At 40.7% G+C, this 72089-nt stretch overlaps 2 protein-coding genes across 4 annotated transcripts; one reads left to right on the forward strand and one right to left on the reverse strand.

The window, feature by feature from the left end:
* Positions 1 to 25068: 25068 nt before the first annotated feature.
* On the reverse strand, positions 25069 to 31116 carry rnf114 (ring finger protein 114). The gene is made up of 6 exons (XM_069141068.1): positions 30868 to 31116; positions 30135 to 30285; positions 29779 to 29885; positions 27854 to 27968; positions 27117 to 27224; positions 25069 to 27017 (listed from the first exon to the last, which is right to left on the reverse strand). The coding sequence occupies exons 1-6, from the start codon at positions 31002 to 31004 to the stop codon at positions 26952 to 26954; spliced, it is 684 nt and encodes a 227-aa protein (XP_068997169.1). The 5' UTR covers positions 31005 to 31116; the 3' UTR covers positions 25069 to 26951.
* Positions 31117 to 31608: 492 nt separating this feature from the next.
* On the forward strand, positions 31609 to 40222 carry spata2 (spermatogenesis associated 2). 3 transcript variants are annotated; one of them, XM_069140736.1, is made up of 3 exons: positions 31609 to 31685; positions 33210 to 34049; positions 34471 to 40222. In XM_069140736.1, exons 2-3 carry the CDS (start codon positions 33699 to 33701, stop codon positions 35824 to 35826), a joined length of 1707 nt encoding a protein of 568 aa, XP_068996837.1. In that variant the 5' UTR covers positions 31609 to 31685; positions 33210 to 33698; the 3' UTR covers positions 35827 to 40222. The 3 variants fall into 3 exon arrangements, with proteins under 3 accessions (XP_068996837.1, XP_068996836.1, XP_068996838.1); XM_069140735.1 differs by lacking the exon at positions 31609 to 31685 and adding an exon at positions 31692 to 32227; XM_069140737.1 differs by lacking the exon at positions 31609 to 31685 and adding an exon at positions 32243 to 32328.
* Positions 40223 to 72089: the final 31867 nt, after the last annotated feature.

Consider the following 72089-nt stretch of genomic DNA (forward strand, 5'->3'; position numbering starts at 1 on the left):
TCTGTGCAGTGTGTGTGTGTGTGTGTGTGTGTGTGTGTGTGTGTGTGTCACAGGTGCACTTTCGTACTGAAACAAATAACTATGCGCTGCTGATTGCGACATTTTGCTTTCTATGGGCGGGGTCCTGCACATTGTGTGACTTCCTGTTTCCAAAGCAGTGTGCGGTGCTACTGTTCATGGATTTAGAAGCTAATTTGCAGGTTTTTTTTGTGTTTTTTTTTTTTCAAGTCTGCCTTTACACACAATCTCAGGTCAAACACCTCTTTCATTGTTTCACAGACTTGATGAGGTGATGCCTTCAGGTTGTTTGTTTTGTCTGACCTCAGAACAAAAACTGAAAACCAGCAAGTGTTTATGTTGGAGAAGCTGGGACCAGTGAACGCTTTGCTTTTTTTTTTCTTGACAAATTTTTTTTTTTTTTATGGATTATGCAAATTGTAGCTTTCTGTCTGTCAACAAATTGATTAACTGACTAATAGTTTCAACTGTAGGTTATGATCAAAAATAAAAGCCTGTCAAAGGTGAGACCCCTTCATCTCGACTTAACAAGTGCAGCATTAACTTCACCACCAACCGGGCAGCCATGACAGCCCATGCATCACAGCATACTTATGGCAGGTCTAGTGTTTGAGTATATTATTACTGCTCAGCTCCAGCAGTGTGTGGGTGGACGACTGGACGTGGGACGAAGTGTGTAGGTGGCTGTTAACACAAGCTCCATCACACATCATGACTAGGTGGTGACCTGTAGCACAAACCAGCGGGGAACATAACACAAGGCCCGAACCAACAGATGAAAATCATACTGTTGATCTTTTTCAGGTTTCACACAGTTTAAATAGGCAAACAACAATCTTATAAACAAACCTGGCTCCTGTTGTATTTAATCTGTTTATTCTGTTCAGTATGTGCTGCTTCTCTGGGATCCATAAGTACCTTTAGGACACATGAGAAACACCCGTGTTGCATGATGGGCTGACGCCACTGCCTGAACATCAGGGCAGCAGCAGACAAGCTCCACTACAGAGACCCAGTCAGCTCCATCACAAGAGTAATGATCATGAGAGCCTCAATGTGACAATAATCTCCGCTAACTTCATCAACACAATTTACGCCAGCAGGCCACCAAATGCTTTCAATATGTTCTACGTTATGATTGTCCTCTCAGCTAAAATCACAGTTACTGTAACAATAATAAAACATGGAGGCCCACATTGATTCTGCAGGGTGTCTCACCGCCGTGTGTCGTAACGCCTTAGCACCGCGTGGTGAGCTCCATGCTAACGTTGACTTATTGCAACGGAGTGTGCCGCCAAATCCATAATTAGACTCCTTTTGTTGCCCCTGTTGTTGTTGAAAATGTAATTATGAAAGATGAAACACAGCCTTCAATGAGATGGCTGTAAAATAGCATAATTAATATGGGCTTTTGCGAGAACAATCCCCGCTTTACGGGAGCCCCGCGTTGGCCGTGAAATTAATTAAGTGTGCCAGGATTTATGGCCTGTGCTTGGAAATGAAGAGAATTAATCGCAGGCCGAAGATGGATGGTTGCTGGAAAATGATGATGCCCAGGACCATGTGGGGGGAGGCGTCTAACTGCTTTAGGGGGGCACTCTTGGAGGGGAATAGAAGGTTTTGACACAATTATACACCCCCAGACAACAGCTGGACCAGCGGTGGGATGAGGTACTTTTTGGGCCAGCTCGGAATTATGCAGGTTTTTTTTTTTTTTTTTTACACCTTCAACCCACCTGCACCTTCTCCCCGCGCGCTGCGTGGCCCCGGGGTGGCGTTAGCTTTGGCAAAGTGGAGATTTCCTGGAGAGCCGAGCAGAGTTGTGTTTGTGTTGTTGTTGGCTGTCGCAGATGACTAATGTCTCATTCTCTTCGTTCTCCTCTATCTACTCTCCGCTCAGACAGATGAACAACAACCATGTAATTGAACACAATTATGACAATTATAGTATAAACACAATTATTGCTGCAACCAATCCACAGCTAACAGTTTGTGACAAGCAGAAAATTATTGAGTGTGCACACTGCCGATTTAATGAAATAATGAGTTATTTGTTTTGCAATGACTTTTGTAGCCTTCGGTGAGAAGTTCAGAAGAGAGAAAACAGATTTCAGTCTGGAGACATTTCTGAGCTTCTTTCCCTCATAATGTGAGATATTTGTAATCTAATCGTTTCAGAATCATTTAGGAAATTAATGTTGGTGTCTTCACATTTAATGTGGATTTCATCATTCCACTGTGAGGCCCTGACAATGTTACACATGTAAGAACAGTAGAAATTAAGTAAGTGGACAGTGACTGGAAGTCTCCGCTCTGAACAACATAATAAAGAAAAAAAAAAGAAAAAGAAAACAATCGCACGAGTGAATATTCACCATCTACTAAAAAGTATCTAATAATTATTTTTCCAAGAGGATGTCATATGGGTTGAAGGAATAAAACACATTATGATTCCCGCTGCTTTCCACCTCTCGCCCATCTGTTTTCCAATTTAAAGATTGTCCACTATGACCTCCTACAACGTCCTTCGACCCAAAACAAGTCCTGAAACACAACCTCCCAAACCTCCTACCGCCTCTTCGCTCACTCCACTGTTCACTGTGTGTGTGTGTGTGTGTGTGTGTGTGTGTGTGTGTGTGTGTGTGTGTGTTGTAATAATGGAAGGCTAATTACCCACCTCCCTTGTCCCTGGACAGCGCCACGATGTCTGGGTTAGGTCTCTGTGTGGGATGGTTCATGGTGGTAATTAGCTTGATACACACACACATACACTCTCAGACAAGATAAATGAAGGCTGGGTGGGTGTCTGTTGTTGGACATTTGATTGGGCAGGTACTAGAGGAGTGTCTGGGGCCTCCAGAGCATGTCCGCTCTGATAATTATGTGCATCCGTGTGTGTGTGTGTGTTTGTGTGTGTGTGTGTGTGTGTGTGTGTGTGTGTGTGTGTGTGTGTGTGTGTGTGTGTGTGTGTGTGTGTGTGTGTGTGTGTGTATTTGTGTGTGCTCCTCCGCTGAGAAGGAGCTCTCAGCCCAAATTGCTGTCTGTTGTCTCATTGTCAGAGTGATTATGAAATATTGTTTAATTTACTGGGTGGTAGAGTCTTTGGTGATTTTGATGAATCGGACCTTTTATTTCTTCATTCCCTTTATTGTCTAGTGGTTAGGTGTCGTGTGTTTGTGCGCTCGAGTGTGGTCTGTTGCTACCCATGTGAATAGAAATACAACATGCAGTGTTACAACACGGAAACAGAAATGTGTGTAATGTGTGAAAACATTTGATGCTCTAAGAAGAGGCACTGTTGGCGATAGTTCGCTCGAAAGAACAGGGTTTATGACAAAATGTACACTCGCCGGTCACTTCAATGAGTAGTTCAAAAACGGCTGATATTCTGGGATTTTCACACACAACCAGCTCTATACAGAGAATACAGCAAAAAACAACCACTGAGAGGAGGTTATTTGTGTGAAAATGCCTTGTATAGCAGATGGCTGAAGAAAGGCCAGACTGGTTATAGCTGATAAAAATGCAACTTTAGCTTCAATCATCCCTCGTTACAACAAAGGTATGAAGAGGAGCATCTCTGGACGCACACATGTCAAACCTTGAAGCAGAGTACCACTCAGGAAACAGTGGGCAAGGGCTTAAAAAAAAAAAGAAAAGAAAAAAAAGAAGTCTCCTGATCTGGTAAGTCTTGATTTCTGCTGCAACATTCAAATGGTTGGGTCAAAAATTTGGCAGAAACAACATTAATGCACAGATCCATCCTGCCTTGTATCGATAATGCCTGCTGCTGGTGCTGCAATGGTGTGTGGTATGTTTCTTGGCACACTTTGGACCCCTTATATGAACTAAGCATCATTAAAACAAGTATGTTAGCCTTGAAATCAGTCCCCTCTTACATGTAAAATTCATTTAAAAAACGTGTCAAAAAGTGTGATCTGACTGTAATGTTGGTCTGTGTGACTGAACAGTTGTCAGTTGATCTATTGATTTTAAATTACTCGATGTTTCCGTTTTTTTTTTTTCAGTTACCTCACATCTTGAAGGCAGCAGGAAAATGAATCATTTCAACCATAAGATTGTTAAAGCCTCATATCCTATTTTCATTCCTACATCAATGTATGCATGTGTTTGTGTGTACAGTAGAGATGGGGAGGGAGTCATGTAGGACAGGCAGAACAGAAATAGACAGCGTACAATAGTTTTTAGAAACTGATCTAGTGTAAGAGTGAATGTGTGTGAGAGAGGGAGCTGTAGGCCCACTCTAATTGATTATACTGCTATCGACAGGGACCCAGAAAAACAGGCACTCACTTTCCTCTTGATTGAATTAAACACCTTTTATGGGGCAAATCGATGGGACAGAGATGATATGGGGGGGTGGGAGGGGGTGGGGGGGGGTGGGGGGGTAGAGGAGGAGAAGGGGACAGTAAAGGGGGGGCGAGTGTTATGATATGTGGAGGTGAGATCTATCTTTACTTTCTCTCTCACACACATTTACTTCCTCACACATGTGCATGCGTTCATGGCACACAGAGCCTCTCACAGACAGGTGAGAGGTCCGATGCGGTGTTGTAATTCAGGCAAATCAATGCTTTTAAAGCATTTAGCCGTGCCTGGTGATGAAGTACGGTCAGAATAGGCCTGCCAAGCAATATATGTCCCAGACCCACATCAATCATAATTACAGGCTGGGACAGTGCAATGAATGGACAGAGGAATGACTGGACTCCACTCCTTCTTTTACTCCTTTTATAGTTTGATCAAAGATGAATAGTAAAAAGAGGACTGCATATCAGACAGCCACTGAAAAGCAATATGGAAAGAGTGTCTGCATTCGACTTGTGTATACTGTGTATGGTCACAGACCTTTTTCACCCCACACAACAGCATTTACAACACCAAGACCCTGAAACTGAAACTGCTAAATGGAATTAGTTCATCATCAATGAATTCATGATTTGACCTGTCTTCTTTGCTGTGACTACAGTTCACGAGAGGATGTCGTGTCAGTGTCACGTTTTGCCTCGCCTATGGCATGAAACGTACACGCATGCATTATGTGATGGAAGCCATTTGACAAAAATAGGTCTAAAGTGGAGGCTGGAGGTCGGGTTGCTTGGATGGGATGAACAGAAGACTTTTATGAAAAGTCAATGAGGATTTTTTCTAAGTTATGTAAATAAAATATTTACTCAACGTATCGTATTAATGTTAAGTAACATATGTTAATAAAGTTACGTGACGTACAAAATGATATACATGATATCTCTGTAAAATGACATTCTGACCCAAAAAAATTATATTTTTCTAACCCGAACCAACAATATTTTTCCCAAACCAAGTTAGTGAGTTTTGTGCCTAAACCCAAGGAGCCTTACTTTTCCAGCCTACACAAGGAAAATGTGACACTGAAATGGTAGGTAGGTAGGTAGGTAGTTACTTTATTAATCCCCAAAGGGAATTTTTTTTGCTACAGCAGCATTTATAGATACAGGAAAGCAATAAAATAACAGTAAAAACTATTAAATATAAAAATGCACAGTATATACAGTACAGTATAGATATAGTTTTTTTTTAATATTTAAACAAACAAGAGAAACAGACAATGGTGTTATTGTTGTGTGATGGATTTTGCCAGAGGTGAGTTATTGTACAGTCTTACTGCAGTGGGCAGGAATGATCTCCTGTATCTGTCCTTGTGACAGCGGAGTATAAATGGTATCCTTTAGTAGACTGATGGGTGTGTTACATCCGTTTATGTGGTAGCAGGTTACACGATGCACACACACAAAAAAAAAAAAATCTAAATCCATGCAGCAGAGCAACCAACCGATGCTGACCCAAGTGACATCACTTGAGGCAGTTTATCAAACTTCATTCACCTCCCCTTCGAGCCACACATGGCTTCATACAACTTTTTTCATGTAAACAGACTTTTATGTTCCCCTTTAACTTTGGTCTATAAAGGAAACACATTTGGAAAGGAAAAGGAAACGGATTTGACTGATGTCCGAAATTAGCAACACTGCACCTCTCTGATCACAAATGCCAACCATGACAACAGATCCAGGCAAAGTGACATCATCCCCACAAAACTGCCACAATCAATACAAGACAGGAGGCCAATCATTTTGAAACTCAGCTGTGCTCTAATTAGCACACTCTGACCGACCCCTCCTGACTTTGATTTTCATAAACTGCACAAGTTAAGAACAGGACAGTATGATCTCATATTGCCACAGGGAGACCCCCTGCCCACCTCCCGTCCTAATCAGCTCCTCAGCCCGGACTCTGGGTCCTCTATGACCACATTAGTCACCAACAGCACCCTACCACTAACCCCCACAAACCACCACACTAACTTCGTAGTCCAGCTCGGCCAATCAACACTGCTGTCAACACCGACCAAACCAATTAAAGTGTCTAATGAGCGTCTTGTATAACACTAACACGGCCATTAAAGAGCGTTTAAAGAGAGCAGAGGGGTATCGGGTGGAGGACTGTGGGTTATGGTGTCATGGCTTATTAGTATTCAAGCAGCGTTTGGTTTCCATTAAGGCAGCATTCACAAGCGCCTCAGGTGTCTCGATGGATCCAACGCCAGCGATTTGATGATTCACGTGTCCGAGACTTTATAAACAGCTCTCACAACGATGAGAACAATAAAGAACACTTCTGATTTCATTTGCAAATACGAAGATATGCAAGAACAGAATAAATAAATGAAGTGCACGTTGAATGTGTTTGAGAAAACAGTGACTTGACAGTCTTACACAGGCACTCAGTTTAATACCCAGCCATAATATTGCTAAGGGAACAGGCCCAAGGCGCTACTCTCTTTTATTAGTCATTCACTGGGATTATGGACACATTGCTTCCATTACCTAAGAGAGAGGAGCAGAAGCCCTGTCCCCCTGGGGATGGCCAAATAACTCTCTCTCTCTCTGCCTCGCACACACAAACATTAACATACACTCTACGGCTTAAATAGATTTGAGCCTCGGTGAGCAGGCGTACTCACAAACACACTCCATCATTAACATGAACACAAGCTTCTGCCCTTTTCTTTTTTTTTTTACCAGCAAGATAATAGAATCAATACTGCATGTAAATAAATGACAACTATACCGATCCATAATGAAGTTGATGAAATACATTAGATCACAAAGACTTGTGAATAACATGAAGTGTTTTTGTGTTTCTTTGTTTCTTTTTGCTTCAGTAGTTTTATGTGCGAGTTGATCAGAGGTTAAATCTGTGCAGAAACATTTAGAAATGATATATGATCAAATCAAATGGTCACAAACTAAATCTGCGCAGACACACAGCCAGCCACGCACACACATACACACACACACACACACACACACACACACACACACACACACACACACACACACACACACACACACACACACACACACACATTGTGTCACCAGTGATGCAATGAGGCTGATGGATGGCAGGAGAGATGGACAGATGGATTTGATTTGTCTTGATGCAGCTGAGGTGGAGGGATCCCACGTCAATGCTTTACTACTTGAGCTGGGAATGCATGTATCAAAGTAAATCAATTACCAACAGATATGATTGTTTAATTTGCATAAATCAGACTGTTTTGAGTAGCAAACTTCTTTTCTGTTGTGCTCTCTCTGTTTCACACAGGGTAAGAACACCAGTCACTCTTTCAGTCCACCATCATTCCATCTCTCCACACACAGAGCTTCTCGACTTTGATGTGACATTGCTTACAAAAGAGTGTAATATGCTCTGGGGACACAGATCCGTGGTCTATCATGTTATTCTACATTCAGAGCAGATAAACGTGCCTCTGCTGGTATTCAGCTCGCTATCGCTCTTCCGGACTGATTTGTTGTGGGAACAAAAGTTTAATAACTTTCATTACAAGATTATTGAAATTACAATAAAAAGCTATCCTTCAATTCTATTAGCTAAACCCACTCATCCTGCGGCGTCGTGAAAGAAGTGTGGAGCTGCTAGTTCACCGTAGACAGGTTTCCAAACAATTGCGAGGCTGCAGCACAGAGCATTTTTACAGCCGCAACAAGGTTTATGTTTTTGTTACATTGCAACTTTGCATGACCCGTCTACGTCCTGTCGCTATCGCCTTCCCGGACGGCATCTCCCCTACACTTAACACTGATTGCTTTGTAGGCAAACGTGCATCTGACATCAGCTTGTTGTCAATTGGGCCTATAGTCTTTTACGTTTAAATGGAGAAACATGAATGATTATTTTCATTGCCACTATACTCTTAATTTTATGGCATTACTACCAGCTCCTATTACCTCCCAGAATGGAAGAAATAGGTTTGTTTTGATTATAGGTTGATTTACAATACTGTCAACTTCATGTAATTGGTTCTGAAAGTCCTAGCTGAAGTCCAAAAAGTGTTTTCACAACAAACCAAAACATCGCTCAGTTTGATCAAGATCCAGAAATTTGTATTCTTTGGTCTGGACTGTGGTCTGAGGCCCCTTTCACACCTGCTATTTTGGTTCAGATCAAACTAAAAAGTCTGAGAGTCCGGAGCAAACAAGTTGGTGTGAAAGCACCCATTGCTGCTCACATTCAAACCTATGAGGATTTTAGAATTCATTAAACCAACCTGTATGTTTTTAAAATGTGAGAGGAGTTCCACATATATAAAGACCAGAACCTTCCTGCTGTGAGGCGACAGAACGAACCACTGCGCCACTGTGCCACCCTCAATAAACACTTATTCCCATAGCTGTGTAGGAACCTGAGGCCAGGAGTCTCTCATCTAAGATACATCTGAGGGAATGTGTGATCATTAACAACATAAGAAAAAAAAATTACGTAACAGAATTATGTATTTTCTTGCTTTTCTTAAATCTGCTTTGTTATGTCACTGCTGCAGAATGATTTTGTGACTAAATAGGAAACATTTTTTTTGACATAAGTAGTATCACGTATATAAGTTACCTTATGTAACCTTATGAAAGGTAAATAAGTTCCGTTAGCTAAAAATAAATCCACGTCGACTTTTTCTTTCTCGCAGACTTAAACACCGACCTCTCGAGTGGGAATCCTGTGTTTGTTCCATCCAGACACTCCTGAACTCCACCTTTCACAGACTTTGTCACCCTTTTCTACTCCACCACATCACCTCCTTAATCGACTCGAGTCGTCACGGTACCAAAGTCAAAGGTCACCTTGTATGTTCTCTCTGACACCAATGGCTTTGACAAAACTGCAGTATTAGATGCTGTGGGAATGAGAACGGGCTGTGTGTAAAAAGAAACAGTGAGATGAGAGAAGGGAAGTGTGACGTGTCCCTGTTTAGTTTGAAAACAAGCAGAGCTGTTTGGCTGTCATGACGAATAACTGTATCCAGTTGCAGAGCTGGATCGACTTATCAATCAGCACTTCAAAGATTAATAATCTCTCGCTGCCTCACAGTTGTACACTATAATCAATTAAAAATTCGGGGACATCGGCAAGGCTCTTTTTCTTTCAGTGGCCCGGTGACATCATGAGCTGAAATTCATGTTTGAACATTTGTCAATTCACAGAGTCAAGATGCATGAGCATGAAAACATGAGCAGGGGAAAGTAGCTGCCTGTTGACATCAATTCAGAGAATTAATGTGCCCCAACAAATCTTGTTGTTTTATTTCTGCCACTGCCTCCATTATGTGCTTTTAGTCATTAGGGCTGATACATAATGATGGACACCGAGTTAAAGTGCACCTTCAGTGCATCGCTTATCATGACCTGCTCTCGTGTACGAAACACACACGCACATACGCTGGTATGTGCACACGCATATTAATATTTACTCTCTTAAACACACAAACACACAGCCAAGCACCCACTCTGCTGAACCCCAGCATAGGCATAAATTTCTCCAGCTGTGACTTAAAAGACAAATAGCCAATAAAAGTGCCAGGGGTGTTCACACATGCGTTTCTGGCACAATCAAATCAATTTCCTCTAAGTAGCCATAAACATGTTCTCTTTTAAAAGGTGAGAGAGGGGTCCCATTATCCCCCGGCACCCTGGCCTGTTCCTCCACCCCAGAGGTATCTCTATGGGGGCCAGCATCAAGGCCTAATCTGTCTCAGTCCGCTAGACCTATCTGTAGCACTCAGACACAGACAGATTAGGACCTCAGCCACGTCCGAGTCTTCTGATCACAAGACTACATCCATTAATCAGTAGCAGGCAGCACAGTGACAAAGAGGCTGCCTGGCAGGGGTTAGGGTCCAGGGAGTTGCCCTGGTCCTGCTGCAGGGCCCAGGCTGTGCTCCAGGCATGTGGAAGCTGGCATGAAGGAGCAGACAAGGAGCTCTGTTGTGGTTGATACTATTAATCAGCAGCTTTTGTGACTGAGCTGTGATTTTACAGATTTATCAGAACTCTAAAACCTCTAAGATCTGTGATCCCATTACTTTTGTCTTCATCCGTCTTGCACCACTGTTTGTCCCATTGTAATGCAGTTACTGTAGTGGCTTCCAGGGGGGTACTAAGACTACAATTATCCTGGTTGTCCTTCCCATGGTGAATGATTGTAATTGTAATTGACTATATCCACTTTTTGCATATAAACCCCATGTAAAACATTCCACCCCCACCTTGCAAACGCTCCTTGTTCCCCGTTTTTCCTCTGTCTTCACTGTCTGCTAAACCCTGGGCCTCCAGCTTACACTCATGGGAGTTGACACTCGGCTCCTACAAATCCAGTTAATATTCAATGGCTCATTAAAGATTGATTGTGAGCTATAAAGTGGGAAAAATCACACACATATAACAGCTCAAAATCCTGCCTTTAGCTTGTAATTGTGCTTTATGGAAGCGCTTTGGTCCTGCTGCTCCCCTGGTCCTTGTTAGTGATTGGTAGGGATGTATAGACCTGCATGGTGGAGACCCTTGGCTGGCCCGGGTCGACCTGGACTCACCCAGGCTATAAACGCCAGGACAGGGCAATCAGGCACAGGATTGCCCCCCTGAGAGAGCAGTTCATTTCTCCTGCTGAAATATTTAAGAGTCTGAGCATGCCCTAAGAGACTAGAAGTAGCAAATCTTAGACACAGCTCTGTATATATGCTGGAAGCAGTAATCCCTGCACATACCAGCCCAGGTGAACTGGTGTTTGTTAATGTTGGAGAAAAATAGGCTCTGCTTTGTAGCACGAGTATCTTGAAATAACTTAAATATTGTCACTATTGTTTTTTTTTCTAAATAATTTGTAACCTCTTCATTATTTTTAAAATGTTCTGTATATTTATGTATTAATATAAATTTTGTCTGCCTCTTGTTTATTCTGTCTTGCTTTCTCCCTCTTTCCCTCGTTCTCTCCCTCCCGCACTCTCTCCCTGTCTACCAGACCCCCGTGACCCTGCCAGTTTCCCAGGAGTCCCTGGCCTAGGCAACGCCACAAACACAATTTCCGTAATGTCATTTGCAGAATGGATGAAGGAGAGAAAGTCCTGGCTGTCAAAACCACCTCAACGCTGCTGTGAAGAAAACACAAACCGACACATGACAGATTCTTAGGTTTGTACAAATGGACAGCTCCCCAGCTCCCCAGCTCCCCAGCTCCCCTCCTTCCCACTTCGAACCTCTCACCTCTTCTTTCCTGCACCTAGCAGCACCTTATTCCTCCCTCGCCCCCGATAGTTTTCTTAAAACCATCTACCCCCCCATTTCACTCAGCCACTTTCCAAATGTCTTGCCCTCATCCTTTCCCCTAAAAGTGTCACTCCCTCACTCTCCCCTTGTCAAATGGGCAGAAATGACTGCATTATTAAGTGTGTGTGGGGGGCCGAGTCACCTCATCAGATCTAATTAAATCAGGCTGTCACATGACCCCCACTCTCACGGCCGTGATGCACAAATATGGAGTCTTATAGGCTAACATATTTCTACGTTATTATCTAATACAACTTTTTAAAAAATCAACCAACGACAGTGTTCATACGCACTGTAATATGCTATATGTGTCAAAAATGTACTTTTTCTGTATTTGCCATTTTCCTTCACGGTTTATCCACTTCAACCTTCAGCTCCTACCATTGGCATCATAAAGAAAGGTAGGACCCTCTCAATCATTGGCTCAATCAATGAAGATGATTGGACCAGTGAACAGGAACACATTGGGTTATAACACCTCCAACCTGCTGTATACCTGATGTGACCCACAGCCACCCAGAGTGTGCTCACATCCCATTTGTCACTGCAATTTTTCCTGGAACAGGGGGATAAGATTGAATGGGCCGCCATGGAAATATGATTTTCAGTACGCATTGTTAACTCACCGGGGAGAGGCTTTTGCCAAATTCTATCAAAGTGTGCAACTGTGTATTAAACGACTATCAAAAGGCCAGCCATCATTTTTCAAAGCGTAACCACGGTGTCCCCAGGACTAACCCCTGACTGCCGCTATTGATCCGCTGTGGAAATGTGTCGCGCGCAAAGAGGGAAAGCCGTTTTGAATATGAAGTCATGGTTAGTATATCAGAGGGCTGTATGGCGCGTGCAGAGGGCTGGGTTAATATAGCCACTTGCTCCATGTACAGATGGAGAGTCACTTTTCTTCCCTACGACCAAAAGTTTGGCTTTTTGCTGTGGCGGTCCATATGGGAGCAGGCGGGCGTGGGGCCCTGAGTGGGCGAGAGGGGTCCCAGTGGGCGGCGGGTCATGAATCTCGGGTTGACGAAACATCAAAATCTCCCACAACAGAGAATGGTTTCTGAATGGTGTCTTCAGTGTGTAGGAAGAGAGCTGGTTAAAGTTTAACCAGCCCCATCCTGCTCTCCGCAATCCTCCATCAGCCAGCCATAGCCTACCCGGCCCGACGGCCTCCACCCCCACTGACCCCCACTCTGTTAGGGACAGCAATGATGGATCGCCCCTGTCATTGTGCCCTGTGAGGGGACCGCTGCAAAGAGGGGACTCCTGGTTAATCTGACCCTCTGAGCCAGAGTGGACAACGCAACACATTATGACAACCCCCCCCCACTTCAAAAAGCAAAAAGAGAACACATGGCATGTAACTAAACTCCCTCGCCTACATATGAGCCGTGCCACTCTCCTCCTTTCCTTTTTTTTTTTAGCCTATTTTCAGCCCCCATAAACCCAGACAGGAATGCCTTAGAAGCTGACTGCATTTGGTGCGGAGTATAAAAAGAACAGAAAGTTGGGCAGAAAGAGAAAAATGAGAGGTGGAGAAGAAAGACGGCAAGCAGCTGTGTGGAGTGACAGGGCGCAGTGCAGATGACTAATGGCGTTGGATGAACTCGTGATATTGACGAGTGATCAGTCATGTACCGATGCCATCTCTGCCCCAAACCATGTGTTCAGTAGCACAAGGTGTCGTAATGTAGCAGCTGGTTTTCTGTTTTGTTTATAGGAAAATCAACACGATAGCAGGCTTACAAATTTTGTATAACATTTTTTATTTTGCTTAATTACAAAGGGGCTCAGAGAGCAAATAAAACAGTTCAGCTTAAGATGGGAAAGCACTGCAATTTATATATATTCAACTTATAAAATGATGTTTATACAATTAATCAAACAAGTGTTTTTCCAAGTCAATTTATATTATGTAAGTTTTAGTTTTGTAATAAACAACTTTTAAAATTTTGCTGAAATGAAACTCTTTGCAGAGGAAACCCTTAGTTTTAACTCACTGACATGATTTACAAAGGAATACCAATGAAAGACTGTCAGAAAAATATTCTTTGTCTCAACACAAAATCTATCTGAAAGAGACAAAAATATATTCTCAATTCTTCACCAAAAACAAGAATTTCTAGTCAAATATATTCAGCAAGACATGCAATGGCTATAATATCTGAACAGTGATTTAAAGACCGCTCATTACGATAACAAAATAAAAAATCATGCTAATTTATAAAGGTCCTCCCCCTGATTATTACATGTTTCACATGGGATGAGCTGGCAAAGTTAATTTTACTGGTTTGTTAAGGGAACAGGATGTCAAGCCCTCTCAAGGAAAATGTAATGATGCAGAGCACATGGGTCAAGTTTAGCATTTGCAGGGGAAAAAAAAAATCTTCTCCCTCGTCTGTGATGGTGGGGTCAGAGCTCCACCCATCTGGGTCTAAACTGGAGACACTGGGTGTCAGTGGGTGACGAAGAGGGCCGCCGTACAGCCTGAGCGCAGGGACTTGATCATGGATGGACATATGTGTGTGGGTGGAGGGGTTGTCACACACGCGCTGCACCTCTCTCAGCTGACTCTGAGAATATGTTTGCGTGGGACAAGTCCACCAAGACCCATCCATCACCCGGGTCCAAATACGCCCTGCGCCGCTGTTGACATGGGGTTAACAACTTGACACTGACAGAGGTGGGTGAGGCCTGTGGCAGAATGGAGACGGAGACAGAAAGAGAGATGGATTGGAGTGTGATCGACATTCAATTTGAATTATTGCAAATATTTCCATTTAGCATAAAAATGAGTACATTATCAAGTGTACATGCTGCTGGACAAGTGAGAGTGATTTTCCAGAGCGCACGGGAACAGTTTGATCAAAACTGTTTGCACACAAACCGTATTTATTTCGAGTGAGTGTTCGGTGCTGCAGAAGGGAAAACAAGCAGTGATGTATCTCCTCGTGACCTTGTCCTTAGCTCAGATGGTTGCTTTAGGACTAAAGAGACAAGCTTGTCAACCTGTCTGCCAGAGATGAGTTATGTTAAAATTGTTCATGAAGACATTAAACTTCCGTCCTCTCAGTAATCACTGTGCATTATTACACATTAAACATGCACTAATGTACAAGTAATCAATTCTGTGGTAAGACAACAACTAGAAAGTGATTAAAACTTTTAGGGTGCATTGATTTAAAAACTACTTTGCGGGCTATGTGGAAAAAACACAAGCTGCACATGAAGTTGTAAACCAGAGCTGATGAACGCTTTGGGATGTTCCCTGATGAAAGTTTCTTTCCAACCGAGGCCGAGAATGTAAAGTAAATCTCTGAGTGGCTGTGGCAGAAATGCAGGTGCAGGAAAGCGCAAGGGAAATGTAGCGTAATCTCGGCCCCAGCCACGTTATCGGCTGGGCTTTTTAACACAGGGGCCAATTTAATTGCACTTAAAGCAGAATGGCAGAACATCAATCTTGATGAGTGGATCTGCATCGCAGCTCTCCCAGGCCAATCTATCACTATCTATGCCTCTGGGTAGCCTCCCCCAACACTAACACACTCATACATACCCACACTCCCTCGCTGTCCCATCTGCACGTTCCCATCATGGTCCTTTTTTTTTTTTTTTTGAAACAAAACCATACATTTTTTATATCTATTGTTTGAACATTATCCGGGATAGGCAATCTACAATAAGCTTGAACATTATCTTAACATCAGAGCAGGTTTGTCTTTTGAGGATTCGGGTGATGTCATTCAGTAGTTTTATCGTCAACAAATCCCATGAAATGTGTTTGTACGTCTCTCGATACCGTCAGACTTCATCAGCCTGCGGCACTCAGTTCTTAACTAATGCATTTGTAGTGAAGTCTTAAATGAATAAATTCTGGTCACGAGTCTTTAGCTTCTACTGTAATGTACATTTTACTCAAGCCCGATACCCAAATTTGCTGGCCAGGCTCCACTGAAGAGTGTTTCCAGTCGTTGCATCGCAATGGGCAAAGACCTCGGGTTAATTTTGAAACTATTGGAGCAGCCTTTAACCGATTGGCATTGACCACCATATAAAATGATTTATACAAAAACTCACCAAGCTGTAAACAACAGAGAGCCTCCCCCAATGTGAGTGGAGTGCAATGCAATGTCAGTAAATGACAATTGCAGACAATTTAAAAATACAAAATTTAAGGCCTTGTTCTCACTCCGGCTTTGATTCCTCGATATTTGCTTGCATTGTTACATCGGATCAAATCGCTTCATCCAGCTCTGCCACCACTGCCACTGTTGGAACGTCATTTCAAAACAAACACTTGACTTAAATGTCATCTCACATAGCCAACCCTACTCTAATTAACGCTTCCTTCAAATTGACTGAGCGAACCTTTATGTAAACAGAGTTCCCAGCGTATAAGCACAGTGAGGACTGAAGTGACCTTTTTTTAACCAGGTAAAATCAATTGAGAACCAATTCTCATTTACAATGATGACCTGTCAGCACAGTCCACACAATGACAGTGTGAGCGATAGGCAGGTGGAACCAAGCTACATTTTTTTCAAACAGGAGAAAGTTGTGTAATTGTTGTGGGCAGACGGACAACTCAAAAACATAATGTCTATGGCCATGGTTATCGCCAGCGTTGAGGCAATCACCACACATATCAGTTATTACACCCCGTGAACTGCAGGAAATACAGCTGGTTTCACATGAAGCCTAGCAATGTTGCAGTATCACCCGCACAACAGCTCCTAAACTCAAACAGTTGCTCTTCTTTAGAAATCAACAGACTATGGAGCTTGTCATGAAGTTAATGGCTTATTAGCAAATATCACTGTTGTCCATTGGTTAGTATTAGTGTTCTGATTTGAGATTAGTACCATTTTTATCCGCATGCAGCACTAGAAAATGTCAATTAAGAGCCAGCACATGTTTTACAGCTGGAGTAAATGTAGAGGGAGTAGATCCAAGCATTAGGGTTTAAGCCAATAGTTCTGTGGTTAGAGAAAGGTAACTACCTCCTGTGCCATAAGCATCTTGAACTCTTAGTGGCCATGGAACACTTAAATACAGAGAGTTCTGGCTTCATCAAGGCCATAAAGCATAAAGAGGACTTATCTAACACTGAAAGGTAGGGACAGAGCCTATAGAGGAGTAATGATCCTTTAATGTGGTGGCTCTCTCGACCACTCGCACGCTCTCTGTCTTCCCCCCTCCTACCACACTCAACTACTGCATTAGCAGGGATAATAAATGAGACTCCAGCATCACAAGCATAAACTTTTTATGACCTACCTAACCAGCCTTATCAAATGTGGATGTGATTACTGCGCCAGGTGACAGATGGAGAGATGGATGGACAGTGGTGAAGGAAGACATGGAGTGCAAAGGGGCAAATGCGGACGCATCTCTGGCGAAAATAAAATAATTATTTAATATTATGCTCATGAAGGAATAATGAGTGTAGAAAAGTAGGAGGAGGAAGTGTGAAAATACAGGATGAGGAATGAAAAATGAGAGCAGAATGAGGGAGGTGAGGAGTGGGAGGATGGGAGTGTCTCAAGCGCTGCTCTGGGTAGCTGCTGTGAATGGGTTGGTAAGATGGAGTGGACAGGCTGTATGGGCCCAGCGAAAGGTGCCTTTCTCCTCTACATGATAACTTTGATCCCTCCTGTTTCCACACACCAGTCAGCAATATTGTTAAGCAGCAGTTGGTTAATACTTTAACTGAGTCCTGGCATGGGGACGAAGGGTGGAGGTACTCCCAGCCCCCCTCGCTCTAGTCAGACAGTAGTTTGCCCTGATATTTCTATATATTCCTATTTTTATTTACTGCATATCATTAAAACTGTCATTATTTGCGACAACAAAATTGCTGTCACAACTCCGATCAGATGCAAATTCATAAAAAATATCAAAATGAAGACACCAAATTTTAACATGAGCAAGACAGGCAGACAATCTGACAGGTGTACCAGTGACACATAAATACGTATATATAAAAACATTTTTTAAATGTACTGTAAATACAAATAGCTTCAAAATATAAATACTACTCCCTTTTAATGAAGTATTATACAGTATAATGAGAAATTAGGGGTAGCCTTTTTACAAATAGAAAAATGAAGACCAAGGAAGGAAAACATTTTGTGCACACTTATAATATCTCTATGCATCAGCATATACATTTTATAGTGAAAGCCATTGCTTTGCCATTGTTCATTCCTCCCAGGGACATTTGGCACTGTAGAACACTTCCATTAAAATTTATATTTCATTACATTAGAAAAAATAAAACGTTTTGATCCCAAATTGGCTCTTCATCATTTACAGAGACCGTAAACAGAGCTCAAAAAGCTGTAATTTTTCTCATGTAATTAAATTGATATTTTAGGTGGAGTGCCCTGCAGCATCTTTCGAAGGCAGAAATCACATCTGCCTGTTTGGATGCAAACACCTGAGAAAGAAAGATAGGTGCCTAATTGACACACTGATGGTTTGATCCATAGCTGTTCATGTTCTTCAACAAGTTATTTTACCTTTCCACTGAGATGTGAAACTCTTATTGAAATCAGTAAACACCTTTCCATGTTGGCTGCATGACGGATAGCGCGGCGCATGCTAAACATGTGTGACATGTAGTTTTTGTTCTGCCTCATTAACGAACGGCCCGAGAATGAAGAGATCTGATTAAAGGTAATTAAAATGACAAAAACACACCATCATTCCTAATGCAGCCGTAATGATGGCCTGAGTGTAGCTGAATGCCAATTCCCTCCACCTCTTTTTCCTCCCCGTTCCTCCCTCCGCTCATCCCTCTCTCCAGCTCAGCTGTGGCTACAGAATCATTAACCTGGCTCTGTGAGTAGGATGTGCTGACAGAACACTCTGCCATTGTGCTTCCTGTCATCTTCAGGAAATCGGGGCTTCCCCCTGCTGTCGAGGTAAAGGACCACTGTGTGATGAGCGACAATCCTGCTCTTCGTTCCTCCTTTCATTTTGTTCTTCTTTTTCCGTGTTTATCTCCTTTACCCCTCTTTATGTCCCTATTCATAAACTGCTCACACAGAGAAAAGTTTTCTAGTAAAATATTATCATGAGTATTAAGTCCAGCAGAGCAACTAATTCCCATTTACCCACTTGATATCATTATTGAAATTACATTTGACTTTCTTTTTCTAAATATTATAGAAAATTCCTCTATTTTGAAATCAAGCCATGCTGTAAAATTAAAAAAAAAAAAAAAAAAAAGCAGATATATTCTATATTGCATGCAGACAATACCAGTCTCAAGAAAAACTGTCAAGTAAAAGCTTTGCAGCAGTGATATTTACAGGAGAAAAATTATACTTGATTGCGTGTTGTCAGGTATCCCTGTTATTTTGACCACCCCCGTGTGTGTGTGTGTGCACATGTCCTGAGGTAAGTGATGGAGTGGATATACTCTGTCACGAGCAGCACAGGGTTGACGCTTCCTTTACATGGCAGCTGCAAGGCTCCAGTGATGTATCAGAGTCAGCAGAAGCATTGATCAGAACCGGGGTTAATCATTGCTCCGGGAACCCAGAAGAGATAGAGGCTGCCTGGGGAGAAGTAAGCAGGGCGAGTGGGCGGCTGCTCTGCAGGAGGGCTGCAGCTCTGCAGTGAAGGAATGCTGGCAGGAAAACATAACCACTTATCTGTTTATCTTTCTGTTCAACTATCAGTTGTTCTAATAGGTTGTGCGTCGGTCCATGTACATGCATTTGGATGTGCATGTGTGTGTGTGTGTGTGTGCGTGTGCGTGCAATGGGGTGGGGGCTGCAATGTAATCCCCTTAACGTCCAAAATGTGGGCAATGAGAGGCCGGATCTGTGCTGTGTCTACTCAGCAGTACCCATTCAATCCACTGAGCTGGGGAGTTAATAATTCAAAAGATAGCAGGGAAAAGAGGCCATAGACCTGAGCGGCAACACCGAGAGCGAAACAGAGAGCAGTGAAAGTATGGAAAGAGTGACCACAGTAAGAACGAACACGGCAGAACCATGGAAGGATAGTAGAAGAAATACATATTCTAGAGGGCAACTGGATCACTTTGGGGAAAGCATGACATGGCACAAAGATGTGTATTATTCCCAACAGCTAAACACAGACTACACTGACCCCTCCACCATGCAGAGCCCTTTCCCTCCATTCAGCCTCCCCCTCCTCTACTCTCTTAATCCTTTTCTCCTCTCACTACCAGTCCCTCTGGGATGATTCTTCACTGTGACCCGCCGTCACCACCATCACGGTTGCTAACATCAAAGTCCAGGACGCTCTCTCCAAGAAGGCACATGAGGATATGAGGGAAACACCCATGAACCTTCAAATAAGTAGCAGCACAGACACACAAGCCATATATAAGCTATATACACACTTGCACATGCACAGATACTTAAAGGAATGTCAGCAATGTCAGTAGGAAGGATGAGGGGCAGTGGGAATACAAAGAGGTTCATCTCCTCAGAGGGGAAGAAAAACAGGGTAATAAAACCGTCATGTCAAGCCAAGAATCTGCTGATGGCACACATACATATACGCAAGTTCACAGATACAAAAGAGAAGCTGTCAAGCAGATAAAGCCATCACTTCTCCTTTTCATCCCTGGTTTTGTCCAGAGGCGTCCCCCTTTCACCTCTTCTCTGCCCCGCCAACACTTGTCAGGCAAGAGAGTCATTAATGTTTAGCTGGGCAGTGATGACAGCGCTGACAGCACTCATATGTCTACGAAGACAAGATGAGAGAGAGGGACAGCCCATCAAAGGATGCCACTTAGAGAGGGAGAGGGAGAAATAAGGAGGGAAAAAAGGAGAAAGTGAGGCTGGATGAACAGTAAAAGGAACCTATCTTTCTTTGCAATATTAAAGGTTACGTCACCAAGGTGGGCTATTAAAATGATGCCATTGTCATCTCTATCCTCCCCTCCCCTTCCATCCTTCTATCCATCCACCTACACAGCCCCCATCTCCCCGCCCCTCCACTCCCCTCCATGTGCTTGTCAGCAGTTTGATTCAGTACCTGCGGGTTAGTTACTCATTGAGCCGAGGAGGGACCAGAGCCGGTGAAGGTATATGGACGGCTGTCTATGAGGCAGCCACCGGTGGTTGGGGGCTGCTGCTTTTGATTGACAGATCTGCCTGCATCATCCATTCCCTCCTCTAAAGACACAAGTTACAAAGCACAGGAAGTAGAGGGAGGTAAATAGCTTTGAATATGAATGGGCCGGTTAATAATTGGGAAGTGTTGGACAATTAATCTGAGAGACAAGGCGATGTTGGGTTTGATTTGTGGGCTGCTGACACCAAACTGTGGGGCCTTCACTTCTGAGGATGCAGTGAAAAGATCTCATGATGTTTCCCATAAGCAGATGATAGTAATATCACAACCAAGAGTACATAATATCAGATATAATATAAATATAATTTTAATTGTATTGTTATTCACTTTCAAAAAGCTCTGATGGACCTCCAGTGAAACATGCAGGCCATGGATCTCAGATTTCTCAGGTTGCCAGATCTTTTTTTACAATTTAATTATTTCATCAGATTGTTATTCTTCAGCTTTTGGGTTTATGGCTAATGATTTGTCCAGAAGATGATCATTTTTGTGTAAACAAACTAAACTAACTAAAAACTAAAAACACACCTCTTCCGACTATGCCTTGAATAGGTAGCACTTTAGTAGCACTTACTTATAGCACTTTGAAGTTTGGCTTTCTTGAAGAAAATTGTACTTTCTTGATTGTTGTTGTTCTGAATTTGTACCCTCATGGTTGAAATGCACTTATTGTAGTCACTTTGGATAAAAGCGTCAGCTCAGTGAAATGTAATGTAATGAATGTTTGTGTTTGTGCCTATATGTGAGGATGTCCAAAAATCTACGAGTGTGATGCTGTTAACCAGCATTTCCCTCCATCTTTCTGGATACATCACAAGTTAATTGAGAAGGTGCTTTGACTGCCGTGACAAGTTAAGTAGAGGGAGCGGGACCATTGTCTTTCAAATCAGCTGTCAGTGTGTTTCTGCTGTCAGCAGTTTGACTCACTACCTGCCTGGTTAATCATCGAGCCACTCCGAGCTGCGAGCTGCTGGAGGTATATGGCCCACCGTCACGGACCCCCATCATCGCCACAACAGGACAACATGTGATTGACAGATTAGCTAGCACTGGCACTTTTTCAAAGAAAGACACGGGGAAAGCAGTGTGGGAGAGTGATGATTGGAATTGAAGGAGGCTTGAGGAGGCAGAGTGAGGTTGAGGAGGTGTGTGTTTGTGTGGGTATGTGGGATGGAGAAATGAAGGTTAACAGGTCTTCTCTATTGTCTGTGTGCAGAGGAATACAAAGCTGCAAGATGTACTGAACTGAAGGATTTACATGTTTTTCTGTGGAAAGTGGAATAGACAGGTGAAATGAGAGCATTTAGTGGGCTGTACAGATATGAGTGTACGGTATATGTATTTTAGTGTCAGTGAGAGCTAAATGGAGGGATAAAAACATCAGTTCACAGGGTTTTACCTGACCAGAAAATGTTCAGCATTGACTTTATCTGTTCTCATAACTAGTTTAAATCTAAACCAAAACCATGTCTTAATGTCAGGCAGTTCTCTCTCTCGCTGGACCAAGAAGACTTTAGGAGGAAGCAGCGAGACAAATAATGAGGATTCCTTTCAAAGTGAAATTGCCTCCCCTATTGGATATGAACGCTGCTACAACCAACATTTGTCCCCCCCACCCTGATAAGGTTATCCCCACTCCAGTCCTCTCCCCCTCCCCTGATTCCCTCATGCACGCCCGCTGAGGTTTGATTTCAAATGGAAAAATTAATGGGAGAATAATAGCCTTGGGCCTCGCTCTCTTCCACACACATCTTAGTTGGTCTACAGGGGTACAGAGAGGGGGAAGGATTTAGATCAATTCACTTGGCCCAATATTCCATTGTGACACAGGCGCACGCGCACATACACTTGGGACTCTGCCCACCCTGCCTCCCTTCACACCTTAGAGGGATTAACTTTCAAATATTAGTACAGTGGCTGTACGGATTTCAAATACATAAATGAGGAAGCAATGATTAGCAATTCTCCTGATAATTGTATCCATGCGTTTCATATTCATTTTCACTTCCAGGAGAATATTTCTGCAGAAAGTGATTTTGAGAACTTTCCAAGCTTTTAGAGAGGCCCGGAAAACTGTTTCTTTTACGATGCTTTTGCGGCCACATTCAGAGAGGGACGTACAGCAGATTCAAGAAGAATTCAAAGTCCCTCGCTTGTATTCTCAAAATACAGACCGAATAATAATTCTCCCCTACCATTAAGAAAAGTACAGTAGTGCTTTGAAAGACGAGAGAAAGGATAAACTGCGTTGTCCTTACAGTTCCGAGTAGCTATTGGCAGGAGTCGGGGTTTAAAGGGCACAAAAATAGATGCAAACACGAGATGTGCAAGTTTCACTTCCGCTGATGCAGGGCCAAGTTGGTTGCAGGCTTTATAAAAATCAAAGTTAAGACTGAATGCTCTTAGGCTACCAACACAAGAAGTGTGTATGCGTGTGTGTGTGTGTGTGTGTGTCTGGCTGGGGTAGGGGGTCGGTTGTTAAAGAGTTTAAAAGCGGAAGATGAGTTGGTGTAGAACCAGTATTGATGTCGGGGAAGCCCACTGGCACTTTGTGTTCAAACATTTGAGAGGGCCGACCCGCCGAGCTGCACACGCCCGGGTGGCAGGATTCCCGCTCTTCCTGTTTCTCCTGACTTTGAGGAATTTTTCGGTGAACAAACTCCCAGTGCTCTTCCTCGCACGCCCCACACCTCATCATAGATACCTGCCTCAGCAAAACTAGACCGATAGAGAACTTTCCAGGCATTTCAGGAGTTCCCGTCTCTTGTCACCCAGGAGTGTATTACACTTATTACAAAACTACTTTTAAGATCACAGATACACTTTTTTATTTTAGATCCCTCACAGAAAGCATCGGGTGATCAGTTAGTCTTCCTGATTCCTCCACTTTCTCTCTGATCAAACATTTGGGCAAAAATACACAGTAGGACCGGTGTAAATGGCCTAAACCAGGGAGAAGAAAATCTTTTTGGACCTAGTCTTACTTTTTCTGAGAGTGCTCTGCTTGGCTTTGATTCAGAGTGACTCAAAAAAAGTATCATCTTAACAATATTACAAAAGTGTTGGACGTGTGCTGTGCTCACTTGTGACTGTTCTAATGTCTCGAGGACAATCGGTTTACACGCTACCATGAAACGTGAACCTACAAAGTTCAGCTGAGTTTCAACCACAGTGCCTTCATCACTTACAGAAGGTGGAAGAGGAGGTTTACAATACATTGTAAAGCAAAAGACCGGTGGAGAGGTGTCTGGGGTAGAGTGATGGCACGACACACTTTTTAAACAAGCCACCGTCCCCACAGCCTCTCGCAGTGCGCCTCTGGGCGCATGTAGCATTAATTGCTGCCTCTACAGAGCCTGCAGACTGCACACACTATCTACCGCTCGCATCAAAGAAACCACGCGCTGAACTTTATGAAATTTTTATACAATGTGTTCACTTCTCTTCCCTTTTCCCCCCTCTCTTTCTTCCTATTCTTATTCCCCACCTTGGCCCCCCTCTCCCTTTTAAGCTGCGCCACCAAACAGACAAGAAAGACTTCTCTCTGCCATGTTTTTCGGCTCGACTTCCTTCCTGCCCAGAAGCACTCGAGTATCTCGTTAGTTCTCTCACAGCTAACATCAGTCCTCTATCTGCCAGGAGCAAAAACCTGATTGGGGAGGGTAAAGAGAAGAAAAGATAAGAAAGGGGGGACAACATCAAGAAGTTTGGTGGGCGAGATTCTCTGCAGAGCTAGGTGTAAAACCGTAATATCATTTAGCTACAGTAATTACAGATATAAGAGGCACAAAAGGAAAGAATAGAGATGAGAGGGATTTCTCTCCCTGTGGACAATGTACACCGAAGGGCCTGAGTTTCATCATAATGTTAGTGCAGAGGCACGTACAACACCGTGCAAGATCATTGTTGGTATGACATGACGCTGCCCTGATTTCTAATACATGCAACGAGATTTGTAGGAAGCTTGCCTCATTCAATATATTCCACAATTAGTGCTTTTCACTAACTCGCACCTTTCAACACTTGCCTGATTGTGACAACTTGGCAAATCCAGTTTTCAATTCACCCTGCACGTTTCCTTTTAACTGCTCTCTTGTACGCACGCACGCACGCGCGCACACACACACACACACACACACACACACACACACACACACACTGTGGTCATCCATCAGCAGCGCGTGTTGTTTCTTCCCCCACACGTCTCATACACACAGGTATAAATCACTGCGCCTGATTTCTGGGGCCAGGGTTTAAATAATTAAAGAGCTTTAATTTATCAGGATTTAGCACCCCCTGACAGTAGGGCTGACAAAAGAGAATGAGAGATATATTGAGAAAGAAAAAAAAAAAAGAAAAAAAAAAAAGGTCATTATACATTAGAAACATATACAAAATTATTACACATTTTACCGGAGAGAAAAACGAACATCTAAGTGGAACCAAAGACGAGGTGAAAAGGCATTAAGGTTCTGCTTTAGAGCTACTTCATCTGCATGTAAGAAGTTTTATTTACCTGTTGGTAGAAGACAAATGCAATGCAGATGTGTGAAGGTTTCTACTACTGTATGTGGTTGATCTGAAACAATTACAAGTTGTTGGAAAACATCATTGATGTAAAATAACAGACACAATTCACACTTAAAAATTAAAACAAAACAATCCTGTTAAAAAAAAAAGAAAAAAAAAAGAAATCAAAAATAGAATTTCCATGTGCCGTCAGGTTTTGGAAGCATATAAATAATAACTATGATTGGGGTTTTTTTTTTCAGAACTGTTGAAGTGAAGAAGAAATATAAAATCCAAAACAAGCTGGAGTGTTTTAGTAAAGACCATCCAACGCATCAGGCATGAGGAACTCACTACAGTAAGTTACATTTTGATTTTTAATTCATGTCACTTCATCACCTGCCTGAAAGTGAAGTTGTGGTTGTTGTGTTTCAATTACGATAAACAGATCTACTAAAACCCCTAAGTTTTCTACATTTTTTTTGGAGTTGAACAAAACCAAAAGTCAAATACTAATCTGGAGAATAACGCACGAAGTAAAGCCCATTTATTAGAAGGGAATCTGTGTTGAATTATGACTCAGGAAAGCTGTTGAGGGCCAGCTGCTGGCATGAAAGGTCAGAGAAAGGTAGAACTCTACTGCCCTCCTGTGGCAACACAAATGAAAATAAATTCTCACCAAATGAAAACCAAACGGACCGATTTCTAACACGCTGATGTTTGCCTACTTGCATCTTTTTATTCACTGGATGAACTATTAGCCCTATGAATTTTGGAAGTCAGAAACAAGATCTACCAGCAGGCACAAAGACATAAGGGAGAAACTTTACAATAAAGCAAACGGCCATCTCTGGCTTTGTTTGACCCTCATATTATTTATTCTTTCCAGTAGATCTCCGAAAACAGAATGAACACACACACACACACACGCACACACACACACACACACACACACACATACACACACACACACACACACACACACACACACAATTTGCCCAGAAACCGCATTAAAAAAAGGACAGAGCTTCCATCTGCTGAAACATCTTACTCGAAACCAAAAAAAACCCAACCTTCTCATGCAGAGTCACTCTTGAGTAAAATATCATATATTAGCATTACCATTACGTGAAGACCTCACTGTGTGAAGTTTGTCGTTTGCTGGCAATAGTTAGCCACCTAGTGGTCACACCCTCTTATTACATCAAGTATTGACAACAGGGAATTTTAAATCACAACTTTGGAAGTTTTTGGCTAAATGACACCATGTCATTAATGAACGAACAGCTTAACAAACATAGTTTAGTAGATACTCAACAAACTATCAAGTCTACAGACTCAGCTGGGGGGGAAGATAATCACACCAGAAACACAGTATCACTCCTAAATAAAAGAGTACAATATGTTGTTTTTTTTTAACCATATTGCATGATTTATTTTCTGAATAATAAACCTATAGATTCATAGTTACAATACCAGCTCCCTATGAAAATAATTACCCATAGTAATGCGGTACCACCATCCTCATGCTAGATGAATGATGATACACAGTGCTGTTCTGTCTTTTCAACACCATCTCCCCTTCACTTCAATGAAATATCCTCCTGGTGGACTGTTCCTCACACTTCAGTTGTCCAAAAGGGAGCGCTGTAAAGCCTCCTGAATCATTGTGTGCTCATCTGTGGAGTAATCCTGCAGAGACACAAGTGGGACAAGAAAGACAAAATAAGTGGAACTGATCATTTATTCACATAAAAAGATACTAACGATAACAAATAGAGCTTGACTTACAACAAATGTATCATAAGAGAAAGTGTGTCTGATCTTCAGGTGCTGGAAAAAGTCAGCACTCCTGTAGTTAGGGTCCCCCCAAGGCATTGAGGCACAGATAGGACACACCTAGAAAAAGTGACAGGAATAAAACATTCACGAACATTTCGTTAAATGAAAAAGTGTGCAGAACCTAAACCGTAGTTCAGTCACAAGATTCACGACAAGATGATTTAAAACTCGCAAATCGCCAGTCTCTAACCTTCTGAAACCTGCCAGATTACACCAAAGCAACGAGACGATGTAGCATGTCCACAGCAACAACTTTCTGTACTTCCATTGTAACTGCTGGGTTTTCAGGATTTCTCGTAGCTGTATATAATTTGTAGTGTCTTAAAACATGAATAAGGATAGTGATAGTGAGTTACTTTTAACAGTTGCAGTGTTTGTAGCAATGAAACGACAAAAACAGAAGAAGAAAAAAACAAAACGAGAGAGAGATTTTCCCAGTTCGGTCCGTTTCTCTCATCTTTTTCTGGAGCATTTACGTCATTTAGACAAGGTGGTGTCTCGTCTTACAAACATGGAAAAAAAACCCCCGCAAACTATCATGCCTTAACGTTCTAAAACTGCCCACTGAGTAGAGACAGTTCACACTGCTGCGACCTTTCTTTGCAACGCTCAAACAGTTTTGTCTCATTTAGAATTTTTTTTGTTCTGAACGGGGCTTAAGAGGAATGAGAGTGAGGATTTGTTACCACTTGGCGTGCATCTCGAGCATGTTGGGTAGTGCAATGTTCGACCAGGCCGTCCTGATCGAGGTTCTGGCAGTTGCAGTAGGGGCAGGTGAAGGTGTAGCGATTTGGCACTGGACTGTGGGAAGGAAACAGAAATAACACGTCACACGAGTGATTTATTATTCGTACACGTTTTTCTCCAAAAAGGTTTGTTTCTCAGCTACACGAATATTGTACTTCGGATGGAAAAAGAAACCAACTTGTTTGATATCAGTTTAATATTTTGATGATGTAAGTGCAGAGACTGAAGCTACAAGAGTGAAACAATAATCGTCTTTTAATGGGTTTAATGGCTGCATTTCCAGTAAAGTGATATTTTCTGAATTAATCTAACTGGGATGAAAATCTACGACAAAAGGCCACTTCCTGATTAGTCGTCATATCCACCCCCCATTACAAATAGCAGACAAATTTATCATCTAAATTTAAGAAGCAATTTCACATCTTACAACATTAGAGTCATTGTTGTTGTTCCGGCTGGTTTCCCTGCAGGTAGTTGTAACGGTCAACAATTCACCACTCTACCACCACCACCACACTGTCGGAGTGCACCTGTGTGTACTCCACTGGAAATATCTCTCTTTTATAAATGAAGTCGAAACACAGTGGCAAATGTAAGTCATGTTATCAGCAGAGGAAATGCACGCACTTCACAGAACACACCCACCATATCACAACTCCACAACATTATGTTATGGTGTAATTGAAGCTAAGTGTTACTACAGGTTGATCGGGGGATACGATGAGTCAACATGCTAATGTTTGAAAAAAACAAAACCAAACAGTTTAAAGCTTACATTTCCCTGGCCACACCAGACACAGTGTCCGTGGCCTTGTACATGTTTTACATAATACCGACGTATAAATAAATAATACATTACCAGAATCTTCCTTTAAGGTACTTGTTCATACTTTGTAATACAATCCCCCCCCTTTATCCTGTTAATACAGTAGAACTGAAAGAACAGCAAAGTCCTCAGCTGCATCAGATTTCAATCTCTATTTGCTCCCGTTAGTGCACCACACAATACCTCCCTCGTGTAAACGTATCTCTAATTGTAGGTGTAAAATGTATGCACTACATTCAGTATGTGCTACATAGTGGCCACAAAAATTCACCTCTACTTTTTGTAAAAAAAACAACAACAACAATGTAATGGTTCATTTTTGATAGTGTGAAGCATCACGATTGAAAACAGCCCTGTATCTTTAAAAAAAAAAAATGCTAGCAGCTGTGTTGGTGGGGACGGATAGTTGTTGAGATCAGTGATATTTGAAATACGATCCAGGAAGGAATACATTAATAGATCCTGGGGTTTTACAATTATGAAACTTAAGCGGAGCGCCCAAATGGCTTTTCACAGTGCCATAGCCAAATAATCTGAAAAAAACAAAAAACAAACATGAGGATACATAGATTGTATGTAGCGAGTATGTGGTCGAGAGAGAGACCCATTTTACTAATGTTTTGTGTTTTTTTTATGGCACACATTGGGTTTTATAATTAAATATTGTCATTTTTAATAGTCGCAAAATCATGTGAAAATGCATAATTTTTAGTCAAGTAACTGCCTACCACCACCACCACCACTACTACTACTACAGCACCTAAGCCCTCCACAAACCAAAGGAAAACCAAAAGGTCCGTGAGTGTGAAGGCCCACCTGACACCAAAACATTGCCAGCAGTTTATAAAATACGATAAGACAGGATTTTACAACTCTTGAAAGTTGTCACAATGAAAGCGAAACTAACAGTCCAAAATATGGCATTTATGTTCCAAAGAGTTTGACCAGAAATGCAAGCGTGCATGTATTTGATTGGCCTCTGCGTTTGAACCTGCGGAGTAACGAATGCGTGTCCTGCTGTGTCTTATTGTCTCTCACCTGATGATGGCAGGCTGGCTCTGGGCAGTAGTTCTCACTCCTTCTTCAATATACTCCTGGTATTTTGAACAGGCAGCTGTGTGGCTTCTCATCTGAGAAAGGCCAACCTTGAAAGACAGCACAGATCAGTCACTACTAATACGTGACCAAAACTGACAAAGGTGGTCTTGTCTTCGCAATTCGAACCCCCGCTACCGTCCGAATATAAAAGACCACAGATCGTGCATGTGTAATTATTTCATCGTCAGCCTCCATGTTTGCCCTGCGCAATGAGTTGATGCGTCTTAGCGCTTGCATGTTTCCAAGTTAGTTTATCTGATGCAACTTGATAAAAAAAAAAAACCCAAAAAACCTACCTGAACTCTACATCCCTTGCAAGCTGCCACTGATGATTGGATGAGTGCCTCTAGATCAACAGCTTTAGTCCAGTGGCCCAGAGTGGCCCGACATACAGCACATACAGGCTTCTGTGGACGCAAACATTCCTGCAAACAACTCTGGCAGAACCTGGCAAGAGATGGGTGAAGGGATGTGACAGCAGTCAAGAAAAGAGGAACAAGCCCCTGAAACTATCAGTTTTAATTAGGCGCCCGGTTACCATAAAATACATTGTCGGAGATAAGAAAACAGATGTTGTCGTGTGCTGGAACATTCCTATTTTGCTCCTGAGTGATGCTTCCTGTAAATCAGATGGAAAGTACCCCCCCCCCCCCCTCCTCTCAAGAAGACGCAGGGACTTGTAGTCCTTTAAAGTAGTTTTACGCGTGGAGGCAATGGGGATCCAAACTACAACTCCCAAGTGAGGCCTCTTCTTTGATGTAAACAAAACTGAAACTGATTTAGCCAGCTGGAATTGTTTTGTTTTTTTTGCCAAATAATCATACGTGCAGAATAAAATTGCAGGGTCGCAGCACAAGCAGACAAACGCACACTCGGAAGTTTTGCGACTCTGGTGCCGCGACGTGTTCACAATCAAGCCTTTCCCTTCTTTTGTGTTTACCTCGTACCGCTGCATCGTTCGTGGTGGACGTGGGTTAGGGGGAGGGAGATCGACAAAAAAAAAAAAAAAATCAAGACAAAAATACTCACGTATGGCCGCATTGTGTCGTTACGGGACTCTCGAAAATCTCAAGGCAAACCGGACAGACGAATTCGGACACGTCGCTGCTCCCGTCAGAGACGTTTTTCTTGTGCTGTGCGGCGCTGAAACCTCCGAGCATCGCCATTTCTTTTTTTTCTCTCCTCTCCACTGAGTCAGTCCCCCACCAGCACCAACCGTTCCCTTAACGACGTCACCGGGTTCTGGTTCTTTTTCTTTTTTTTTTTTTTTAAGCACGAGGGCGGAGTCACAACAAACGACAACACGTACGGAACGTCACTCACTGCGCGTGAACTGCGTTCAACACGTTCAACTTTGTTTACTAATGCAGGCGGTGTTTAAAGCAGAGAAATCATATAGAGGAGCAACTCGTGATTTAAAAAAAAATAAATAAAAAAAAATAATAATAATTCTGCTTATTTTTTTTTTCCATTCAATGGAGAACGCATTTTGTTTGTAAAAATGGCAATGTTTACTAAATTGCAAAAATAGTTTCTGAAATCGGTTATTTTGCTGGACGTTATCGTTGTTGAATGTATGACAATATGTTTAATTGTTACTGGAGATTAACTGCATACATGCGCTGGTATTCCTCTTTCAATAAAAAAAAAACAAAACAAAACAAAACACTACATTAATGTAACGCGCACATCCTGAAGGCTGCCGGGGCTGCCTCCGTCCCCTCTTCCTCAGCACGTGGGCCCCTAATGCCGATGAACTGTCAGGACGGCGCGCATGCGCGCTGGGACGATGGGAATTTCCAACAGCTGAGGAGGCGTAGCTGGCCGTGGCTAGCAGACGGTGAAAGGTAAGATCTTCGCTTTGGTGGTGTGTTTTCTGTTCAGAAAAACGGCGTGGTCTCTCTCGGCGGGGGCCGGAATAGCATCCGGTCATACGAGGGCCGTGACGTAACGACTGTATTTAACGCAGATGATTAAATCCGGCGTTTTTGCGCGTAACGATGAAACGCCCTGCTAATTAAAAGCCATTCTTTTAGCTAGCCAGCTGCGCCGAAATGGGCGTTCACTGCTCGGCTTCACGGGGGCCCGGACCGGACCGGACCGGACCCGGGACAGCGTCGGGTTCAAGAGTCATGAAGAATCAATGCGTATGAGCTGCCGGAGGAGTCTTTGTCAACATTAGTCGCGACGTACTGGTTCTGCTGGGAGTTGATGCGCAATAGTAAGGCACGGATATGTTGCAGGCTAAAAAAAAAAAAGAAAGGGGGGGTTGTTGTTGCCTGCTAACTCGCTAAGCGGCAGGTCGCTAATGCTGTTCGGGAGGAAACGAGGATCGCCGGCCGGCCAGCTCGCACAGGAAACAACGAGCAAAGTCCTTTCTCTGCCGCGGGTCAGTCCTCCGTAAGGAGACTTTAGGAGCGTTTATGTGCCTGTTTTTTTTAATCTTTCTGAGTTGGAGCTAATTAAAGCGAGGTGAACACTACTTCACATGTAAGCAGAGCTGATACCGCTCACTACGGGTTCTGTGTATTATTCACCTCTGTCGTCAAACAGAAAATAAATACCTGTTTTTATATTATATTCTGTCTTTTGATAAAGGTTTTGATGCTGGGATGAGGAAAGGTGCTTTTCTTGTTCAAAGTTGAAGATAGCAGGAGGTGGCTTGACCCCAAAATACTACTACTACCCCCCCCCCCCCCCCCCCACCTCCCCTCCCCACATAAAATGTTTGTTATTCATTCAATCCTTAAATACCTTTTAGGGTTTAGTTAGGATAGATGCTCTTGTTATACGACAGAACCTCATATTCACGAATGAGACATTTTCCTAGTATAATATACCAGGGGGTGCGTAATCTGGCAGACTGTCTTGCCGTGAAAAGCACCCCCCTCTTCAAAAGCCTATTCGTGCAATGAGGATGCTTTTTTACAGTGGGGATGTAAAATGATATCGCACAAAACCTGCAAAAAAAAAATGTTGACTAAAAGGACGCATCCAACAATAGTGAGCCTCAGTCGTGATTATCTACGCTAAAATTCCCATAGTCCATTTTTTTTTAGTTGTGTACGTCATGACAATAGTCTACCAGTACAATCCTTTAGCTGTATGATTGACATGAATAACCCACACAATGCAGCCTTGCATCATCCCACTCAGAGATACTCAGTGTAGTTATGCTTGTACACCTTCCCTCTTAACTGAAGCATCAGATTTTCAAAATGCTCCCAGTGATGAAATGCGTTTCCTTATGGACCAAACAAACACTGAATAGCTAAATATGAACGTATAAGTTTCCTTCTTTATTTGTGTGTGTGTGACCTGAGAGAATTTATTTATTTTTTTTCTTCTAATGCTCTCCTGTGTCCTCACAGCTCGGAGATGGCTGAGAAGACTCAAACGATCACTAGTGTGTCTTCTGGATGAGTGACCTTGAACTCTACGCATGCTTCAACCAAGGAATGGAATAGATACAACTGTGTATTAACAGAGCGTGAAGGAAAAGCTCTTCCTGACTTCATCTTGCGTGACATAGGCCTGTTTGTCTGGAAACAAGTTAGGCTTTGAACCGATACCAGCGATGCCCGTGCGAAGGCGTCCCTACAGGCTGCAGCCCAGCTACGCCAACTGAAAGCACCAGACAACCGCATCGGTTGGTTAAAGGATGCTCTGCTGAGTGGATCCCAAGTTTCACTGCTGTTCCACCTCTGCAAGACATTAACGTTGAACGTGTGCCAGTGTTTACAGTGAATGATGGTGACCGAAAATGGTGCGTAAATGTATCATCCTGGCGCAGGGTGTGCTAAAAGGGGTGAGGCTCTCTCAGAAAAGTGTAACAGCTGACTGATAGTCTGCTGCCCAAAATGGATGCCAAGTTAAAAGAGGATCTGTTTCGGAGATACGTGACGGCACTGGAGAGGCGTCTTGAGGAGGAAGATGACTACATAGGGATCAGAACTGCACCAGAAGGGGACAAAAGCAGACACAAGGACAGTGAGGCCCTACTCTCCACAGCCACTGCTCTGCTAGGAGCCTACCAGCCAGATCCAGGACAACGATTCCGCATGGTGCGTTTCTACGAGGTGGTGGAGAACTCTCTCCGTTGCCAGAGAGGGGTAAACCTCAGGAGCCTGGAGAGAGCTTTCCAAACCCTGGAAACCATCTGCACCAACCTCTTACTCTTCCCCTGGAAGAAGGAGTTTAGATGTATAAAGGTGAGTTTTGTTTATTCACAGCTTTATCTTGTTATTGTGACTTAAAACTGACGGCAGAAATGTGGTGACTGAGACACTGGTTACAAAAAAAAACTAATGATCAGCTTCTAGTGTCACTTTCTCAGTGAGTTTTGGTAAACAAAATGTTTTTTTTTTTTTTTTTTTTCAGTTTCAAACTAGTTATCTTGTATAGTTCATATTAATTAAGAATGAAGATCCCTAAGAGAGGTGGTCCTTCAACTTTATGGTCATTTTGTAGGTCGTAGCTTGTGCTGCTATTGATTTTTTATTGTGTTCTAAAATAAATCACTGTGATATCAGAGGAATAATTACATGGAATCATTTTTGTTTCAAATTTTAGCTTTGTCATGTCAACCAGATTAAATTACAGACTAATGCTGATTACTTGTTTCTCTTTCAGACCTTTACTGGCCCATACGTCTACAATCTGCAGTCTGCCATTTCGGATGCTGAACTCCGATCTCTACTGCGCATCATTGGCTATGCCTGTGACCATGATTCGCAGTTCCATTTGCAGGAGCACACCGGAGGCGTAAATCATCTCCGCCAGTTGGCGTTTGAGCTCTTCCTGGCCCAGGCGGAGTGTCGTCTTCTGGGAGAGGTAGTGGCTCTGGCCCGTGGCTCCGCCTCAGAGCTGGAGGCCCTGGAACTCCGCAGAGGTTGCAGAGATGATGCAGCTGGCTGTGCTGAGGCGCTCCGCAGACGCGACAGCCTCGGGGCAGATATAGCTCGTCTGTCTGTGCGACCGTTTGATATAGAGAGGCCTCATGGCCACCACCTGAGGCGAGGTAGCCGGCCATCTAAGTCTGTGGATGTTACAGATGGGGCGGGCCACTGGCACCCAGCGCTCAGCAAACCTGTTTTGAAGGCCTCATTGAGTCTAAGGAAGGAGCCTCTGTTTGTGGATGCAGAGGAGGATATGAAGGATGAGATCATCAGGCCCAGCACTTCAGCATCTCTTTTCTCTGTGGCAGCTCCACCTTCCTACAGCCCTGTTGCAGATTTCTTCCCAATTCAGTCACCTCCCCCAGCTGATCCCTACACATCCTACCATCTATCGTCCTTGGATGAGATTGACTTGTACACAGAGAGGGGGGGTTCTGGGACAGGAGGAAGGCAAACCCCATCTCGACCTCCATCCAGAGAGCCTAGGGATGGCAGGGATGGGTGGCTGCTCAAAGCTCACGGTAGTGTGAAGTGTCAGGGTTGTGGGCTCGGCTGCACCACAATGACCTCCTGCCAGAGGTGTGACATGATCCTTTGTTCGGCCTGCCATGACGTGGACCCCTCCCCTTGCTGTGGCCTCCAGGACTACCACCCCAAATCTCCACGACCCCTTGATGGATATATTCCTGTCAAAGAAAAGCTCTCCGTCTACTCTAATACTCATTCCCACTCCCATCTCCATCCGCACCCGCTCACGCTGACTCACTCGCATTCTCATCCCCACCCTCACCCCCAGATGATGGAGAAACCCCTCATGTCCACTAAGCTGTTTCCAAGCAAGTCTGTTGCCTTGACAACACCAAAGGGCGGCAGCAGTGAGCGAATAAGCATGGGAGGATCGCGATGCGGATTTTGCAACAAGCCAGGTGCATCACACACCTGTGTGAACTGCTCTAAGGTGTCATGTGACTCATGCATGGGCTTGTATGCAAAGGATGTGTGCACGCGAAAGAATCCTCAGCACAGCTTTGTGCCCAACCATCAGCTCAACTTTAAATCTGGCACCATATCTCACCTGGTGTACCGATGAATCAGGCAGACAGGATTTCATTTGTTCCTCCCTTCTAGTCCCCTCCCTTAACCTGCAATGTAGTCTTGCAACATTGCTTTAGCTTTCTTCCGGCTTAAACAACTCATTCAGTATCCCCTTTATCTGATGGTCTTTTCGCCAACCCTCTCTTGAACTTTGTACATTTTCTCTTGCTGTCAGTAGGGCCATGGAATGCACATGCCACCAGAGAGCCATCTCGTCTGCCCATCTCTCTGCCTTGTACAAGTTCAGGCCTTTTATCTATTTCTTCTTCCTTTTACCTTGCTACCTGCTCTTGAGTAGTCATGTGATGTTGTAGCGCTTCCCAAATTCCTCAAATTTTGCTCTCCTCAAACGGGAACCTGGAGAAAAGAGTTTAATTCCTTCTCATTTTGAATGAATTCTGTCCAAATGAACATATATATACTTTGCCTAACTTCTCAGCTAAAAATTCCTCTGATATATATATAAATATATATACACAGTGTATATATGTGTGTGTGTGTGTGTGTGTGTGCGCGCGCGCGTGTGCGTGTGGTGCGTGTGTGTAGAAAAGACCTCCGAGCTTGCATTGTGATAAAGAGGTTCTTTTTAAACTTGAAAAAATGTAGGGAAAAAGAGAAAACATACACTGGAAGTCAATAAGTCAATAGTATATATTTTTAATCTCTATTCTCTAGAACAATGTGAGACTGTTAAATGGGCATGTGGTTTGGCATTGGGTATATAAACTTATGTGGGTGTGGGGTGGGGGAAATCTCAAAGGGACATATTGAGACAATGGTCAGATGCCATATATTCTATTTAAAAGATTATGCCTTGTAAATTAACCCTCAATTGTTTCTGGTTATATGACCGAGGTTTAAATGCTGCTGTTGACTTGAGACATTGAAGACGTGCCGTTGATTTCTTTTTTTGGTAGTTGTGTCAGTTCCAAGCCCCCCATTCCCCTTTCATTCCAGTCCTTATGCCTTCATGGTTCACGATGTTGTAGTGGCCCCTCACCAGATCGGTGGTTCTCCGTCGGTCTCGGGTGGGGTCACAGGAAGTCTCACGCTGGGCCACATATAGAGTGATTACGGTTCTTTGACAACGCACGAGCCTATCGATTGGCTTTAGGCAGTATGAAAGTATATGCTCTTAACATGGTTTCTGTCTACCTCAAACGGCTTCCGCTTATACGCCCAGTTTGACATTGCGGTTTCAAACTAGCCCTTAAAAACCTTGCATTACTGAATTTATTACATTATTCTTCTCTGATTTGCAACTTGCGTTTCAGCTGAATAGAAACCTTCCTCTCTTACACTCAACTGATTCAGTCACTTTTAGAGGAGGAGTTATTTATTTTGTGAGATAATCCCGGGCTTTGTCATCTGACTGAAAATTCACAAGGTTTTCTGTCTCCCAGCTGGCTACAGTTTGTGTTTGTGCAGGTGAAGGACACTAAACCCGGAACACCTGTAAATACTAGTGCAATTCAGTACAATAGCCCCGCAACAAATACTTTAAAGCTTATAGTTCCCCTCCACTCAAACATCTTGTTCCTACAGTTAACTGTTTGAGCGTTATTGTGCAGAATGATGTAGAATTTGAAACAAAAGATGTAGAGTTTAAAACTAGAAGCCTGTTTTCCCAATCATCTGCAGAAACTGCAAAGTTTCTCTGAATTTAAGGGGTGGGCCTACGAGCGTGATTCGTGACATCACAAATAGTCCTGAGGCCAATCCTGGTCCAATTAAACTTGCACAACTATGATGTGGAAACTTGAAACCTCTGCACGTAAACAGAGAAAATACTTTACAGTGAAACGAGAATTCTTGTGTCCAGCGGTTAAACTTTAGAAAGACATGAATTTGCATTTCATAGATCGTCATCTCCTAATGAGGGAGAAGGAGTAGATTTAATTTTTAGGATGATTACATTTTTTTTGGATGAAAAATGTTAAATGCGAGACAAAGTATTTGATATGCATCTTAAAACATGTCAGGAGGGGATCTTTAAACCGATACATCTTTTGGAAACGGTCAGAAAGGAGTGTTTGGGTAATTTTGAGTCTGTTTTATGACAGTTTATTGGATCACATTGTGCTGCAAGTTGTCTCTGAGAGAGACACCACTTACAACATGTCGCAGTTCAGTACAACACTGTCACAGACTCGGGGCTGAAAAATGAGTAGAGTCGATGCTGCGCCGTTTGCAGTTTTGAAAATGAAGTAGTTATCAATCTCAATGGCTATTACACTGTATGTCAGGGATTTCTATCAAGTCCACCTACATGTACAGCACATCGACTGCAAGTTTGGCGTAATTTAATTGTAAGTGAATTTCTCAGCTAGTTATAGTTATTGACACATTTTAAGACACTGAAAGCCCCCTCTGTCTAAGTCCTACGTGTGTGTGTGTGTGTATAGGGGGGGGTGGGAGGGGCAAAGGCACGTTAGATGCTATCTGACATCCAGCCTGCAGTTCAGGCCGATGTAAAATCCAGTTTAAGGTGTTTGATTCGGGGCTGATTTGGTGCACGTGGTTAGCATGAGTTTCCTCAAACAACTCGCTGCTCTTTGCCGTGGAAATGTCATTAAACTCGTTGATTAGTTAACTTCAAAGGGACAATAATTGTGGCTAAATATAATCTGCTTACATTTTTAAGCAGAGGGCTTTGAAGTTGTTACTTTAAGTGATTACAATTTTACTCTCCATGTAAAGAGAAGTAATGTATATTACAGTTAATGGGTAACCAAGGGCTAGTTTTAAATCGCATTTCATTAAACAGAAAAGCATGGTTTTTTTTGACAGACTACTTTAGGCTACTCAAAGCCTTCACGTTCTGTCAGAAATAACCTCGAAATGCCTTAAGCACATTCAGCTGTCTTATCCAAGAGTGTTTAAGTTTTTGATGTTGTCATTTACCCTGTTTGGTGTTTTACCAGCCTGTCGGTTGAACATTAACGTGTTTACTGGGCTACATGAACTAAATCCAGTACTCTAAAAGTGCACACAAGATTATGGGTGGGTTTTTATGACAGAACATACCTACCGTGTACATTACCAGAATGAAGCATCAGTTCACACACTGTACACCCACATAAGGGTTATTTTTTGTTGTTGTAATAACCATGTTTGGCTTGGAAGTTAAATTTGGTATATATTTATTTTTTGCTTATACATATTACCTAAACACACATTGGGTTCAGAAAGTGATGTGTGATCTCTTTCTCACTTCTATTCATTCCTTCCTTTCAAACCTAAAATTTGTGTCTTTATTATGTCAATCAAAACACAAATAAGGGATGTTTTGATACCAACTGGATGTAGTTTAACAGTTCTAGGAAAGATGTTCGTGGGTCAACTTCAGCTAACTTGGCTATCAAAAAAATGTCTTTCAAGTGACCTCAGGGGAGGTGTGCAATTTTGTTGTTTCCATCTACCGAAGCCTTTCTAAATACTTTGAATATTTATCATAGATATATTTCACGTACTCTTTTCGCAAATCATACCAGCAACAAAGACGACTTTCAGAAGTATTGAGCCATGTTGCAAGAGTGATCATATTGCCAAATGAAGAACAAATATCTTACTCGAGCAGAGAAAACTAAATCCTGTGGCTTACCTGGATGTACAGTTGATGTAACATAAATCTGTGATTTTGCTAAAGTTTAGCCTTGCGTCTGTGGATGTTGGCCTTTTTAAGAAGCCTGGAAAGAAAACCATCAACATAGATACCTACTCACACACGATGGGAAGTGGATTTGACTTGAAAACAGTGGACTGATCACTTGTGTAGGTCACTACAAAGGGCTAAACAGTCTTCAGGGCTGCTGCTAAGTTTGTGGGCACTGTTTTAATGTTTTAGCGAGAAGCTGACGCGTCATTGGTGAATATCTAATTCATCAGCAGATATGGGGAAAACAAAAGTCATGGAATACATCGAGCCATTTTTACATGATTGGTTTAACCCACACCGAACACACTCAAGTCATTGTGGAAGTCAATTCTCCCTTTACCTCTTCGCATGGTTATCTTTCTGATATTAACAGTGGTGGTGTAGTTAGGCAGCCTCTTTACCATTCCCTGTTTCCCTGACCTTTTTCTTGGCATGCTCTGTACAAGGCCCATACCCACGTACCCCCCTCCCCCTCCCCCATAACCCTCCATACCTCTCCCCCTTCCTCCCCCCCCTCCCCCTCTTACCCACCTTGGCACTGAGGATCATCGCACAATGTGTATGTGAAGGGGTATGGACCTTTACAACCAATATGTGGGCACACGTGGGGTGGAAAGGGAAAATAGCCAAAATTGTTAATTGGTGAATATACATGAAGAGAAATGAAATGAAGAAACGTAAATGAGATTTTATAAAATAATTTCAAGAATAAAATTCTGAAAAAAAAAAAGTTGAGTTTGTGGCATTATTGAATGGTCAAATGCAAACACGTGCACATAATTCATAGTCTGTTGTTGAACTGTCATCTACCGAAATTGCCTTTGATTCCTTTTTTTTTTTTTTCTTGAGGGAAGTGGCCATTTGAAAATAGGAGAGAAGTTTACAGAAGGATAATGTTTCCCGGCACTGTCACACTTTAGGAATGTTGTCCACTCAGTTCACAGCCTTTTTTCCTCCCAACAGTAACTGTTGACGTCGTAAATCTATTCACCTCTTGTCAATGTTTAATGATCACAAGCCAACCTCCAGCCAGCACAGTTCTCTGCATAGGTTGACTTTTCCTTTTCTGACCAGTAGATGGTGATAAATACTCATAAGTAGAGTGACTTAGCCGACATATATTTACCAGTCCTCTTAGAAACTTAAAGTGAGACGTTCCTAGATTCAATTCTTTAGCTTGGTCATCATTAGGATTACATCGGTATTAATTGATAATATATTATGAGCTGCTTTTTGAATGACAGGAGTGTATAGTGTGGACTCATAGCAGAAGCAGTCTAATATTCACTGTTTTTGCCACCGTTTTCTGAAACTAGAAAGGACCGGTAGGCCCCCCTCAGAGTAAACAGATAAGTGTGTCCTCTCCTCTGTGTGTCCTGCCACTCTGGTTTGGACTCCGGCTGTTGCACGACAGTATATTAAAACTGTTGAAGGTCAAAATGAACCCTCTAAGTTGTAAACAAAGCGGGAAGAGTCGGCTTCTAAGAGAAACAATTGCACATGCATTTCTGCACTGTCACGCATTTCTGTATAAAAGGACACGAGTTATTGTCGGCCAAGTGAGTCATGCCTGTTGTCTTGTCCTTTACTGATATTAAGAGACGACATGATGTTGTGCAGACACCACATTTTACGCTAATAAAAATGGCCACTTGTGTAGTTGATAGGAAACAGACTGGTCGTGTGCTATTATGATTATTTTTGTATCTGCATCTTGTCTTGATGTGAAAAATAACAAACTACTTAAGAATTGTAGTTTTTTTATGTCCTTTAATTCTGTGTCTGGATTGAGAAAAGGATTGCTCATTTGTAAATACACAAGATCAGATGAAATTCCTTTTTATATTAACAGTCCTACACAACAAACCTCACTTAGTTCAGATCCACATGTTATGTCCCACTGGCCGGGAGAGAGGTTCATTTTGAAATGGACACCTGCGTAGGATAAACTTACAGATGTTTGTTTTGGCTTTAACAAGTGAAAACTGGAGCCTGGCATCAAGCGCTAGTCTAAATAATCTGCCGTAGTGGGGAATAATAATTGGATCAGTTAATGGACCAGTGCCTGCCTCCAACAAACTCGTGTTCGATACAGAATAGCTGCAGCTGATATTACACACAATTGGGCAGCTAATGGCAGAGAGGGAAATCAGCGAGACCTCTGCAGTGACTGAAATGCTGAGTGAGTGCCAGTCCCTGCAGCCTGCATTATCCCCTCCCGTGGGACATGTCATGACCGTGCTGACTAACAGCCTTTACCTGCCTTGAGGGAGCCTAAGACGCACTGAGTAAAGAACATTACGGCTCAGCAGGACAGAAAGATCATGACTTATGGCACACTGCTTAGCCTTTGAATATAGTCAACACCATCGTTAGGGAGCACTGATACTATCTCAGCTCACTCTCTTATTGAAGAGAAACGGCTGAAATGATGGAAACAATTACAGTACTTGCATTTAGATATCTGTTATGACCAACGATACGATGTTTGCATGTGTGTTTTGATCGTACAAACCGCATTAGGAAATTCATTTGACATGCTTCCTTTTCTTACCCGAGATTGGAATAAAACTGATGCAAATTAGCGTGACACCTGACAAGTCGCAACATGGGTTACATTTAGTGTGTACAGTTTTGTGTGTTTCCACCTTTTGTTTCGACTGGTTTATTGTCATAACTTGTTGAACTGCACTACAGCCAGCCTTTCATCACATTTGGGTCAAATTAACTTTTTATTTGTGTCAATTTGAAAATGTATTTCCATGTCATATACCTGGACTGTTAATTTTCCAAATTTTTTTTTTGTCTTTTGTGAGTTTAATATGTGATGTTTGAGGTGTTATGAATTTATTTTTCCATTTATTCTCAAAGTTTGTGAAGATACAACAAAACCCTGACTAAAGAAGGATAAATGCAAATCGTAAACTGTTACTGTTAAAGTAAAAAAGCAACAACAAATTAAACTGCTTTTTGCCTTTAAAACAAATAAGCGTACTTATTAGTCGTTCAATAATTTTATTTTACAAAGTTCTAGCTGTGTTCTCTTGAATTAAGTATCTTTTTTCGAAATTACGAAATAACTATATTATTTGTATATTCTCTATTTACGTCACCTTTTCTACACCGTCGTCATATCAAGGACTTCAGCTGAAAAATAGCAAAGACAGCTAAAAAGGCACGTTTATAAAAATGTCAATAAATGTGCACTTCTTTGTTTCTGTAACTTTAAACCGTATAAATAAATGTAGCCCATTTGGAACAATTCTCCTTAATGTGTTTGTAGCGTATGTCCACTCTCAACACTGGATAGTTACTGTGCATGTTTAAGAGCTGCCTGCATGTTTGTAATTTGTTGTTTTGTTGCTGCGTTTTTATCTTATTTTGAGCGGGTTGAAGGTGAATTTAGTCCACAACGCTTCTTTTCCAAGAACTGATCATGTAAGATAACACCAGCTACAAAGTTGGAGGCGAAATGCCTCAAGGTTGATATTAGGGCAGCAGATCAAGCAGCTAAATCAGGCTCTGAATATGAACTAAAACGGTTTCTCAAAGGAGCTGGTCTACAATGTGTGATTCCACAGATGCAGTCAAGATGCTGTAGAGCTTTCATCAAAACGCTCACTGGTCCTTTCGCTCATTCCTTTTTCACATTATAATATCGATTTTACTTATTGAAGAAATATGTAGTTCAGTTTGTCATAATGTGTGTTTTTGGCTTTGTATTTAGTTCAGTACATTTGCCTTCATCTCTGTTTTAATTTGACGATCTTAACGGTTCTAACATAAATTAAATATCTGGTACATTTAATGTCAAGAGACAGATTGGACTTTACATAAGAGTAAACTCAGAGGGGTTGGGAGACTCATTTCCAGCTGCTTGGCCACAACAAGCCCACTCAATTTTAGGCAGCTTTTAAAAGAAGTGAGTCAGAGCACATCTCAGGTCCTTAAAAGGGCCTTTCAGAGAGTAGGAGAATAAAAACTGAAGACAGGTTCACCACTTCACCTTACTTTGAATTGATTCTCAGCACACAAACAGACCATTGGCAGTTGATATGAAAGGGCTGGGTGGCTCAAAGCTTTTAAACATTTCTGTCATGATTTGGAGAGCGAGGCCATTCGGTGCTTTTTAAACAACGAAAAGAAAGTCAAATTTAATCCCTGTTTGAACAAGTGATTTGAAGACAGGTGCAATGGGCTTTTGTACTTCTCAATTTTTGTTTAAACTTTAAATGGACTAGAGAAAAGTCAACAGTACATCATCACAGTGTGCTCTGTGTGTTATAAAAGCATGGATTGGCATCTGTGGGTCTGGCTTTGATAAAAATGTCTGTGGTCTGCAGTCAGCATCAAGACAGATGCAGAGATTCCTCACTTCATCCAAGAGTAAGGCTTTAAAATGACACCTTATTTCCAGCGTTCAAGAGTCTGAGCCATGTTTTGAAATCAGATGACATGTACAAATATTTTAAACAGTATTTCTTGGCATGGCGATAATGTGCTTTTAAGTCCGAGGGTGGATCAAAACGTTCCAAAAGGGCTCTTGTTGCATGTGAACAGTGTGCAGCACCATGATTTGCACAGAGAAGCTATAACCTTCATGAGTAAGAACTCCAAGTTTTGTCCCTTGCTCATATTTAGCATCGAACCTAATTAGTTCCACATGATTTTATAAGCTGTGATCAGGGTGTGTTGGCAATTCCTCCATGGAAATGACCCAGAGGGTGCACATACAATTTTGTGCCAAACTCTTGGAAACAGTCGGATTTGTGTTCCAAAACAGAAAAAAATATTTCGGACAAACTTTGATGTGCACTTTCAGGGGCATAAAACATCTATCATTGAGAATAATGTTTGGCTGTTGACAATCAAGCTCTTTCATAATGCCTCTTCTGTCTTGAGTTATACTTGACATTAGTCTGTTGACGCTCTTCTTTTCATCGTCTTATTATTTCTGTTTCGAAACTGTTTTGCATTCCTGAAAAGTTGTTGACCTCAATCAATGCAAAATCAAACACATTGCAACTATTTTTGCCTTACATCAGTTGCAGTGAATGTGATGACTTTAACCTTATTTATTTTTCAAATTGTGTGTGTCATAAAGGTCACCAGATAGAAGTTAAGAAGTTAAGAAGTTAAGTTTCAGAGAAGGACAATTATTGACGTCAATCTCTTTATTGAATGAATTCCTGTTACCTCGGTTGTCAAAGTTACTTTTAAACCACGCATAGATTGTGATCTAAAACCCACCTTTGGTTAATTATTTGAGGTATAATGAATGTTTTTCTATTCCTACTCTCCTTTTTCTTCAAAGCATGCTGGCCTTCTCTGAAGTCTTAAGAAAATAGCAGTGAGGTCTAGCTGAGTCACCCACTCAGCTCTGATGTTTTTACTATCGGCATCCTCCACCACTTCACTTTCTCATTACCTTTATTCCCTAACAATTATAAAATAGCCCAGGGCCATTGTTAGTGTGAACAAGGTCTCGCCCATTAGCTATTCTACAACGCAGAATCAATTTTCCAACAGAAACGCTGTCCTCTTTTGATTCGGTCAACAGCAGTGTGTGGTGTTGGGAGGGATACAATGCTGTGCGCAGAGCAAACATTTTACTTTTAACAACTTTTACTCTTTCATATATAATACGTAGTTACGTCAAAACTAAATATAAAAACAACAGACAGCTTTTTATTCAAGAAGTGTCCTAGTCTGACATTGAAAGTGTGTCTCAATCTGGCCATTATGTGTAATCCAGTAAATAAATCACTTAACACGATCAGCTTCTTTGCCCCTTGAATTTAAGAGTGTTTTTTTTTTCACAAAAACCAGACACTTACAGATGAAGACTCCTTCTGTATAAAACATTTTTGGACTAAACTGAAATAAAAACAGTTTTTGTATGTGAGACAAAGTGATTTAAAAGCTTTCTGTTATTCTGATTGGAGTGCAGCACAAACCAAATCAATTAAATACATACAAAAAAAATATTAAAACACTTCATGTAAAATACGGTATTGTTTAATTATTGAACTTAAAAATTACATTATTTATCAGAAATTATACTGAAGATTTTTTATAAACCTTGATTTTTTTTTTTTAAGTAGCAAGCAATCTTAACTAACAGCTGACATTCAATTTTAATTCCTGATCTCAGCTGAGCATTTGACACAGCTGATCATTCTATTGTATCTTTTTTTTATTGTATGCTACTCTAAAAAATGTTTTGCAGGGATGATGAAAAGAAGGAGAAAACCCTATAGGAGGCAGCTATTTTTATCTGTCCCTCCATTACCTATTCCTGGTTTATCCTGAACAAGGTCACGGCAGGAGCTGGAACATGTCCCAGCTGACATTGGGTGAAGGCGGGGTACACCCTGACGGGTCATCAGTCCATCACGGAAAGACAGACAATTATTCACGGTCACCCAGGCCAATGAAGAATCACCAATCAAACTAACATGCATGTCTTTAGACTGAGCAAATGCAGAGAAGCTTCTAGTCTGAAATACAGTATCTCTTCGTTGTTTGAGGTCCCCAGCCCAATTGTTTGGTACCCTGGGACTGCATGCTTTATGATTTAATGAGGCGCTGAACATTGTGCCCAATCTATTCAAATTTTTCCCACATCACCATTTTTCTGTTGGATGCCTGCGGTGTCCTGGACTGAATTCAAAACACTGTAAATGGCTGCATTTTCTCACCTGTCCCTGGTTCACCAAGGTCACATGAATCATCACTTCAAGCAACCTTGATTCTCTCCTCTGTCTTTGCTACCCAATAAATCAAATGACGTGCTCACTCTCAGTGGTGAGGATCTTTTCACTGCCTGTAAACTAGCAGTTCTGGTGTATTAATTATCAAACTGAGTTACATTGTACAGTAACTTAAATAATTCATTTGGAATTATTAATGAACAACAAGCATTTTGTAGGCACAAAAAGGAATTTAAGCCCCTATCTATAGGAGAACATTTTATGTAATCTTAAATGACTTGATGTCTCAAAACTGTGGCAGATGTGCAAGCTGTCTCAAAACTAAAAAACTTTTTTTTTTCTTTTACTTTCGGGGAACAATGAGTTGCTCTGAAATTGCTCTTCTCATCACATGTGTGATGTGTTCTGATGTGGCTTAGGGAGATATTCCAGCGACAGGAAAACATGTAAGATTTTCCCTGGTTGTTAAGTATGTACTGCTGATTTGTTGAATTACAGTGATGAGGAAAAGTGCAGCTTGAGTCTCTCTAAGAACAATGGAAGTGATGAATTCAGCAGACTCCACATAAACAGAAGAGCAGCTCTATCTTTTTATCTGTGTGGATATCAGATTCAATTATTTATCTGATGGTATCTTGTTGAATAAACTACTTTCAGTAATGCTTCAGGTGCTGAAAGCATACTTATAAGTGAAGGTAAACAACGGCACATGTTTGTGTACTTGTCAGATATCTTTCTTCAATCATGCTCAGACAGGCGTATTGAAAAAAAAGAACTCGGAAAGATTTTAGCACACACAGCTGATCCTTTCTTTGACCTTTGATCTGTCCTGCCCCCTCTCCACCCGCCCTGGATCATGTCTGTTGACGTGTGCACATTGTGACCTTCTGTGAACATTCATGGTTTTGTGTAAAAGAGAAGTTAGGGGCCTGATTGCAGTCAATAAAGTTACCCATCAGTTCAGTAGGAAGTAATGGTGCTTGAGTGTGTTCTTTAAAATACGTCTTTAGGGCATTAAATAAATCCTAAGATATCGAAAAAAAAAAAAAAAATTTAAATACTTGCAACTGTCCATGTGGGTGTTACTTGGTGACAGATAGCCAAGAACTAAACTTCCTCTTGCAGTCCACTTATCATTGACACCAGAATTAAGCTAAATTGCATTATTTTGTTGAAATGAAGTGATGAAACACTCCTCAGTCTCTCTGGGAAGTCCCTAAATTACTTTTACAGGTTAAAGATGAACATGGGTGGGCAATGAAAATATTCTGCAATAAAAATGCAGCATGTCAGTTTCACCATTTGCCATTTGGATTCATACATAGACTTACTTTAATACACTGTCAGTCTCCTACTTTGACACATTTTCAAATGCACAGTTACCCCTGAACTGCAGAAAGAGAAAATAATCCTCCTGGGCCTTCAAGCCCGGTTGGCCTAATTTCTAATTTAGCTGGACTCTCTGCTTACCCCTCTACTCCCCACCGTGGAATAAAAATGGATGAAGTGATGTCGCCAGGAGAAATCTTGACAGAGGAGATTACTTACTGCGGGCCCGATGGGCAGAATATCTATCAAACATATCCGTCAATGACAAAGACCAGCCACAATCATACCAAAGACTATCTATTTAAAAAAAATCAATATTAGGGCAGATCACGAGCACATGAAGCAGCATCTTAAACGAGTTGTATTTGTTGAGTGGGATTGCTGAAATTAATCAAAATCTTTTTCCACCTATCAGCCCCTGAGAGAAGGTGTCCTCAGTGTGAATTGGCTCCATCATAATCAGTTAACTCTACGTTCAACAAATGTTGTTCACCTATAGAAAAAAAAGCTTTGAGCCACAGGTGCATTAAAACAAAACTTAATCATTATTGAATTGATTCATTTTTGAATGAGAAACATGTCCCAGTTAACAATATAATGAAAACCTGTCAGCAGTGAAATGTTATATGTCAAATGAACTGAAAGCCGATTTCATAGTTGTGCGCTTGAAATTATTAACATAAATGTACAAATCGTGTATGAGTACATTATTTACAGATCCATGGACACAAATTTCTGTGTTTGAGGTCTTCATTTGCCAAATGCACAACAATTAGAGGTGGCAGTCATTGTGTTTGCAAATAAATGATAGAACCTCAAGCTCCCCCATCAGTGCAAAATAGTTAAAAAATAGTTTTTAATGACTCAATAAAAAAACTAAAACAGTACAAAATGAAAGTGTTGACAACACACTAATTCTGTGCGGAGCATACAGAAGTGCAATAATTATGTGGGCAAGTGTACCGAGAAGCAGAGAAAACAGTGTTGGAACATGTTTTTTAAAATGTGAATTATTTATATTTTCAGTGATTTACAGGTATAGACAGGCCTTAACAAAAACAAACTGGAATAAAATGTACTTTTTTACAACTTAGTCGTATGCCCATGTATTTACATTTAAGGTGCGGCAGTCCTTGTTGCATATTTTACATTTATGAATAAGAAAAACAACATTTTAACAATATAGACCTGTTCTATAGTCATATTCTGAGTGCTTATGACCTAATATTTGTACATTTTTAGTGGAAACCTATGTCATTTGGCTTCTTGGCAGCTTTATACTTCAGCTGTATTGTGTATTTACGCATACTTTACACTTCTTACGTAAACAAAGCAATGATGATGGTCGAAATGTTGTAAATAAAGACAGAAATTATGCATTTATATTTAGCAAAAAATATTCAAAATCAACACAGTCTACAGAGTATTAATATGTATTATGTTATATTGATGGATACCAACTTTTGAATTTCTGACTCCCACAATTTCAACAAGACCTTACATGTAAGAACAAGCTGATAACTTTGCCAAATTTTACATCTCATTCCTCAACAGAAATAGGTCTGGGAAATTATTCTCAGTAACAGTAAAAACTCTGAATGACTGGTGCATAATCAGCCGCCCATCTAAATTCCCTCCATTTCTTCCCTCACTATCTATTCAGAAGACTTCTTTGTTTACTGCAATCATATCGTTTTGCAGCAAACATCACCACACCAACATGGGTGGAAAATTTATGGGCTAAATGTGACTTTTAAAGGATAAAACAATATAAAAGGTTTTGTAAAAAAATATTAAAAGTAAAAACAATGACCCTTTAAAAAAACAGCAGAACAGAAAAAAACTAACATTTTATGACGTAAGAACAGGTGCACATTTGTTAACACACAGAAACATCTACAGCCATCTTGCTGACACATTGATCTTTCTGCCTATTAATGATTCACTTCAATTACATTTTATTTATATTGCGTCAAATCACAACACAGGTTATTTCATGGCACTTGACACGTTAAAGTCCTTACAGTGGAACTGTACAACATTATACAGAGAAACCTAACAATTCAACAATTCCCACATAGGCTAGGAGGGAAAAAAAACTCCTCTTTAAGGGAGAAAAACCTCCAACAGAACCAGGCTCAGAGGTGGGCGACCATCTGCCTCGACCGGTTGGGGTGAGGGGAGAGCAGAGAGAGAAAAGGACAGCATAGAGATACAAAACATGAACTGTTGGTGGGGCCGACAAATCACAGAGCAGAGACATGCAGCGCCATGGCCGGTGGACATCTGCAAAAGAAAGAACAGAAACTATGCGAGCGAGGGAACTGTATGGAGAGGCAACAGACAATAAGCAAAAACTATGGGAGAGAAAAAGCATGAAGTTAATGAGATGTAATGGTGAGTTATGAGTGTACAGAGAGTGAGAGGAAACAAGCTCCGTGCATAACGAGGTCCCCCAGCAGCCTCGGCACATAACAGCATAACTAAGGGATGGTTCAGGGCCACCTGAGCCAGCCCGAACTGTCAGCTTTATCAAAAAGGAAATTTGAAGTCTAACTTTAAAGCTAGCGAGGGTGTCAAGCAGTGTAATCAGCTCTTCACCCTTGATTTACTTCAGCAGCACAAAGCTCTCTGCGAATGTCTGAAGCACTGATTTATTGGAAGAGGAAATGCAACATATTTTCATGTTTTCAAGTGCAGTAGATGGTTTGGGTCAAGGAGTCGTAGTCGTTTAGATATTGAGTTGTAAAAGTCAAATAAAACATGTAGTGCTGGTGAAACCTCTCACTGTATTTTGATAAAGGCTTTGCTCGTGTATGGATGACAGGAGGATTAATATCTCTATAAATCTCATTCTCCTCACTCTTGCCTCAAGCCCGGTTAAGCGAATATACAGCCATGTATCATACAACTCATGGAGCATTGCATTGCATGTCATGCCATGCCATATGGGCTGGCATGAAAGTTTACAAGGAAATGACTGAGCTTATACAATCACCGCATTCTCACATGCACGTACACACGCACACGCACACACACACACACACACACACACACACACACACACACACACACACACACACACATACACACACACACACACACACACATTCAATGTGGCTTTTTCCTGCTTTGGCACAGTCGTGCTAATCATTACACTGATTATGACAATGGGTAAAAAGAAAAAAAGAGAAATGTTTTGTTATGTATTATATTAGATGTGCATTATGTCAGTGTTTAGGGAGAGAGTTCTTGCTATATGTTTGTGCCGGCCCCTGAGGACACACAAGAGTGGAAAGCCCCGAAGTGTTAAAGGATCAGTGAGTGTGAACACAAGAGTGACTGTGTCTTTATATGTGCCAGCGTGTAAATGTTTATACCAGAGAGAGGGGCAGAAGGTCCGGCTTTGGATTTCTTGATGGGTGAGGAGCCACTGGGAGCAACTTACGGATAAAAATGAAGTGATGAGGAATAATAAGATGGATGATGTGTAGTGATGCAACAGAGAGGAAATGGATTTGTGGAATATGCTAGAAAACGAGACAGAATTGAGAGACGGGGATGAGATGAAGATCAATGGAAGCAGTCAGTAGAGGAGCTAAAAGGACTGAGTTATCCGTAGACATGGAGTGAATGAAGGACAGATGTGTTGACAGAGAGTGAGACAAGGAGTGACAGCGGCAGAGGCTGACACATGGGAGAGGGGTAAATAGGGAGAGTGACTGAGAGATTGAGGCTAGGCAGGCAATAAATTGGCTGGATGAGAGACGCAGAGAGTGGAGAGGAGACAGACCTCGTGGCTGTGATCCCAGTCGGACTTGTAGCTGAGTCATGGAGCATGAAAACAGATAAGTGATAGCCTGGATCTCTCCACACCTCCATCAAATTTACCCCATGACGCTGGACGTATGATGCTTCTGTCATGAGCTTCTGGGTAATTTCATTGTGCTCCCTTTTTGGACAATATTTCCATTTTATAGAGCTTTAGGGGAGAATATAGTTAAAAACAAATAAAATGGTTCTTATTGTTAGTAGTCCATTGTATTTGTGAGTGCTAACAGCTGCATCAAAGACAAAAAACAAAAAAAGTGCAATTGTTCCATTTTAGTGGAGACTTGTGATAATCCCTCACACATTGGCTACATCCACTACCTGATGTGTTTTATGAAGCAAACAAAGATATATATATATAGCCTATGTACCAATATATATAACAAACAGAAAGAAAAGAAAACAATTAGAAAGGTTGTTATTTCATAGTTTCACTATACATGACTCTATACTTTTACTGTCTGTCTCATTTTCATGAACCTGATATCCCAGGAACGCCTTTAGGAAATATCGTCAAATTTGGCACAAAGGTTCACTTGGACTCAAGGATGAAGTGATTCGATTTTGGTGGAAAAAGGTCAAAGGCTTATGTCAATGTGATATCACAAACATATTTGTGCCAATGACTCAGGAATCTATACGTTAAACATTTCACGCAGATGGAGGGAATTATGAAGTTATGTCCAAAAGGTCAAAAGTCAAGTTCACTATGATTTCATTAGTTTGGGAAAAAAACACCTTTTTGGCTGGAAGATGACTGTAATATGTAATGGCCACAGGTGCCCAAACTTTTTAAGCTCTATGCCTTCATGATTCTTTGTTATAACAATAAATTTCAAATATAATACTTTAAAATATCAATGTATAATTCATTTTCTTTGATAAAAAACAAGTGACACCTTACCTTTATGAGGATAATATCATTTCATCAGTGCAGATTGGATTGAACAAGATAACAGATGGTCTTTGGTATTCACTGCTTCATAGCCATACAACATATCTTATCTCATATATATCTTATTTATCATATCATATCTTCATTTGATCTCTTGAAACTGCAGGCAGAAGCATTTACCCAGATGCATGCACAGTATAGTGCTGCTTTTCAAATACTTCCAGGCAAAGAACATCATAAATTAATCAGGCATGGCTGTTCTAGTTTTGGTACAATCAGGAAAAGAAACACTCCAGACACTAACGCACAATCAGTCAAGAGTAGCAGGACGGCCGTGCTGGCGTGACTCTGGTTTTGGCAGCCATGGCTGCAGGGACTCTGTAAAATAGTAGTCCTGCTCGATAGGTAATTTATCATTATTATTATAGTTTTATTGCTATTCCTGTTTAGAAATGTATGGCCTATCCAAAGTATGGAATTTATCTGCAGCAACGTCATTTCAGACTAACCAAACATATGTCTGAACTGCAAAAAAAAAAAGGGTAAATCAAATCCTGTTTGATGCATATCCCAATGTTTTTCTCATTCATTATGAGATTATTCTAATCTTTTTCATCAGTCCCAGATGTTCTCGTGCTCTCCCGGTTCTCTGCACAGGATTTTGTGGACTAAAAATATGAAGTTAAGAGTAACAGTCTGAACGGAGCAGCCTTAATTCATTACAGTTGCATCGATGCCTTTTGACTTTCAATGAGCAGCCATGGCGGTAAGAAGCCTGGTGGAACAGACCTGTATTTTTTTACTCAAAAGTTCAAGAGACTCACCTTAGCATCATTATTTGTCCTTGGGTGCAGATGCAGCCTTGCGTGACTGTTGTTTGCCCTCTGCAAGAAAACTGCAGGTGAATCTGGTTTAATGATGTGCCGAGTTCATTCTGGAGAAATAGGTTACAGGTGATTAGGAAGGAGGACACAGCAGCAGAAGGCTTTCAATATGTTTTCAATATGTAATATATGCAACATAGAAGAGTTTTTTTTGACACTATATATTTTTTAATGTTATTATCGAAAAAGCAAAAGATACACAACATTTTATCACTTGAACAGTTGTCAATTCCCTGTTTCCAACCAACAGTGAAACATGCAATCTCAGACCTAAGTCCCATTTTGTAATTCCAATTTGTTCATTAGGAGACGATAGTGAGTCACTGTGGCGTTCAGTTTGCCCTCAGTCTGGCCCTCAGAGTTTTGGCAGTTTGGTCAAATTCTGCGTGGAGCTAGTTGCCCTGCTGTTAGTAAGTGATGGGCTATTTTTAACTGGTGATTTTAAAGTTTGATTGTCCTTGACGTGAGTAAAACAATACAACTAGCCTTTATAAGCTATTGCTTTGTAGCTAATGTCAGCAACAACAGCCATTACTAGTTTAGAAGAGAAGTGAGTTCAGCATCAAACTTCCTTCCTTTACTCTCCAACAACTGTCTCCAGTAGTTTAACTATTGTTTTTTTTACTGTTACTGTTGGACTGCGAGCCAACCAGACAGTACAGCTATCGCCTTTTAAGGTGCAGGGTGTGATTGTGAGGTAGAACTGATAAGGCCTCGCGACTTAGCACGCTAACTTCAGTGGACATTTGTGTAATTTGTGTCCAACTGGTTATTGTAACTGTGATGATGAAGTGGCCAAATCCCCCCCCCCCCAAAAAAAATAAAATAAAAAATTGCAATGACAATGTGACACCGTGGAAGTGTGAAAAATATCAGGACCCTAAAACTGAAATCAGTCATTTTAATATTTATGACTGTGCTTTACAAACTGTGACAGGTTTAAATGTCTTTTACACAAAATCGGTGGCCAAAAACTGAACACGATACATATAAGAACATTTCCAGGCCTTTCTTGGCTAAACACAGACTTTTTTTTTTTGCAGCACTTTGATCGTTTTTTACAAGTTCACAAAATCACAAGTAATGACTTAAACACAGAATGGAAAAGGCCACGAGAAATTTGTTTATATGAATAGAGAAATTTAGCTGTTCTATGTACACTGTGCTACCACGAAACAACATGACATCATCATGTGCATTTTCTTAATCATGAATTAATCATTAATGATTAAAAATGGAAAATGTTAATTATGTCTCCATAGTCCTTTACCTGTTATGCTGACTCTATGATTGCCTCTTGCTTCATAGGTTTCTCTCATCCATGCCCTTTATTCTCCTTCACATGTTATTCATGTCTCCTGTGAGACTGAGGAGCTCAGACAAACGTGAGGATATCCAGTGAAAAGAACCGAAACGTCAAGATAAACTGTGGTTTAATGAGAGAGATTAGGACCAGGATTTGCTTCACAATAAAGCACAGCAGCCTGGGGTGGAAAACAGATCTTTAAATGTGAGATAAATCCATGACAGCTGGAAGCCTTATCAGTTCACTGTCACATGGCAATGAGGGGATAGATTCTTAAAACTGAAGGAATGCAGGCAGATGGCTTTTGGAAAAACTTTTGTCAGTCTGCTTTTATCATGTTACTTTACCTAATTTGTTGGAGAAGTGTTTGAACAGCACCACAGGTTGTTTGAATGAGACGTGTACAGACTGAAGCTCAGTGATTGAACTTTTCTTGCTGGAATGCACCACAGGAGTCAGTAGTTGGTCTCTACCTCAAAATGTTTATGTACACAGGCTTGCATCTTCAAAGTTTTATCAGAGAACCTGATGTTTTTTTTAATGAATTCCTTGAAGGTAGGGAATACAGATATAGCAAAAAAAAAAAACACCAGAATTTGAAAATACCACCTTCCTCCTTAATCTCTACCCCCTCTCCTCGTCATCCTAATCCTCGCCCACGAGAGGAGAACAGGTATATTCACGCACTTCAGCAGTCAGTTGCCTATCTGCCCACCCATGCTGGAATCAGCAACTTCCCTTTCCTTTGTCTGTGGATTGCCGAGGGTTTCCTGCCTGTTCAGCTTTAAGTGTTGCACCACAGAGATGTCAGTTGGCAGTCTACCCCACTTCTCTCGGGGGGGCAGGGGCTTGGCCCTTCACCCTTTAGCACTCGATGTCCAGGCCCTCTCCTGATCCCTGTGTGCCTGGTGGGTATTGGCGGTCGGCCTTGTGAGATAGGCATGACAGTCAAAAACACCCTCCAAATCTTGACTTTGCCCCTGACTGAATGCCCCCATGTTCACTACCACTCCTTCAACAGCACAGTTCCAAGGGGGGATGTACTTGACGTCGGGGTCCATGTACTGGTGAATGGTGACACGTGGGCTGGCTTTACCCTGGTTGCTCTCTGTACACCTCAGAGAGAAAAACTTGAACCAGGCAGTTCAAGTTCTTCTAGTCGTTGCCAGTGTTGGAATGGAACTTTTCCCCCAAGATTTCCCCCCATTGAATCAGGCCTAATATGTTATAGTAAAAGCATATATATATGCATTTCTAGAACAGCCAATAGAAACACTCTCAGAAATAAACCAAGATTGGCCAAAAATGTCCATCATGTGTTAGATTTTCTAAAGCCTGAATACTGAGCCAAGATGAGGTGCAAAAGTTTAGTTTTCTCTCAGATGTCTAGAATTACAATACACTGAAAGGTTATTATACATTTTTTGATCAATGATGACAAAATAAGACTTTCCTATCCAGCTTTAACCTTTTGCACTGATGATTTTGTGGTGATGAAAGAGTGTCTTGCTCGTCCAAACCATAGTAATGATCCAAGTAAAAAAAAAAAAAAAAATAGAAAAAATTAATGAGACTTTAATTTCCAGAATCAGGGAACTAACTCCTTCTGATTGACAACTCTATTGTCTTCCTCTCTGGCTTTTTACCTGCACACACATTCTTACACATCAGCGTAAGATGCTGTCCATTAAATGATTGGCTGATGCAACATGTTAAGTTGACTAGCATGCTACAATCACCAGCAAATGCCAACTCTTACAAATGTCAAAGATCTTCTCAGTTTTTTTCCGTTCTATTTTCCACCCAGTTTGTAATACCTGTTTCCCCTTTATTGCAGCTGCACCAGTAACTCTGAGCAGCCAGGATGGGATAGTGTGAGCCTTTGTAGCTGATAACATGTGACCAGAATGACGCCAATGACAGTCTGCACACCCTTCAGGCAGGGTGCACTGCTAGCAGTGCAGTTGGCAGGACACCAGCAGCCTGACCTTTAGACACTCAAAAGGTATGAATAGACAACAAAGACAATGATGCTCTTGGAAGGTCTTGTTTTTGGCACAAGACAGTGAAAGGGAAAGCTGGAGACCAGTAAAATAACAGCCAGTCATTCCTGCGGTCAGCTACTTGTGAAAAATGGGCAGCATTTATTTTATTCAAAGCGCTGTACAATTTGCCTCTCTTGCCAGCAGTTGGGGTTTAGTGTTTAGCTAGTGTATCGGTTGAAATGTCAAGGCTTTAAAGACACTGCTCGCAAACCTGCAAAATGTGACAATCACTAACAGGGGAACAGAGGTAGCTTCTCTAATCCATGCTGCATATAATATACATTTATTTTCCTAAATATGATCAGAAACAGGATGTGACTTATAACTGGGATGCTAGGATCCATGTAAACATTCTCAGTGAAATTACGTCATTTTGAACTGCAGTCGTGTGAATGTTGAGTCACTAAGGGTGTTGAGAATATGGGATGAATGTAGATGGGCAGTAAAAGAAAGAGACACAAAGAGAGACATATGGTGCTGTCACAGCAACAGAAGGGACGTGGAATGTGGTTTAACAAAGATGCAGGGTCAGCAGTGGCCTTTGTACACACTCACATACAATTATGCAAAGCAGCTGCATTCAAACAGTACAAGATATGCTCCCATTGATTAGCTCACTTGTAAATAGGCATCATTCAGCAGGAGGCTTGTTGTTTTTCTGTAAGACTTGCCCCTTCAATCTGGAAGAAATGTGTGGAATTAACATCTCATCTTAATTCTGAGTTCATGTGATGTACCTGAAGATCTGTCTGAAGAGACAAGGAGATTAAATTTATAATTTACAGCTTATCTATTGTTAGATCTCTAATCAGGAGGCTGCCACAGCCCCGACCTTGGAGTTATACCTCAGTCAAATCTGAATTTATACAAACAGAATAGATTTAGTCTCACTCACACTTCCCGAGGATAGCACTATCTCCAGTGAATAAACATCCATACAAACCACAAATAAAACATTTAAGTAAAATCTTCTTTATAACTCCTGAATTTTGCTGAGAAGCTTTCTTCAGTATTCCAGTAATAGTTGTTTGTACATCCATCGCTACATATAAACTAAAAAAGATTAGACTAAAAAAATGGGGGGAAAGTTGGAGCACACAGCTAATTAACTAACACCATGGCATTACTAACATTTTTCTTCCGGCTGAAGGGCCGACCAATCAGTGACAAGTGTCAGTGGGTAACCGCATTTGTCCCACCCCTCCTTTACTGTGATTGGACGGCCAGTGACCATGATGAGTGGAACGTTAAGATTTTTAAACTCTCTGTGACTGTAAAAAAAACACACTGAACGTGTTCAGTGCTCATAGCAGAATAAACGCTCAGCACCTCATTGGGCTGCCGGCATTCATACATTTTTTTTTTTTTTTTTTTTAAATATGCTGTGCTCAGAGAAAAAAAAATCCCTTTGCCGGACATGGGCCTTAGGTGGTAGCAGCAGTGGCAGAGTGTCGGCCAGTTTCAGCGGATGCTGATTGGTTGAAAATAACCCAAGGTGTATGCGGAGTAGGATGTAACAACTGCAAACAATTCCCGATATGGAGCGTGGCCAGTCCCACATTCATGTTGGGACTGGTACGCACAAGGCTAGTTTACATCCTCCAAACCTCCCAAATTATAGGAACTGTGGTTCCAAAAAGCACAATGTAGTGATCTTTCAAAAAAAGAATTAAGACAAATAAATACAGTAGAAGTGACAAAATTGAGTAGCCACATGGTCTGTCAGATCAAATAATACACAAGTCTGGTTCATATAAAAGGACTGATGTTGAAAAAAGGACAGAGATGTGAGAGATGAGGGGAGACATTTAATTGTCCTTAGGTCTCTGTGGATCAGTTTGAACTGCTCCATAGAGATGTCACATATCCCATTACAATTGGCCGCTGTTTTTTTTTTTGTACCTGACAAACTGATGAGTTAAAAAAAGACACACTGACCATTCAATCTTTTCCTTTACTTAATATTCATTCATTAATATCAACCATACAAGTCATATCATATTATATCAAATATATATGCTTTCATTTTGAATTGGAAGGATTTTTAATTCTCCCACTTTACAGGTACAGCATTTTGCGTTTTTGCATTATGCGTTATGCGTTTGCATTATACATTTGCATCATGCATTTGCCTATCTCTGAGAATTGGATTGATCTGGAATGTGTGAACACAGACAGCTCATTTTGAAAACATTTGGTGGGCAAAAATGATGTAAGATCAGCGTGGTCACTGCCTTCACAGCCCTGGTGGAGGAAGTAAAACAGTGACTGGATCGGCCTACTGTGCAACTCCACTTTCGCCATGTGAAAACCAACAGCTGCCAGACATGTTTGTCATTCTGTAATACATTTGTTGCCCTTGTCCACAGTTTGTCTGCCAGTCTAAGGAAGTTAGCTGGAGGCAGAATGTATTTTATCTGTGACGTTATTTCAGAACCGCTGTAAGACCTTTCCCTGAGAATGTTCACGTGACAGTACACACAACAGAAGAGGGCTGTGTCTCAAATTGTGCACTTGCATACTTGGACTTGCTATTTTGAGTGCATAAGTGCACTCACACTGTCAAGTATTGAAACATGCAGCACACCAAAAGTGCCCACATGGTGTACTCACACCGGTCCACAAATCGAGTATGTAACGCAGGACCCTTTTCGCTTTCAACAGTCATCATCATGACATCGGGCGGGAACAACAAGGAGGCCACAGCTGGTACTATATATATATATATATGCAAGTTGAAAACGTTCAAACTAAAGTCATTATTTTTCACTAAGTACCAATATACTGCAGTTGGATAAAAGCCATCAGTGTGTTTATTGTGTGTGAAAAAGGTGGCACGAAAACAGATTAACTTTTTATTAAAATGGCCAAACAAAGTCGTCAGATATGTGATGCATTCAGCAGTAATGGTCATTTCTGGTAACTGCAGTGTCAGTGTGTGATTTGAGACAAACCATGTCAAAATTCGCATACTGCACAAGTAAGTGTGCTATGTATGAGTGTACTAACAGAAGTATGCGAACTGAGACACACTATAAGACGATTTCCTTCCTGAGACTAACCAGCTGTGGATATTCACTCACCTGAAGAGAAGAAAACTCTCTCACATTATCTGTTTTATGGAGTCCTGGCTGTCCTCGAAGCCAGATGGCATTCTGGCCATTGCAAAAGAACTGCTGGAAATCAAATATCTTGTTTTGAGATGAGCTATGAGTCTCTGGAATACACCCTCAGCAGCAAATTGTTTGGTGTGAAGATAGCACTCACATCATGGCACAAGTAGGTTTTATATGCAATCAGCCATGTCCTGCATAGGACTGAGATAACGCAAACTGCTCATCTAAAAAAACCTTCTCTACGCCTCTGGAAAATGGCACTTCACCAGAATAAGGCTGCGCCTTGTACTGGACTCTGGCATGCAAATAGAGCTTACATTGTCAGTTTAGCTAAATTCCATTTAAACCACACAAAGCAACAGCTCACTGTTTGACATGCTGATCATCATCTGATTTGAATACCTCTACTTCTTCAAGTCGTATCTTCCCTAGCTTGCCAGCCTTTAAGTGCCAGTTCCATTGCATAGAAGGAGGCATCCAGTGTATCAGTAATGTAATACAGATGGTTTATTGACTTAGATATTAAAACAATAAATAAAAGACACAACTTTAATTGTTCAATAAGGTTCCATATTCCAGGCCAGTATGCAGCATATACTTTGTGCCTTTATTTGATTTAAGTTTCAATACTTTTTTATGACTCCAACACAACAGATAGGAATTTGTTTTGGTGCATGAGGTCATGCTGGAATATTGTGAGTTAGAGATAATAGTACATGTCTTAAATGATGCACAGTGCCATGGAAAGCTGAAAAGATTATTTATCGATTTAAGTGCTTTGGTTTCTACTCTACATGTAATTTGAATTACTGTGAACATAATGCCCACATATAATAGATGTACCCATCAGATTATCTGACTGTAAGGAAAACAAGAACAATTTCCTTCTTATTATTGTGGACTGACAATTAACAGTCTGTAATTTACATTAAACCCCTAAAGCTAAATAAGACAGCACAACTCACGGCATGGGATTTTGGTTACTTTATCTAAACTCTGTTTTATCTCAACTCACGGGAGTTATTTTGCACTTTAAAGAAGTGATCATACAGTTCACCACATCTTTTAGATGGTGTTTATGTTGTTTACAATCATTTCATGACTATTAAAGCCTTTATTTTATGTTTAATTATTAACAATGGAGGTGGCTAAAAGCTGAGTAAATCAATTGCACAGATTTGTATTTTCCAAGAGAGTGTTGTTTTTGCAGAACGGTTAAATGAAAATGAACCTTGCTCCTGTTCTACACCAACTGAGAATGCAATATATTCATTAAATGGGAATCTTATCGTGATTTACAGTCAAAATAATTTGACTGCTGAGGCTAAAATATGACTCATGTATTTGCCTGTGGTTATACTTTACCACTCTAAAGTAACATTTACTGTAAGGTTTTTCAATGATAATTATTTGAGCATGCACATTAACTGATTCATACCAACATTTTCTAATTTGTTTTCATATTAATTTTACTCTGGTGTGTTGTCTCAACAGAAACAGCAGAATAATTAACATTTTATTTTTCCCACTGCTATCATTTAAATAGTCGTAAGTGTAGAACTTGACTACATGTCGCTTTCATTAATTTTATAGAATTGCATAGTGAGATAGCTTAGTTATCGTGATGTTGAATGGTTAGAAGCAAAATACAAGTTCCTGCAGTTCTTATAAAAATCTTATTATTGTACATATTATGTATTACAATAATCTAATTATTTTGGAATCAATTCCACTACATTTCAATACAGTAAAAAAAATAGCACGTCTCACCTCGTGCATCAGTTGTGTCTGCTTCACCTTAAGTGTTATAAATGCTCTGGCTCAGAAGGAGCTCCAATTTAGACTAAACAACCAGGTATTCCACTGTTACAGCACTTGACATCATCTAGGTGACTTCATCTAACAGAACAAAATGACAGAAAACAATATTACAAATCCAAATAATAATTTACATTTCTGATAAGAAACAAAACCCACCTCAGTACTGTAGACTACTCCAGATTTAGTAGTGCATCTGTATAAAGATGATAGGCTTGTGCCAGCCTTGTCTCCAACAGATTACATTACATACTACAGATTTATATTTATCAGATAATTTTTTTCTCAATTGCACTGTGATGACAACATAACTCCTGCCTATGTTCACAAGAAACTATATCATTTTGAAGAGAAAGAAGTGTATTTTTAATGTGCACAAAAGAAGTAGTATAGGGTTGGATGGTGGACTTGCAAAGTCCCGGATTTAAATGCAGGAGACCAGGGTTTCTATCCTGGGATGTTGTGTGATCAGGTTTAGACAGCAAAAGCATATTTCTACAATTAGGAAAACATCAAACTTTGAGTTCAGTGCAATATATTTTTCAATATTATCAATGTTAAACCAATACTACAATCCTTTCATGTCTTAACCTAAGTGCTGCGTGCCTCAACATAACAATTTAAATGTTGATTCTTTAGTTTCTACCTGCTGATATCAGAGACTACAAAAAGATATGTAGCAAGAAGCCTTGATCAACATTCAAATGTAACATGTTGTCATTATATTGATAAAAACAGGTAGCATTGCATTTTCGTCAAAACACGTGTGCCTGCAAATAAGTTTTATGTAACAGGGGACTTTAAATGTTGTTTTTAAGGACACTAGATAAAGATAAAGATAAATTGCAAATGTTCTGCTTTTGAAATATCAGTATAGTTTAAAAGAATCAAAGGGAATACATGAATCAAGGTTTTCTCCTGCCACATAATGGTAAATAAATAAATGTATGATTTACAAAACAAAATGTATATTTCAAGCTTCATTCATGTGTAGAAATTCAATGAAATTTGAGTGGATGTTAGTAGTTACTGGAGCAATACAGATCGCTGTGTGAGACACGTCTGTCTCCAGTGACCAAAAGACAATGAATCACTGAATAAAAATCATAAAATGTTCTAAAGTCTCCTTAAAATAACAAATACCACACAGAGTGGATCTGAACTGTTGCATAAAACACTTTCTGGGCCAGACTTGCTTTTGTGCAGTAGCTCATTATCTTAATGTAAGTTGTGTGGTGTCACACCAGATCAACATATTTCTAACGCATTTGACAATGGAGTTTGATCATTTTATGCATCAAGTTTTCTTTCAGTTTCTAGAAGTCGAAGAACTAGAGCTCACTATTTGGATTCACCCTCGGGGAGTAATCCATCTCAGAACAGACAGACATAGTAATTTCTGCACTGCAATGCAAGATACATTTGGAGTCGGAAGTTGTGACTAATGTTTTTTGGTGGTGTTGTTTTTCTCTTTCAGCAGGAAAACATCTCTCACTTTCACTGTTGTGAATGTTTTTATTGCTTCTATTAGTCTCCCCTCCCTACATGTACAGGATGCAGAAAATCCTGACATGTCCTCAGGGGAAAGTAAGAAGGCATTTTAGGAAACACAGAAAACCACTTCTGCCAAAATACGCAAGACACTGGATAATTCTGATATACCCCAGAGAGACACAACAAGGAAGACCCAAATCAATTCACACAGCTTTCAGCATGCATACAAGAGTACTAGAAAATGAGAAGGTGAATACAGTGAATAACAGAAACCAAGACAACAGACTTTTAGGGTTGCAGTATAAATCAAAAGCCAAAATAATAGAAGAAAAAACTACATGGTTTCTAAATAACTACTAGCAAAGACAGGTGCAGAGAAAAGAGTATTGTGAGATAACATTGTCAAGCCCTCTATGTTCTCTATGTTACTGTGTATATTGTAGAGCTCTTTCAACATCATAGACACTCCTTTCCACAAAGAATCCAATATGCAATTTGCTGCATTTTATAAATGGGAAATGATTTGTGCATGAGTCAACAACAGATGGTGATTACACAAAACAATGATTAGTAAGTGTCCAAAATCTCAAGTTACTGCTCGCTATTGAGTAAAATATTGAGCGTCCAAGAATAAATGAATGAGGGACCAAAAGGATGATTTCAGACACAGGGGTTTCTAACTAAATCAAGTAATCTGATCTTGACCAAAGATTGTTATGGAGAAGCCTCAAACACCTTTAAATGAATACTGACGGAAACTGCTAAACATTTTAAAATGAAGTGCTGGAAATCTGCTTCAGAGAGAGAAGAAATAGGGATATGAGTGCCAGAGAGAGGAGAGCAGCAATTTGCAGTGCCCAGTGATAGAATTAGCAGAGGATTGAAGGGAATGCAGGCTTTGGTTTGATTCCTTGAAGGATACAGATTTAGTGAGAAGGATGTAGAAAAACTATGTGTAACACATGAAAGGTAGAAGAATGGTGAGAATAGAATGAGAAAATAGTGAGCAGTAAATTGGTTCCTGAGTAACGTTAATGTAAATCTCCCACACAGAGCACTCAGTCTAGAGGACATTTCTGACTTACATAAATGTTTTTGAGATTTGACATAATCCTAATTATTACCATAGCTTGCCTTGCCTTCACTTTAACCTTGAACCAACCTCACCTTAGAATTTAATGATTGAATGAGAACTTGATCTTTTGTCCCCTAAAGAAAGTGGAGTCAGTGTGCACAATTTATTATGTCCCCACAAAATTTATAATACAAGTACACACACACACACACACACACACACACACACACACACACACACACACACACACACACACACACACACACACACACACACACACACACACACACGTGTTAGTGTTCAAGAGCCTCTATTTTGAGACGCTCCTGAAGCTTAAATGTTTAATCCAGTTAAATTTGTGCTTCTCAGATTATTAAATCCACTGTGAGGAATGTCAGCTGAGTGTACGAGGTCAGCAAAATGTAAAAAGTAATTATTCAATGACAGAGTTACAAGCTTCTCCACTTACTTCTCCTTTCGCCGAAACAAGCAAAGAACTACCTCCTGTATCTGGTTTCTTTTACTGTCCCTGTGTGCACCTGGTTTGAACAAAAGTAAGGCTGTGCTGCCTCGGCTTACACGTGCAGTTTAAAGGCAGTAGTGGTTCGTGCACACAGGGAAACAAAACTGACACAAAAAACTTTGAGACAAAAAAGGAGAGCGTGTTACTTCAGTGTAGGAGGCTATGTTGATGTGACGACTGCTTGCCTTGGTGAGGCTGTATTATTCTGAGGCAATGAAACAAAGAAAATGATCCAGTTAGAGAAACAGATTAATAAAGAAATAGATTTGAAAAGTGTGTTAGACACCAATACCTGACACAACTACTATTGATATTGCTGGTTTTACATTTCCATGATTGTGACAGAAATTGTGGAAATATGGTGTTCATGTGAAAAGTAATGCAGCAGGATTTTGTGCTTGCCTTTTTTTGATTAGGTAGCACTTTGCCTTGCCTGATGATGATGTTTTGCTTTGCAGAAGAAGTTGCAGTAATGAAAGAGCTGAAAACACAATTCACGGCCTAAATCAGGTCATTCTTATTTAATGTTCTGCTATGATACAATTAATACATATAAGGAGGTTGTATTTTGTTTATTCATTGTGAAAGTTATGCATATGTTGCTACATCAACAGATTTATCCTGGTAAATAAAGTAAATACCATTGCTGCTTTCATAATTCATTAGGTTTATGTAGCCCGCTATTAATATTTTGGAAGGATAATGAACCTTACTGTTTTAATTTTACTTGATACTGACATATCATGTAGCATGCCCAGCACTCTGGTACATAAAATAAATACCTAGTACATTCAGCGGTCTGGAACGGTATACAACAAAAAAGAAAAATACTCAAACCTCCTGAAACTAATTGGACAATGGTTTTTGAGACCACTTATAAAAGTGCAAGTGGGACACATGGGCTGGACATTCTAGTTGTGTCCTTAAGAGGTCAAAGAACTCTTGCAAAGCCGGGTGAGAGCAGAGAGTTCTGCATGATTGGAAACCTACTGATCCAAGTTTAGTCGTTTTTGTCCTGAATCCCATTTGCATTTCATGCAAAAGCCTTTAAATGATGTCTTAGCTGTCAACAGACCAAAGTATAGTTAGGAGTCAAGACCTCTAAATTTACATTTTAGAAATTAAACTGTTAATGTTAAAAAAAAAAAATTGCAGGTGTTTTTTTTTTTTCTTTTTCTTTCTTTTTTTACAACAAGCTTGTCAGGGGGTATTTTCTAAAATAGATTATATTAGAGTGAAGCTACATTGGTAGAACCTTAGACTGTAAATTAGCAAGCTATGTGGCCTATAGTTACTCATTTATCATAATCTGCTGCATCCTGAACTTGTGTTAGATCTCCGACACTGAACTCCTTTTTGTGCTGCTACATAAACCATGAGCAACAGTTATAATTGACATACATGAAATGTGTGTGTGATTTTGTATGTGTAAGAGAGTTTCTGTGTGTGTATGTACTTTGCACAGGAGTTGAAGGCTTATAGGACAGAACTTAGCACAGAGGGATGAAGGGTAAATGCTGCATCCTGGAAGTATAGTATGAATTAGTGGATGAGGCACTGGGCCAGAGGCCTTGAGTTACTCCGCGGTCATCATTGAGTCAGTCAAGCATTATGTGGCGGTGGTCTCTCTTCTCTCACCCACATAACCCCAGGTTGACGCAGAAAACCCCCTCAAAGAGAAAGAGGGAGCCAGAGAGTGTCCAAATCCTTAAACGAGACAGAGAGAGGGATATATATAGAGAGAAGGGGTGTCTGGAGGGAAAAGAAAGAAGAGAGAGAGTTGAAGAGGGAGAGACAGTGGAAAGAGTGGTTGGAGGCGAGGGAAAATAAAAATGCAGGAAGGAAGGACATATAGAGATATGATGTCAAAAACAGATACGTTACTAGACAAGTGAGGATTATTTAAAAGGGTTAAATTGATTTTTGTTTTATTTACAGTGACAATTTTGTTTGCTCTAGTGTCATTAGTGTCACTCTACCATCATCTACTCTGTTTACAAAAAAAAAAATCAAGCAGCTAATTGCAGTATATTGTATCCTAATTATCATTTTCTCTAAGAGCATATCAATATAACAAAATAACATTTGGCAGTATTTTTTACTGTCTGATTTTGTATTGTAATGATCATCATTATCATAAAATCATGTTTTTAAGTCAACATAGATATTGCTTTGCTCTTCCAAGGTGGTAGTTAATGAGGATGGTGTTTATGGCAAACTACCTGTCATACCAAGACAAGAGGTCCTCTTTTCCCTAATGAGCCTTGAAGATACTGCTCCACCTCACATTTGGCCATGGAGTGTTGTACCTCGCCTGAACTGGGTTTTGTACTGGCTCTCTGTATGGGGTCATCAGACTGATGGGTTCGGCCAGGGATAGATATCTCTCCAACCCCTCCATCCCCAATGATGAAGCAGCCAGGAGGCGGGTGGAACTGCTGAATGTAAATTGAGCTTCAACTCAGGACACATACATCACGGATTGCAAAAGTCAAAGAGTTTTTGTAAAAAAAAAAATGGAAAAGAGTTATACTTTACAAAAACGTATTTTGAATATGGAATATCTTTAAAAGTAACAACACAATTAATTAAAAAATATTAAAAACCTAATATCAATGTACTGTATTATGTAATCGTGTATGTAATTGTGTAATCACAATTTCACTCGGATGAAAAACCATACCCAAATCCTCTGAATAGAAGCAGTTTTGCATTAACGTGTTGATCATCAATGATGATTCCCATCAATAAATGTGAGGTGACCTGCAGCTAAACTTAGTGGAAAAGCTTCTAGTTGATGTTGACATGTGAGTAAGGCACAATATCTATATGTAAAGTGGCAATTTGTACCCACGGTACCTCTTGAGGTTGTCTTCCTTGCTCTCTGCAAGTGGTTTGATCCTGATGTGGGCTCTGTCAATGCTGCCGGCCATGGGAGCCAGTCAGATCGGCTAAGCCTTCACCAATCCCCTCGAGCACATCTGTGGTAGGAAGAAGTACCACTTTTGTGGATGGCCATGATACCGAGAGCAATCATGAACTGTGGTGGTGGGGACATCAACTGCCCCTGACTCCATTCAGCCAGGAATTACAAATAAATGCTGACCTCCAGCTCTTTTTCTTATGTATGGTCCTTGGTTTAGCCAGACTTGACCATGGTATTTTCTGTTTGCCTTGAAAGACAGAAGTCGTATTTGCTAGTCTCTCTCTTCCAGATAGAGGCGGATTTACAGGTGCGTGGGCATTTAATCGGAAATACTGCCCTTGAAGCTTAGCTGTAGAAAATGTTTTGTGGTCTCTTTTAATCACCATATTTCTTTCCTCCCGTTGGCAGAGTTTTCCAAAGGATCAGACGTGGATTCTGTACAGGTGTAACTAAAGATGGCGCACATGCTCAGGACACCGGATGGCAAGCCTCCCAGTAGGAGTTCGGCCATACAGCCCACACGGATCACCTGCGTAGGATTTGACTTGTCAAGATACTGCTTCACCTTGGGAATGGTAAGATTGTTGATTTTTTTTTTTTTTCTTCTCTGTGCTCTCATAGTTGAACTGAAATACTTAATTGACTCAGAACTAACAAGTGTGACATTGCATTTAAGTATTCAAATTGTCAGTTTTAATTCTGTATTTATTATTGAGTGGAATGATGCATGTCACTTGCTCCTATTAAGGCTAAACTGAATGGGGTCAGGGCTGTTAAAATTATTCTACAAAACAATATCCACTTGAGAAATTGAGAGTCAAACCTGAAATAACCTATTGTGACTAAAATTGGAAAAACCAAAGACAGTTAAAATGTAATTCACCTTCCATTTATTCTTAGTATTTATAGTATGTGTACTTTCTAGAGTGACCAGCTGTAACTGGGGATCACTTTAACACTTTATATGCAAATTATTACATACGTCACATTTCTAAGTGAATAGACAGACGAAAACAGAAAAATGAGAAACCCCTGCTCAGCCTCATTTTAAATGTGCTGTGAATTAGCCTAGTCATAACATATTTCACATCTATAATTTATGGACATGCACGGGCTCAGCAACTGCATATCGCAGCAGATGGAACCAAATAATCTGACGAATATTAACTGTGTGAATTTCGGAGTGAACATGATGCGATTGTTTGCTATCTTTCATTTTGTGCTCGTAGAGTTGAAATTCATTCCTCAGTCTCGCTACGTGGGAGTATGTTAATGTCTGAACACTCGAGTTTAAAATTTAAAAACTAAACCCAGAGGAGTCTTTGGTGAAACAAGCGTCAGACAGACAGCCTGTGTGTTTATTTACTGAACAGCTGCTATATAACCTATCAGTTCTGTTTGCAAATAGATCCCTCCCCCTCTCTGTACAGTACAGCTGCAATCCGCAGAATCCCATAAGATATTTTTTCCTATTGGATATTAAGTCTGAGTCTTATGCAGAGGACATCAGTTCAGTAGGTGGTCCTTCATTTTAGCTCAGATTGTATTTGTGGCCATACTGCTAATAGGATGTGGCCAAATGCGTCCTAGACCACCTCTGAAGGTTATCTGAGGACATTGGAGCTCAATGTGTCCTTAATTATTATATTGTATCACATTATTATATATAGTATCATTATTTACAACCACTTAGCATTAAACGCTGCTTCAATGTTGTTCCATCGTTTGAACAACTGATATTACTACAACCGCCTTTCAAGATTAAAGGTCAGCCACGTTGGGCTGGGCAACATCTATAGCTTCTCACTGGAACCTCTAAAAAAGCCTGAGTTGAAAGACACTGTGAATAACAATTAAGTGTGTATATATTGAATTACTGATCCCTAAAACCTATAATTATTTTCTTTTAAATAGTTGGTGCATGGGACTGCAGTTCTCTTAGACACTAATTCAGCCTTTGACACAGTTCAGTGTACAGTTTAACTTCACTGCCTCAAGCTCTGGGTTGTTATCACAGCTGTAGCTCCAGATTGGTTCACTTATCTGTAATGTGCTATCACTTTCCTAATTTTAATGGATCACTCTGGTGCTTTTTCACATTTTAGCAGATTTATTACAAACTCCAGATACTTTACATTACGACAGGCCATGTCAATACGTCATAGTAATAATTTATCATTAGCAGGCATTTTATCTCTGTGAAAGTATGTGAAAGTGTGGATTGAGTCTGGTGGGAAAACATGTAATACATCACACCATTACGCTTCAAAGTCTCAGGCAGACAAAATATCCACTGAAGAAAAAAGCCCACAGGCAAAGTTTATTCACACCAAATGATGACTTCAGAGCATTTTCAACTACACTTAATATTTTCACAAGGCATTAACAATTTATTGACGCACTCAGCATTACCTTTGCAAAGATTTTTTAAGTCCTAAATGTAACAAATCCTTTTGCACTTTTCTTTGTATGCTGGGAAATACTACGTAAGTAATGTCTAGTCTAAATGTGATGTAAAGAAAGGGTTGAACAAGTCTTATGCTTTGGTTTCATATCAGTGTCAGCATGGCGTGGGATTTTAAAAAGGGGCTCATCATATGACAGGTGTGATAAGAAGAGATTTGCTGGTCTTGGACGATGATCAGAGGACTGAAAGAAGAATGTCAAATGATAAAAGTACATTTCCTTTGGTTTCAGGAGTTAATCTTCTGTATAATTTCACAGTATTTAGTTTTCAGTGACATCAATCGTTCAAATCTAATATATTATATATATGTTTATCACCAGAAAATAAAAGTAGGTTTTAATGAGAGCTTTAACAGTGGCAGACCTTTCCCTTAACATAGCCACATGTATGTGGTTATATCCTTTGTATCCTGTTGTGCCTTATGATGTTCCTTGCAAATTTTAATATTGTCTAATCTGTTTCGATACTCTGCCAGGCAGGGAATCAAATTATACTAATATTCTGTGTTAGTGGATGACATATTAATGGCTGGGAGAGTGACTCTTAATGTTTAATGATCAAATTATTTTGAATCCCAATGTAGTGCAATTTGGTTCAATGTACCAAGCAGAATGTGGGAGCGAAGACAAGGACAGTCATTCTAAATGAATTGTTTTTTTCGGGGAGTTTGCCCATGGGCAACAAATGCTTGGCTTTGCTCTCAGAGGCCACATTTTCACATTATGAGATGTGGAAGCAGGATCAGGGAAAAAAATAACAGAATCCAAGGGACATTATAAACAAGTAAAGAAAAATATTTGATCAAGTGTAATAAGAAAATGAAGAATAATCCATGAAATTTTGAAAAATATAACAAAGAGTGACATTTGGGAAACAATGTTTATTTCAATGATTAAACACTACCATCACTGCCACTAAAACCTTTATTTATTAGTAACTTTATTACTTAAGTCATGGAAATACAATAAAGTAACTGGCTAATTTAATACACTTTAACTGAATTTTTGCTGGCAGTATATTCAAGGAATTTCTATCTATAGAACACATGCTTAGCTGTGTTAACATAGCAAGTTCTGCCACGGTCTGCCTCAAAGGAATACAAATTCATAATAAGGGGGAATTATACTTGCCGACAATTCAAAAATTTAACAATGGTATTAATATCCTTCTCAAGTTGTTTCGTCATGCTGACATTCACGTTTTGAAACATCAATTTATAACATAAACACTACAATTTCTCACTGCGGTGCAAAGCAACATTAATTTAAAGCTTATTAACATTTATCACTCCATTATTATAATATCTAGTCTGTCTATGCAGCATTTGCCTCTGAGTTTGTAGGTTATATATTAAAATATACTTTCAAAAGGCATCAAAGACTTTGCAAAAGGCATGGCCAACATCCTGGTGATTCGCAGATACAAAGGGCAAAGATTTAGTCCCACTCTGCTTAAATATGATGTGTTTTTTTTTTTTTTTATGGAATACTTCTTTACCCTACCATTTTGACAACAACTAAGTTAGCTAGCCAACTCATTTAGCATTTAACTGGCCTGCCTGCCAGTCTGCACTGAGAGCAGCTGCAAACACTCCTTAACTTGGGTTGTGGATTCACAGTTTGCGGTGACAGATGGATTGAGATTTTATGTAGTTTGTGGATTGTGTCTGTAGCTACTGTTTTTTTAATAGACTATCTGGCAACTTGGGTACTGTCAGACAAAGATACAAATCTTGTGGATCCCTATAGGACAGTTATTACAATGCAATTTTAGGGCCATGGAAATTAGGAATTTGTACATTTCAAGGCCATGTCCCAACAGACGATGGTCTTGAAATCCGAGCAAAATGTGGGTAAAATGGAAGTATTGGCATGTATGGCCACAGGATGTATGACTGTTGAGCAGCAAACCACACAGGAATGAAGATAAGGTAGATGGATGAAATAAAATGTCAGACTTTTACATAGGGGCAACACGGTGGTGCAAGGAGGTCTGTCTATTGCACTTGCTGGTTGGCTTTGGCCCTTCTGTGTAGAGTTGTGTGGGTTTTCTCTGGATGCGTCGGCCTTCTTCCGCAGTCCAAAGATGTGTGTTAGGTTGATTTGATGTTTCTAAATCTGTCATGTAAATGTGAGTAGAAATTATCCTTTCTTTCTGTGTTGGCCTGGTAATGGACTG

This window comes from Embiotoca jacksoni, unplaced genomic scaffold (genome assembly GCF_022577435.1).
Source record: "Embiotoca jacksoni isolate LCO1_2020_lvr unplaced genomic scaffold, fEmbJac1.0.p SCAF_9, whole genome shotgun sequence".
NCBI classification, from domain to species: Eukaryota; Metazoa; Chordata; class Actinopteri; family Embiotocidae; genus Embiotoca; species Embiotoca jacksoni.

Excerpts from the sequence above, each read along its gene's own strand:
- rnf114 (XM_069141068.1), bottom strand. The coding sequence starts at position 31,004 with ATGGCGATGCTCGGAGGTTTCAGCGCCGCACAGCACAAGAAAAACGTC. Across the intron at positions 30,286-30,867 it reads ACGACACAATGCGGCCATAC|GTTCTGCCAGAGTTGTTTGC; the intron begins GTGAGTATTTTT and ends ATCTCTTGCCAG. Across the intron at positions 29,886-30,134 it reads GCAAGGGATGTAGAGTTCAG|GTTGGCCTTTCTCAGATGAG; the intron begins GTAGGTTTTTTG and ends CTGTCTTTCAAG.
- spata2 (XM_069140736.1), top strand. The coding sequence starts at position 33,699 with ATGGATGCCAAGTTAAAAGAGGATCTGTTTCGGAGATACGTGACGGCA. Across the intron at positions 34,050-34,470 it reads AGGAGTTTAGATGTATAAAG|ACCTTTACTGGCCCATACGT; the intron begins GTGAGTTTTGTT and ends TTTCTCTTTCAG.